The sequence below is a fragment of the Harpia harpyja genome, chromosome 3, assembly GCF_026419915.1.
Source record: "Harpia harpyja isolate bHarHar1 chromosome 3, bHarHar1 primary haplotype, whole genome shotgun sequence".
Taxonomy (NCBI): Eukaryota; Metazoa; Chordata; class Aves; order Accipitriformes; family Accipitridae; genus Harpia; species Harpia harpyja.
The window spans coordinates 11866390-11927337 of NC_068942.1; the positions used below are offsets into that span (position 1 = coordinate 11866390).

Consider the following 60948-nt stretch of genomic DNA (forward strand, 5'->3'; position numbering starts at 1 on the left):
GCTGTGAAATTGTGCAGAAAGGAGGCTGAGGGAGGGAGAACTGTGCTGCATTTGCTCTTCATTCTGCAATGGGGACACTCACCCGGGGAGCAGGATCCTGAGGTGAGCTCGGCTGCCAGGGTTGCATGCATGTTTCATGTTAAGGCATTCATTGATAAAACATCCCTTTCTTTGAAGAACATTGGCAGGAAGGGATGCTGGCTCCACATGGATGAAGGTTTCTTCTGGAAGGTCTATATGAGGAATAATTTCAGAGATACACCTGTCTTCAGTGTTTTCTCTTGTCTAAAGTAGCTGCTTAGTTGAGATAGGATTCTAGATCTCATTGGGAAGACCAGCTATGTAACTTTCTAGGTATATACAACTTTTTTATATTAAGTAACTTAAGACAAAAGTCCAGAAGACATCATTGCGATCATCTAATCTGATTTCCTGTAGAACAAAAAATAGAATTGCAGTAAATCGATTAATTTTTTAATAATAGCATACCCAGATTTATTTTAGGTACCAGACAGCATCCCGACTTCCTTAATTCCCAGCAAAGGAAATCTTTCAAGCCATCCCATTAATTAATTGCCCTTGCCATGTATGCTTGTGTGTCTTTGTAATCTGAGTATGTCTAGTTTTATAGTGACTGATTATCTTGATACCCTTGTCTTTGGGACTGGGTAGTCTTTTTCTTCCTCATCCTCCTTCCATCTTGCTGAATAGGTGTTATGGACTGTGATGAAGCTACTGTGGCCTTCTCTATATTGTGCAGGCAGCACTTTTTTGGGAAAACCATGTGTTTTCCAGTTTTGTAATTACTGCTTTCTCCAGGATATAGTCTCAAGAAGTTTAAGGTAAGCTAGCTTGTGTTGTTAGTTACTGTCCTAATTGCTGCATGCATGTTTTGAGCCTGGAGTGGGTTCAGGGAGAGTTTATCACTGAAAATAGCTTGTTTATCTGCCCATACTCGCCTATAGGCACATAGCCATACCTCTCTGTAGGTGCATAGCTCCTCCATGCACTGAGTTAGACACTGCATTGCAATTAAGAGTTTGGTTGTCTCAGTCCCTTTGGGTATCTAACCCCAAGTGAACGACTGCAGAAGGAGAGTAGCTTGAGGAAAGTGCGCTGCATAAACAACCATTGAGAGCAATAGGTGTCAGTAGGGGGGCAGAGAGAGGATTTCAGAGACGTAGGGGCAATGGAAGGAAGGGGTACATTAATCGACGTATGCATTTACATTGCATGTTAGAGGAAGTACCAGCAGCTTCTTTTTATACATCTAAATGATGGCCAGACCAGATGTAACTTGCCAGCCTAGATGGGGTGCTCAGAGCTCATCCCTCTGGAAGTGGGGGACATCGAGGCCAGGAGGGTCCCCCTTGGCTGGAGGGACCGCTTGGTTCCCAGCAGTGTTGCTGGAGTAGCTTCGCTGACTGCCAAGTCAGGCTGTGGCCACTAGCTCATGTATAAACATCTACACTGTAGATGGTTAAAACCAGTGAGACAAATCCTGCTAAATCCAGCATAATCTCATTTTGTACGTGAAAGCGTGTACGCTGTAAAGGAAAATCTTCCCTATTGCTTCCAAAGGTAGAGCAAACAATTCATCCAGGCTGGTTACACAATCAGCATGTACGGCTCTACGACCTGTTAACATGTACAGTGTGGAAGTGCTGAGGGCTTTCTGGCTGAATACTTGGGATAAGACAACTAAAGAATGGAGTATTCAAACTCCTAATAGCTTTACTTTTGACTTAAGAAGAGCAAAGAGAGAACTGCTGTTGGCCTCAGGTCTTTTAGGGTTTATTTTTTGCAGAAATTATTGTGATCCAGACACAGTAACTGACACTCAAAGCTTCTCAGAGTTGAATTGAGTCATTAGTGACAAAGGTGGAGTAAAGTACTCAGTTCTCAAGCAAATAAAAAATGTATGTAATTGGTAATTCTTTGTGGGAATACTACAGTGTATGGGGAAAATGCCCATTTTGGGAGGGGGAGGTTGTACTATGTGCATTTATATTACAATATAAATTCATTCTGTTTTGACTGTTTTAGTATACTGCTTATATGAAGTTTTAAGTTGCTGGCAGGTATTTATTTTGGAGAGTATAAGTGAAATACTCCATTTACTGCTTTGAAGCTCCAGCAAACTCATTGATTTTGACACTTCTAATGACAGCTTAGTCCTTTCAGCAATGCTGCTGTTTGTTTTAAAGAATTCTATCCTGCTATATATTGCTCACATCTCTAGTATGGACTGATTTTTTTCTCCCAGCACTCTATCTGCTCCTGCTGGAGAGGGTGGGATGTGTGGTGGGGCAAAACACTCAGAAGCATCTCAGTAATTCAGCCTGTGTTGGCAGGGCACGTCTCCTTCCTGAGCTGGGAGGAGACCTCTTCCAGGCACCTCTGGCTCCAGCAGCCTTCAGATGTCAATGTTGTGCTATTCTGAATACGGTAGTCATGTAGCAGAGACTGTGCTTGTGCATGGTTCTCCTCCTTCTCCGTAGGCAGGGTACAGAGTAGAAAGTATTCAACGTTTACTTGGGGAAGATACGGTTCTTCAGGCTTATAATCCAAGATACCTGCTTTAAATGCAGTTTCCTGCTGAAGCTTGCCTAAGCACCACCGTCAAATGAACCTGTAGCGATAACTGCTCACCACAGCCAAGACAACTGAGGCAGGACATCAAACAAGGCCATGTCAGTTGGCACGTTCCATGTCCTGGTGGCTAAGAATGCCGAGGCGTGTCAGTGAAGGGATGGTGTCCCCTTTGGGTGCTTGCAAACTTGGTGATGCCGTGCTACTGGGGGTACTTTGTAGACTGGTCCTCAGTGGAGGATGACTCACAGTTACCACAGCTGTTTGGTTTTTTGGTTTGGGGGATTTTTCACCCCCCACCCCCACTTTCATTAGATGAATGGTTTAATTAGAGTGACTGTTCTGAAGCCCTCAAGAGTTTAAATTTTGGACTTGTAGGAACTATAAAGAAAAATGTGAAAGGCCTTATCTAGCACTAAATACCAATCAAAATTAGAAATTTTACTATACTTAGGCCCATACATACTATTGCCTCATAATCATTGTTAGAATGATTTTGTGATTAAAAAGAAGTGAATCCTCTCTTTCTGCCTGCAGTTCACTGGCAGCAAGCATGCCTGCTCTTCACCGTCGTCCGGAGAAACCAGCTCCATTTAGTAGTAGGCTTCGTCAGTGTTTCCAGCGGGTTTGGTTTTGCCTGCACACTTTGTGTAGCTCAGGAGAGTGTCATGTTGGTGAGGCTGTATTATGTGCTAGCGCTGGCCTCCCTCTTTTACCCGTCCTCTTGCCGGGATGGAGGGAGGCCCTCTGCAGCCTGGGTGATGCTGTAGCACAGTAGAAGTTCTCATAGTTCTGAAATAACTGGGAGTTTTGCATACAGTGGTTTTGGAAGACAGGTCCCATTCCAAAAATAAACAGTTCCAAATACAGGACAGTTTTTCCAGGCCTTGGGTTTTGTGTACGATGACCCTCTATCTGTGTCCTAGTGGTGTGCTGTTCTTTCCAAGTTATTTTGACCTGTCTTGTCATGAATAGATGTTTTACAGCAATGCTATTAGCTGTAGTGTGGGCAGACTGTGAATGCTATAAGCAAATTGGAAATTGAACATAAATTTTGTGAAATTATTGCAATGTCATGTCAAATTATTGCAATGTGTGACTTTACATGACAAAAACACATTGGTGATGGAAGCAGATTACAGTATGGATCTACGGTGGTTTTGTTTGTGGTATGCGTACAGCTTCCCATGTAACTTCTCAGTCATGGTTCCATTCAAAACACTGAATTTTTTGTAGAAATTAAGGTCTTCATGAGAACTGCTCAGAGCAAAACATTGGCAATAGAGTAGAAGTATTAACAATAATCCAAAATCACTGTTATCAATGATTCTATTTAAAAAAAAAAAAAAAAAACAATCAAACAAAAAACTTCTGCCAGTTTTTGACCGTGCAGTGGAAGTGCTGACTGGATTCGGAACACAAGGTCTGGGAACTCTGTGTTCCAGTTTTATTTTCTTTTGGTTCAGAAATCTTAACCCCTTGATTGTAGAAGTACCACCTAAAATTCCTCGTGTTCTTACCATGCCTGGGTAACTTCTTTGTAGCTGATGCAGTTCTCATCTCCCATTCTCCAAAGGCTAAATCCTGCATCTGGGGGGAACCCTGTACCAGAAAAGAGTTTTTGGGTAAAGAGACAAACAGAAAAGCTTATAGTTACAAATTATGTAATTCTTGTAATGCTGCTTCTTCCACTGCAGCAGGATATCAAACATTTTAATTTGGAGAGGTTCTGTGCTCTTTAGCTGTGGTATCTTTATGCGTCAGTGACTTCCTTATTGCCACTGCCAGAGAGGGAGAGCTCTCCTCCTAACCTGTTCTTCTGAACTCTGGCACTCAGTTGTTTAGGATTTTATGTCTTTATTTAGCATTAGTGTTTTTGAATCGTGGAATTAATGTTGGGTCTTGAATAAACTTAAAAGAAGTAAAGCTGTAGCAGCTAGGAAATGGGGTATGACTTTGCTTTATTAATTTCTTTGACCTGTCACTGTAAAAAAACCCACCACTGAAAGCCCTGCTGAATGATGTTGGATGCTTCACTGCACCAGCAGTACTTTTTAAGTATTGACTTCTGTGGCTCTTGAGAAAAAAAAAATTTTAAAAAGCTACCTTTGATATTCTAGAAAATCTAATAATTTAGGTAGCAAGATATTTCTTAGCTTCGCTGCTGTTTTACCAGAAAAAGAACCAGACAGTTAAAGACTTGGGTGAGTTTCAATCCTGATTACACTGCTGATAGACTCTGGCTTTGCATTTTCTACCATGTCTAATCTCACATTGAAGCATGTATATACTTTAAATGACAGACATAGAAAACTGGTTTTGATTTTTTTAATTTATTGGGGGGGGGGGGGGTGTCCATGCTTTTCAGATGTGCATTTTACATTTTATTTAACTCTTAGGAATACATTATCATGTGGAAACAAATAGCATATTTAACATTTTACAGTGTTGAACAATAATTTTATGTGGTCTGTGGCATGAAATTATACAAGGTAGAACTTCAGATGTTATAAAATTGCTTTGTAAATGCTCTTTGAGGAGTATTTTGCAGGACTACTTACTTCATGTTCTAATAACATGATGTGTATAAAGCTGCCTTTAAGCTTTGTAGTCTTCCTTATACATGACAGCTTTTTGCCTGTCATCCTTGGAGTAGAAAAGACCATCCCCCATGATACTTGGGTTTCCCTTATTGTGGTGTTTGGGGATTTAGTTTGTTGTCTCTGAGGACAGAGAGCAGCCTTGCTCAGCTCATTAATGAGAGTGGTTTGACTGAAATCCAGAGTGAGATGGAGGAGCTGAACAAGGAGCAATAGTCACTGTGACTTCTTGTCCAAGAGCTAGGTAGGTCATTAAACGAGACTCACAGGCAGCAGGTTCAGGACCAACAAATGCAACTATCTGCTCAGCATTAGGCTGTGGAAAGGCTTGTCACAGGATGTTGTGGATGCGATGTACGGGTTTACATGGATTCAGTGGCAACTCAACAGTTGCTACAGGGTTCATAGATACAGAAGCGTGATCTTCAATTGAAGGAATATTAAGGTTTGATCCTGGAATCACAGGGCTACAAGGGAGATTGGAAGATTGTAATGCAGTCCATGGTTTTAGACAATAAAAACTTTGATAAAGTTTAATTGATGAAAATAATTTGATAAGTAATTCATCTTTTCTTCACTTGTCCAGATCAGATGAAGCTACAGATGATATGGCCAAAGTCAAAACAGTGCATGAACTGATGAGAAACAGCATTGCCTTCTGAGAACATTAGCTTCCTAGTTGCTGGGAATCCTAAGTGTGACTTTACTACCAAAAGAGACCCTGACATAATGTGATCATTGAGCAGAGTTTTCAAGAATGGAAAAGCAAAGGACCCCGCTAGCTGCATCTCATAAATAAAAGTTGCCAAGATTCAGCTGAATCAAAGAATTATTCCAGCCATGGGAGAAAATGCAAGTTTTTGGGAGAGTTTGATATATGCACATCCTACATGTACCACCTGGAAGCAAGAGGCAGAGGGATCTATCTACCACCTAGCCTGTATTCTCTTTGTTGTGGGCTTCATGGGTGGAAGTGGATTCTTTGGGCTTCTCTATGTCTTCAGCTTGCTTGGATTGGGCTTTCTCTGCTCTTCTGTTTGGGCTTGGCTGGATGTCTGTGCTGCTGATATATTCTCTTGGAATTTTATACTGTTTGCTATATGCTTCGTCCAGTTCATTTACGTTACCTACCAAGTTCGGAGTGTTTCCTTTGACAGAGAATTCCAGGAACTCTACAGCGCTCTCTTCCAGCCTCTGGGAATTTCCTTGACTGTCTTCAGGAAGATTGTCTTGTGCTGTGATGCAGAAGTGGTAACCCTGGAGAAGGAACACTGTTACGCCATGCAGGGCAAAACACCTATTGATAAACTGTCCTTGCTTGTGTCAGGCAGGTTTGTATTGGTTTGTTCAGACTTACTGCAAATATCTTTATTTTTTCCTCCTTCTTGAAAACAAAAGCAAAAAAAATTGCCTGATTTGTGTATTGTTTGTTCATTTTCCAGTGCAACAGATTAAATATTAATGCAAGTAATATAAATATTAAAAGGCTAAATACACTTGTCTAGGACAGCACTAGCATAAAAACACTAAGCACAAAATCTGTAATAGCATAAAGAAAAGGATTTTAAGTCATTCTTTTCCAGACCGCTGTATCGTAGCACTTAACAGGTTAGGCAGATAAAGGGAACAAATATATGCTTCAGTCTTCAGGCTATGGTTTGCTATCCATCTACTGCCTAGCTGATGAAGAAAGCATCTTTCTTATTTTATTTTGCTAGTATCATCTGAAACAGGACGAAAAGGTAGTTATGAAAATGAATATACTGAGAAAAACTCTATTAACAGAGATCTTGACTTTGATACAGTTTGTATTTGGTTGCTTTCTTGGGGGTGGGAGAAGAGAGGGAGTAAGGGAGAGCAGAAGGCCTAAAAGCACCCTTCCATTACAAGAGGACATAGTTGAGCCCTATCAAGATTTGCAGAACTGAGTCTACAGTTATTGTATATTGTGATCGGTAGTTAGACCCTGAGGCAACAAATCCATCTGCTTGTATTCCCTGCTTGCTGGAGACCCTTCTGGCAACCTTGCTTATGCTTTCCTGAAGGAAAATACTAGCTCTTGTACTGTATACAAAGTGGTATACAGTACCGGACCACCACAAGAGTAGATGGGATACCCAGAGATGAAGGCCATGGTCTGTCTTTGATGGGATGCTTTGTAGGTGCATTTTGACAGCCTACTGCATGGACAGATGGAATTTGTAGGCACTGAAGAGGTGAAAGACCAATGCACGTAACACCATTTGCCTCCTTCACTTGAAAGCCGTGGGATATACTTCTAGGTTTGGCAAATAGGCATTTTAGAGGGAACAAAGTGGCAAAAGCAGGGAGTAGGAAGCAGGAGTTCCCCACAGCGTGTGTTGGGTAGGGTTCTCTCAATGTTTAACAGGATTACATGGCCACAGAACTGTCTCTGGAGCCAGGAGAACAGCATGGAGGTATGGGTTCTCTGTGGGAATGCTGTGGCCTTCTGCAGATGCCAAAGAAAAATTTTCTTTCTACTTTTTAAATCATATTTAAGTCTGAAGACACACAAGCAGAAACGTATGATTAAACCTCATGAGCGAAAAGAAAAAAGCAAGCTATAGGAGTCCCCTTTTGCACCAAGATTAATGCTTCTTACAAAATCAGAAGCAGCAGCCCTATACTGCATGAAGAAGGGTAGCAGGAACTCCCTGCATGATTACTAACTGGCTGGGCATGTAGAAGAATGGACACCTCTCCTTCAGCATGACTATGACCAAAAGCAAACTCCACGTGGTACTTTCTAGACAGCTGCCAAGAATGCTCTGAACCAGGGTGTCACTAAGGACAAGTACCTAAAATCCGTATGTTTCATTGCAAGTAGTCCTAAATTAGCTGGCCTTTTCATGACAAAGCTTGTACATCGCTGCACGGACCTGCCGTAGAGAGAATAATGTGACTTGAATAAGGCCTGGAAAGATTTCCATTTCAGCTGCACGATTGTCTTGTGTTCTCTTTCAACTGGCCTGTTCAAGTTGTGTTTAAAAATATAGCTAGGATACTGTTGGCCAGTGATTGCTTTTTCATGCTCTCAAATCTATATTTAAACTCCTCACATAGTAGAAATAACACATTCTTGTTGCAGTTGTTGCTGCTGTACAGGTAGTACTAACAAATTAACACATCTTATCTTGGTAGGATCAGAGTGACAGTTGATGGGGAGTTTCTGCATTATATTTTTCCTCTTCAATTTCTGGATTCTCCTGAATGGGATTCACTGAGGCCCACAGAAGAGGGAATTTTCCAGGTAAAAGTGGAGAGGGTTTTTTTGAATACTACAGAAAACTGTTCAAGTCCTAATTGGTTTAGAAGTAAGTTCATTTAGGTGTGGGTCTTGTTTGTGAAATTATACAAACAAGTGGCATTCCATTAATTTGGGGACGGAATTCCTCTTTACCTGCTGAACTGGTTATGCTGTTTGTATCTTCTTTCTGTTTGCATCTTGTTGTTACAACAAATGGGGTTTTTTCTTAAAGCTAATCTGGGTCGTAGACTCTGTTTGCGTTCTTTGGCTGTGCTAAAACCCAGCCCTGAGAAACCAGGTTTGCAGGAGGTGGGTGGAAGTTGATGGTGAAGAGGGTTCCCTATGGGAGGTGATCCGGAGAGCACGGGTCTGGGGAGAGGAGTGCCCGTGGTACAGCTTGGCATGGAGGGGACAGCATGGGACACAGTGTCCATCAGGACAGCGTGGGACACGGTGTCCATCAGGGCTGTCCCCCGTCATCCGTGAGTCCTCCCACTGCTGTCACTTGACTGACGCGCTAGCTCCTGCCTGTGTGGGATCTGATGTCTCATGTCACGAGGGCAAATGGCATTTGTCAAGAGCTTTCTTTAGACCGGCCTTGCCCGCTGGGGCTGCCAAGAGCGAAGCAGGGCGCGCAGGGCCGAGGCCGGGCCGTCCTGGCTGGGGCTGCCGTTCAGCGTGGGCATACTGTCACTGCGGCCGGCAAGATGCAGTCACTCGGTCCATTCCCAGTCAGCCTTCTCGCTGGTCTCTTGCATACAGTAGACCTCGCAGAGTTCTCTGGCTGGATTAAATGGCTTTAATTGCAGTAGGTGCAAAGACGTGAAGCGTATGTTACAGACACAGCCTGCGTGCCTGCTGAGAGAGGGGGGTGCTTTCTGAGCAAGGGCAGCAGCAGCAATACCACTGCCTTATCGCCTAGCTAATTTTAATTTTCTCTTCTATAGGTAACACTTACAGCAGAGACAGATTGTCGGTACGTGGCCTGGAGGAGAAAGAAGCTGTATCTGCTGTTTGCTAAACACCGTTTCATCTCCCGCCTGTTCTCAATTTTAATTGGGAGCGACATTGCTGAAAAACTGTATGCCTTGAATGACAGAGTGCACGTGGGGAAGGGCTTTAGGTATGACATTCGGTTACCGAACTTCTACCACGTCTCGCTGTCAGAGACCCCTCCGGTGCAGCCCTCCCACCACCTACAGAGAGGGTCCCCCCGGCGCAAGCCCACCGGGGTTACAAACTGTGGCTCCTTCAGCACACAGTCCTAGGAAGGAAAACTCTGCTGCAGCCGTTCCCCAAAGTGGTGAAGGGAAATGTGAAGTGGTGAAGCAGAAGAGCAGAAAGATGAAGCAGAATTAGACCCAGTCAAGCCAAATTTGACTGACAAGTGCCATTTACTTTCATTGGAATAGCTTGAATTCTTCCTCTCTCTAGAGCCAGCGGGTTGGCTTCTGCATTTTGACTGTTTGTGCAATATGTTTAGTTTCTGTTGATTCTTTCATTGATCTTCATCTCCTTACTTTTGGAGGAAAACAAATCGTAACAGGCTGAAGTTTTATTGTAATTGTGGTGGCCTCTGTGTTGTGTTTTTAAAAAAAACAGACCCACAGTATTTGTAATTATACTTTCTCAAAATTATTTGCCATAACGAAGTATAGTCAATGAAGACAAGTAAGTTGTCTTCAAAATATGGTGACTTGCTTGTAACATTCATATTTATGCCACGTGAACATTGTCTCAATTAACGTGAAGAATATTGTAGAAAAAGACTAAGAGACCGGTTGTATTGGGTTTGTTTTTTAAAGAAATGACAGATTTTGAAATGCACAGCAAGGTTATTAAAAAACAAACAAAAGAAAACAACAAATTCTGTCCCATGAGCAATTGGTTTCTCTCTGTCCTAAAGCAACATTATGTGAAAACAAACAAATGTAATTGCTGGCATTAGAAAAGTAAAGCAGTTGTAACTGCTGCAAATACAGGTTAGGGAAATGATCATGTAGTGTTTCTGATAGAATATGATGCTATAGGACCTAGGCTTCCACAGTGTCAGTTCCATTTGTGACACGTACAGTAAATACTGTTAATCAATCAACTGCCAAACCATTGGAGTTTGTTTACAATATTCTTTTTAGCCAGGTTTGTCAGGAAGAAACTAAGAAACGGCCACAGCAATAAATACAGTTTTTAACCAAAACATTCTTGTTTAGCTTCCAGGGTCACTTTTCTGTGCCTGTGAAATTCTTGATTTAAAAGGTATTCTCTCCCTAATTCTGTGGTGTTTTAATGGCATAAGGGAGCACCAGCTCATGCTTCGGTAGGAGAGAGTTGGTTTCAACCCTTGAGGTCACTGTGCCTTTGGGGAGAAGTATCTGAATGTCTTTGCTAACTCACCTTCCTGCTGCTATGCCTGATGCCTACCAGTAATCAAAAAATAAGAAGCATTACTATTTTATGAGACTGTATTGCTGCTTGATATATCGGGAGGTAGATCACATTTTTAATATTTTAAAATTGCTGGACTGTTTAGTAGGACAACCATTGTGTGTTTGTGGTTGTGCAGGTATACATATGAGTTTAGATCTTGGGAGTTGTTGCTGGAGGACTTAAAATAATGATACAACCTCATGCTTGAAAGATAGTCATGCAGTGTGTATAGGAAAGCTATTAGAAGTGAACCTGTTTGAAGGACCTTCAGTGTAGAGCAGATGACATACGAGTTTTGCTTTTAGCTTTCTGTCCCTTTTCTCAGAGAGGAAAATCTGTCAAACGTAAATACCATAGCATGCAATGTGATAATCCCCAAATCCCTCTAATAACCCTTCTACACAATGTATTCTGTATGTATTACTTAATGTGCAAAGTCCCTTAGTCACAAAGCTACTTTGTCTTGGTCAAAAGAGAATTGAAAAAATGCAAACAAAGAATTCATTGACAGCTATTAAAAGACCAGCCGAGAAAATAACTAAGGCACAAAGTGCCAGAGGCTGGCTGTGTGTAGTAAGGACGTATGGCTGTTTGTGTCCTCTTGTATACTTCTCACGGTTAAGGGACAGGATAGCAGGCTACCTGACCCCTTGGTATGACACAGCACAGGTATTCTCATGTGCTTAGTATCATGTCTTATTTGTTGGTGCTGCCTGGTGCCTGAGGTGGGCAAGAAGTGTGTCATCTCTCCTGGATGTTGTCACTTAGGCTATGCCTAGTGATCCCCACTCTGCTTCACCTGGCCAAGCTGCTCTGAAAGCTTTATGCTGGTTTTTAACAGGTGATTTAAAAATAGTCCCTTGTCTGTTACTGTGATAAAATAACAAGAATTTAAAATTTCTTGTGTTATAACATGTGTTGGACCAATATGAAGTTTATACTTAATGTTTTATGTGTTAACAATCTACAAACATAAAAAGATTATAGTCTAGAAACATAAAAGAGATATTATTCTAGACTTAAGTGTAATATAAATCATCAGTTAATGCTGTCTTTGTTTTCTTGAATGTATGGGCTTGCCCCGTATATTCAAGAAAACTTGCCTTAACTTAAATAGGGTCAGCACTTAATAAACTGGTATGATCATCTTCACCTTCAAAATATGACCAAGGAGCCTTGCCCCCCCCAATTTCTGTATCAAACTTATGTAGTCTATTTAAACTATAGCATACTGCTTAAAAAGATACCTGCTCTGGAGTGATGAGTGCTTCATTACATATTTTGGTAATTTTTTTTCTTCATTGTGATTGGGGTGTGCCTCGGTTTCAGCCTGGTTTCCAACCACAATCCTCTGTGATGCTGTTCTCTGCTGGAATCAGTTTCTATCAGAAATCTCTACTAGGACATATCTGAGTCAATATCTGAACATGCTCTTAGCTAATCTTTTTTAGCTTTTGCTACTGTGCTTTTTGGGCTTTGAGTCACTCTTTAAAAATTGTTTCCAGTTTTCCAGTATCTGTTTGAGTCATGACTAGCAGAACATTTCAGCTGTAGAATTCAAGGCATGTATATCTACAATAATACAAGTACACACAAAAGGACTGGAAGCGAGACAGCAAGCCCAATCCACCTCTGTTTTTTTTAATCTTGACAGCACTTCTAAAATGTACTGTAAAATATGCTCTGGTATGTGACTCATAAACCAATGTTTTAGGAGAGCTGTGTAATCTACCTAAGTAAAGACACACTCAGACTGATGTCAGCGAAATAATACAAGCTTTTGTGATATCATATACACCCAGTCATTAGAGACTTGGGGTTGTTCAGCCTGGAGAGAGAAGGTTCCAGAGAGACCTTATTGCAGCCTTTCGATACTTAAAGGGGGTTTATAAGAAAGGTGGGGACAAGATTTTTAGCAGGGTCTGTTGTAATACGACAAGGGGTAATGGTTTTAAACTAAAAGAGGGTGGATTCAGACTAGATATAAGGAAGAAATTTTTTACAATGAGGGTGGTGAAACATTGGGACAGGTTGCCAGAGAGGTGGTAGATGCCCCATCCCTGGAAACATTCAAGGTCAGGTTGGACAGGGCTCTGAGCAGCGCGGTCTAGTTGAAGATGTCCCTGCTCACTGCAGGGGGGTTGGACTAGATGACCCTTAAAGGTCCCTTCCAACCCAAACTATTCTATGATTCTATGTTTATTTATAGGTTAGTAAACGTTTGGAGCTAGGTGAAGCTCTGAGTTGAGCGTCATCCAATTTATGCCTATGTTATTACTCAGGAATAACTGTCAGTGAGGTGGTCAGGCTCCTTCATAACTGGTTTAAGTGAATGCATAATTTGAGTCCATGCTGCTTTGTGAATTGAGGACACTATCAATCCTTTTCTTGATCTGCAGTGATTCCCCTTTACTCACATTTTAAATTTTTAACGGTTCCATAATCTTCTATGGGGTTATGTCTACATTTGTATACTGTTATAGGTAAGAGTGGCAGAATCTGGTGCATGTGATAATTTGCTAATTCATCAGCATCAGTTGATCTTCCAGAGTTTTTATAATTGTGAACATCATGCTGGAATTGCCCTTACAGCCTGCAGAAGGGTTCAAATTTACTGCACAAGCTAAAAAAATACATGGCCTAGGACAGTCGAAGGAGAGGGGAAAAAAAAAAAAAAGAAAACAGAGCACTCAACTTCTTACAGGTTTTATCCAGGAGAGGTTTATTTTAAATTGGGCTTGTGGCAAACTAATTTATTGGATGCAGCAGTGTATTATGACAGCTTCAAAGCGAGTCTTGCCTCTTTAGGGGCATGGGCCTGACCCTGCAATTGTTTCATTAGGTAGTATTTTCTTAACTAGTAGTAGTGTAAGTACAGGTAACAGGTTCTAAGCAATGTTTTTAATCCATCATGCAATTCCATGCAAAACTACAGAATAACCAGAGAGAATGTATCCCGATGTACTATTATAACTAATAACGCTATGCAAGGCCAATTGTAAGCGCGTAATGAAAAAGATTATTTTATACAGTTGCGTCTGATAACAAAGGCTGGACTTGGTTACTGAGGAGGGCCATCCAGGTCTTAAATTTTCAAGAATTAATTGCCCTGCAACAACCCAGCAAATGTGATGGTGGTTAAAGGAAACTCAGTAATGGAAAGAGTGATGGCAAACTATATATATAGATACGTGACCTCCCCTAGGATAAAGCTGGGAAAGCTGAATACATGCCTCGATGAAATTGTGTTGTTTTGCCACACCACAAAAAAGGCATATGCTTGCAGTAATTAAATAATATGTTGATGCTACATTTCCAGCAAAAAAGTGCTCTACAGTTTTAGATTATTTTAAATGATAAATATAAGATGTATTTGGGTTCAAGATACATGAAAAATTAAAATACGATGTTGTACTGCTCGTATAAACAGGTCTTGCAAACCATGTGTTAAAAATGAACCAAATTCATAGCTATTTAGATAGAAGAAAACTATTTAAATGGAAAAGGAAAAAAATTAATATCTATTTGCTGAATTCAGACATTAACAGACTAAATATTTTTCTTTCTATTACTGTAATAATTGAATGCATATTCTTCTGCCCCAAAGTGTTACTGTATAAGAGGTATCTTTTACAGTACAACAAAATAAATACCTTACTAAGATGGTTTGTTAATCCCTCTTGAAATTACTTACTTTGATTAAATTAATATGCATAAAAATATAATATTTCAGGGGTCCCAAGGGAAAGCACCCTTTTTTTCCTGTTTGTCTAATTCATGTTAACTTTCCTTTCTTGTAGATTTTTGTGTCCCTTCAGTTTCTGCTTACTCTAACTCTACTTCTGTGTGAATCAAGAGTTAATTGAACTTAACATGTAAATCAAGCCACCTCATGCTGATGAATCAAACCGTGTAGGTGGAGCTTCATCAGTAGGAGTGTGTAGGAGAAAGGCAGCAGAAGTATGTCATCTGTGAGCCCTAGGATTTGGGGTCACGTCCCAAACTATGGCTTGCAAAGCCCTTCTGGAGGGTAGCTTTGCAGGTGGTTCTGCCAGCAGAGGGTTTGGACCCAAATCATTGCTCTGCAAGCCACAACTGTTGTTAAACGTTGTCATGGACTAGGAAAAGGATGGTACATTCCCAAAAGCTTGTGGGAGCAGAAGGATTTAATAGCAGTTATTCTTCTGCTGTGGATTCCTAGGCAACTTTATTCGGTTGTCAGTTCTACCACAGCTCCTAATTTCAGGGGTCTGCGGTGTATTGTGGGGACTGGGCTATCTCCCTACTTCAGTGGGGTTTTGAAGGTAAATGATGATAAAAGATAGATTATTGAGAACTCAGACAGTAAAGTCATATAAACAACTGCAATAAAATAATGGTGGTAAATAACTATTTTAGCAGTGAAGCCCATAGTTTTCGTTGTATCCACTAGTAACATTACACCCAAACTTGTCTAAAGCCTGGGGGGTATAATAATTTTCTGCAAGTAAGGTACATTAGGCTGAGAAAGACACTGAAGCCAAAAATCCCATTTCTTGGACAAATGCTCTAACTATGTCATTGTATAGAACTGGGCAGCACCATCCCCTTCTGTAGTAACCGCACGTCACCGGAGAGCGTTAAAGCACCTCAGGTCTGTGAAAGGAGGTGACCGGGTCCCTGTCATCCGGCTGGATGATCCCGAGTAGCTGGCAGCCTGCTGGAGCCAGGGCTTGGTGGGGCTGAGGCACACATCTCTGTTTAGCATTTCCCATGTGTAGGTTTTAGGGACTCCTAAGAAGCGTAAGGACAATCTAGATACCCAATGCTGGGTTTGGACTTCCAGGAGCCAACTGTGGGACATGGCTACAAGGGTGGGACACTGACAGGTAAGCTATGGGATGAGTTTAAAACATGTGAGGTGTGACCCTGTATCTTCCCATATGTGTTCTCTTATACTGGGGTAAGCAAAAAATAACTTATTCTGTAAGAAAAGCGAGGCAAGCCAGTTTGCGTCTGCCAGGATACACAAGGATGAGTATCAGCAGTTCCTATAAAACAGCCATTGTGCTGGAAATCCTTACTGTGCTTTGTTCATCTAACTCGTTCGTGTTAAAACCTTTAAAACTTTTACTGAATCCAGTTGTAGCAGCTATTCTATCTTACTAAGAGATTCAGCTTAGATAAAATATTTTGAATGCTTATTTTGAATACAAAGCAAAACTGTACTGTTTTCATTTACAGAAAGGTCGGGTCCTCTCAGATGATATTTCAGAGCAGATCTCCATAGAGAGGTGAATGGGAGTACTTCTTAAAAACCAGTCATACAGCCAGCATCATGCTCTGTTTTTTTACTGGGTCTCCATTTTCTTGTTCAGGTACTACTTTTCAAAAACATAATGTCCTTTCAGTATATATGTTCATTACTTAAAGAATTAATGAGTAAATATTAGTAGGAAAAAATACAATAAATACTGGTATTCTGAAATCAGATATGGAACATAAAACGTTTTTATATTGGTTTTGATTTTACAAATGATTAGTACTTTTTTCTTTACCATAGTCATTGCCATTTTAGTTCTGAAACTGCTTTATACAGTGGTATATGTACTTAAGCTAATACTACACACAAAAGCAATAATCATATATATCTGTATGTTTATTGCAGTCTGTATCCCTGTTTTTAACCCTATATAATAGGGTCTTGTTGGTTGCTTTTTTCTTTACAGAACAAAGAAGTATAATAAACATTACTCAGAAAACTGGTCTTATTTATTCATTGAAATTAGAGGAAAATATATTTTTTTAATTCTGTGTTTGCCTTTATTCTCAAAGATCATGGTAGCAAGAAGCAGTTGCAGTGTGCTATAACTCGGCACATATTTTGATAGTCATTTATGATATGCACAGCTGAAGTCAGGCATCTGGTTGTACAAAGCAGCATAGATGGGGTGCACAGTAAGTGTGGACCAGACGCTCCTTAGCGATTGTTTGATGCTGACTCTTCTGAAATGGTAGAGGAGGCAGCTAATCCAGAAATTGGGTGCTTATTATCTCCTTGAGGTTTATGCTCAAAACAAGGAGTATTTCAAAGTGTCTTATTTAGGACTGCTAATCTGATCAAGTGCATAAAATGCTCCTGCTTGATACTTGGGCTACATCAACCCGTTTCTGTGCATTTGGACCAAACTTGCGCATTCCTGGTTTGCTTTTTGCTCTTGAACTTTTGTTGCTGGCATTTCTTTTGCCTTACTTTCTTCTCCAGTATGTTCCTTCATGTGATTATCCATTTTCTCCCTAGTCTTGCTCTCTTCTTTCTGTGTCTTTTTGCAAAGAAAAAATTAACTTTAAAAAAGCTACCTCATGCACATTCACAGTTCTGAGCTAACCTCTCTACCTTTTCTTCCCCCTCAGTGTGTGCAGTATTTTCACTCTCAAATCCTACGTGCTTTCTCTGTTGCTTGTTAAAAGAATCCTGTAGACTCATCTGCTGCCTCCCCCCACTTCCTCTTTGTTGTCCTTCCTCAAGTTTTTAAGTTAGGGGTTTTTTTGGGGGGGGGGAAGTTCTGTCTGTCCTTCTGGATATGTTAAACACTTGTTATTTAGTTCCTTTTTTATCTTGAAAGAAAATTATAAATCCTTACCAAAAATTAAAAAAATTCCTAGAAAATGGTAGTTTTTAATGATCTAATATGCAAGGTCCTGGAGATTCAAGCCTAGCTTTTGCTTCTCAGAAACAGCCACTGGTGAATATTAAAATGCACAGCTAAGAAGGACTAATATTGCAACAAAACATTAATTGCCATTGTACCAACACCCAAAAGCATGCACATATTTATACCCTGACAGTATTTGCAATTCCTTTGGTTTATACAGACAGTCACACAGGCTTACATAAATTCACAAAGATCTCTGCAGAGAGAACATTGTAAACTGCGGTTGAGATGGATTTACTTCAGGATTAGCACAGACATCTTTGTGTGATCATTTTGAACTTTCTTTGTGCATGGAAGTTGTCCAAAAAGGGAACAGAAAAGTCACAGCCAGTTCAACCAGCGCTGCCAAATCTGCTGTAACGGGGACCCCTAAGAAATGGGCTGTCACCCAGCGAGGGGACAGATGCAATGCAAAAGCACTGCTTTATTACTTGTCTTCCAGTTATGAGCGAAGTAAGAGCTGCCTCACGTTAACCAAGAGCAACATGTCAATAGCAACTTGAGTCCTGGACAAGTGATGTGGTCAAAACCTGTCTCTGGTATTCCTCTGATTCCAGAAGGAAGCAGACCCACTGGGGACAGGTTCCCTGTCATTGCCCGCCGCCATTAGCAAGCTGCCCCGGCAGGGCAGTGACCAGTGCACCATGACCCCAGCCTTAGGAAATCCAAGTGGTTTTATAGCAGCTCTCCTTTTTGCAGGGGGGAACCATGTAATTTAGGTAGAGCTAAAATAAGTGGAGCAGGCGCCGTCAGCAGCAGTCTCAGAAAAATCACTTGCGAGCCGCTGATAGGCTTGCATATATTCATAGAAATTGTTCACTAAGCAATTTCAAATAATGAACATACAAATTAAATTGTCAGCAGGAGACTGCTCACGCATAATTTGGGAACAGGGATAATTGCTAAGTGTGATTGAATAAATTGTTTACTGTGCACAGTTTAGATAACTTCAATAGCAAACAGTTTTGCTCTGCCGTTATACCTCAGGATCGTGTACCCTTTGATAAACATCTGTGACAACCACTGCATCTGTTAAAACCTGGATACTTTGACAGATCATTTTAGAAGAAAGTTGGCTCTAAGTTTGCAACAATCAATTACTATACTATCAGTCAGACATGTGGAAGTCCTGGGACATGATATTTTGTATCTCAGATTCAGACAAAAAGATAGCCCTTCTAGTATAAACAAGAGACGCCCTTCCTGCAGATGTGGCATGGGAAAAATTGCCTGACTATACATCAGAAAGTGGCTGTTGGAGGGTCTGAGGTAAAAATACACCAGAATGCACAGGCTCCTCTTAAATAAACCTCCAGAATGTTAAAGAGCTGAGAGAGTATTTATCATTCATGATCTCTTCCATACAAACTTCCTTCTAATAAAACATAATTCTTGAGGATGCTTTCAGGCTAAGCCCAAAAAAATAATTTTTCTGTGGAAAATATGTGTAATTTTTCAGTTATATTGCACATAATTTCAGCATCTGGGATGAGATTTATCTCACTGAAATGTGGCACTTCTGAACTATGCCAGCATATTTCATCCCACTCCAGACAGTTGTCAAACACACAGAGGATTAATTACTTTCTAAAAGAGCCCCCTTGCATTGTCTATAGAGGGAGTTTAAAAGATTAGAGTAGGCATCTTTTAGCCTGTAGATGCTGAGTATGCTTCCTGAAACTATAAATGGAAACATTTCATAGATCTCGCCATTGTCTGAAAATAGCCCTGTCAGCCTAGCACATCTGGGATCCTGAATACAAAGCATTTGTCTCTTTAGTGAAAAGTTTGCCTAAACAAGGCTGTGGAATCAGGCTCGCGTTTGGAAGAGTCAGAGCGCTTGCAATTTTACAAAAAGTTACTTTATCCTCTGCTTAATAAAGTCTTTCGATGCCCGGCTAGGCTGAACTGAGGAGCAGGAGAGGGAGGCTCTGGTCTCAGCGGTGCTTCTGAACTCCGGCCCGACGTCTGCTGAGCAACACCTCCCCGCATCGTCAGCTGGCCTTAGTTCCCCTGTAACACAGAAGAACAGCCAAGAGGCTAGGGTATACTGCCGAAGATCACAAAGCAGGTCGCTGGAGATGATAAGGAGCAAGAATGAGCAATTTGCAACATCCATGTGACGTTTTCTACTGTGGACTATTACTGTGGAAAATAACTAAATAATTGGAGAAAGTACTTAAGCTATCAAGACTTTAATAGAAGAAGAGAGAAATACGACAGAGAGAAAGCCTGCATCAATGAACAGCTGTAACACCATTAGACCTGTCTCAGCTAACAAAATGCATCAATTCAACACAGATCTCTAAAAATTGATCTGGCTATTTGAAGCAACTCCTCATCAACGTAGACGCAAACAGTTTTTATTTCTTGCCTCTGTCATTAATTTATATTAGCAGACTTCAATGAACTCGTACTTTATTGACACAGGAGGTTAAACCAACTGTTTAAGTCTTTACAGTGGTTTAACAGTAGGACATTAAACTGATTTAATTAAACCAGCCCATTCTTCTACAGTACATGAGACCTTGGCTCAAGAGAACAAACTTTACTTAATACGTTCTACTTAAAGAATGTTTAAGTTATCTATACAACTATAGATAACGTTATCTATGTTATCGAATATTATCTATATAACTAAAGGTTATGTAAAGTTATGGCCATTAATATCTGCATAGGACTATGTGCTATTATCTGTATAAAATTGATGCTAGTCATTCTGTTAGAGAAAGGAAGGTTTTTCTTCCACACGTGGGTGCACCCCACAGCACTAGACTAGACCCCATCAGAGCCATCTGTTTACGGTCCTCCTGAAGGGCCAGGAGATAGGGGCAGCTCTCGGATCCTCCCTCATTTCTCTCTTTCTGCTGACAGCCGTACTAGATACCACCCTCTGCATTACCCACGGAGCCTTGGTTCTTACCGCTCTGCTGCGCAGGGGAAATGACACTTAATCACAAATATACTGAAACATAAAGATCCCAAGAGACTAGCTGCAATCAGGACAAAGTTCTACACCTTCTACATGGCTGCAAATATTATTAGTTCATTGCCGAGCTTTCCTAACTAGGATTTTCTGCATCGGGCTAAGCAGATATGGTTTACCACCAAGGCTCCCCGCAAAACCAGGGAAGACCTGGAGGGTAACGAGAGAATTACAAAGACTTCATAAAAGACACAACTAGTACAACAAACTGTGCTTCTCCAGTGCATAACATTCAGTAACGTGGTAGAAAATGCTTAAATGTCAGTCTAGATTTGGACAGGAGCTCTCTGATAGGCTTCTTTGTGCTGCTTTTGGAAGCTACTTGACTTTGCTCCAGCAAGCATAGCTGAATATTATCAATCTCAAACACGTGCTAGATGCTATCTCATGACTGTTCCTGCGACCGTGCTATCCTGACTCACTCTTCCTGCCCAGTTTTGGGCTCACTTACTCTGCATATCTCGGGAAGGAGCGAATACATCCATAAGAATGACTGGCCAGTCAGAGGAAACGCGGTCCCAAAGCAAGTCCTTCATAATAAATTCATAATAAATTTTGGAAAATCAGGTCTTATACCAGGCAGCAGGATTTATAAAAACCCTGTTCACATGGCACACATCACTGGAAAGATCGAGATCTCTTCTTCAAGACGTAAAGCCAAGAACAACCATAACAAAGCCAGAGCCTCTTGGGACATACGTTGATGTGTACGTGTATAAACAGTTGCTTCAAAAACGGTTCAGGATTCTGTATGCTTTCCAAAAATATTTAAGTATAATGCTGACCATACGCTCTTGGCTGCTAAAAAAACCCCAACCCACTTTGTAGCTAGCTCATCAAAGTGCGTTGAAAGATTTTCTGCCTTTGCAGTCCTCATTTATCACCGACGGTCAGGTTTTGGGATGGGCGGGGGTGCCCACAGGCTGTATCTGGAATGCCTTTCATCGCTGGATGCTCCATATCAGCATCCTGGAGCTGAAGGCAGGCTTGGTGGCTGCTTTGCCCACCCTGCGAGACTGGCGGTGCAGGAGAGGGCTAGACGGGACATCGGCAGAGCGATCTGCCGGCGTGCAGGGACACAAGCGGCCCGCTTTGGAAGCCCGTCGCTTCTGGGAGCTGTCGAACTGCCGCACGAGCAAACTCGGTGACATTTCTTAAACATTATGCTCGTGACAAAGCAACCACAGCAGGTGCCAAGCTGAGAGGAGCAGTTTTATACGGGCTATTGTGGCTCCTTGGCTCACCATATAGGGGAAATACTGCTTGCCATTCGTTTAGGGGAGAATGCGGCTCTTCTAATTTTAACCACCCCGAATCGAGGCACGCTGCCTGAGCTCCGGGTTCCCTCTGCCGTGAATGGAGGCGTCTCACCCCACGTGCGGAAGCACCCCTGCGGGCTGACTCGCCCCCCGTGTTTGGGTGCCTGGGCTGGGCGCTGCTCGGAACCCACAGCCTTCAGACCGGGAGGCAATATTCGGGGGCGATGCTCAGGGCCGGGGGGGGGGCACGGAGAACATGGCGCCCTCCCGCCCCCGCTGGCCCCCCGCGCCCCCGAGGCCGCACCTGGCCCCGCCCCGCCCCCTGGCGGCCCCGCCCCGCCGCCCCCCGCCCGCCCGCAGCCCCCCGGGGCCGGCGGGAGGCGCCTGCGCGCTGCGGCCGCTCGGTGCCGGCCCCGGAGCTGGCGCCGCCCGCAGCCTCCCGCCGGCTGCTGCCTATTTTAGTCACAGCGGCGGAGCGGCGGCCCGAGCTCGTCCGGGGAACTTTTCCGAGGGCGGGGGTGCGGGGCAGGTAAGGGGCGCTCCCGCCGGCGGCGGCACCGGGGGGACGGGCGGAGGGGCGGCTTACCTGGGGCGGCGGCGGCGGCGGCGGCGTCGTCGTCGTCGTCGGGTCCCTCAGTCCCCGGCGGCGGCGGGAGAGGTGGGTGCCGGGCTCTGCGCTGGACCCGCCGTGCTGCCGGCGGCGGGGAACGCGCCCCTGCGCTGGGCTCCGCGTTCCCCTTCGGGGCGCCCGGGGGCCCGCAGTGTCTCGCCGCGGGCGCGGCTGCCGGTCACGGCCCCGACGGGCGCCCGGGGAACGGGGGCTCCGCCGGTGTCCTCCTGCGGAAGGGCATAGCCTTGGAAATGGGGGGGGGGGGCATGGGACGCGGGACGCGTTGCCTGATACCTTTTAACTTATTATTTTGTGTAAGCGGTGGGTTTGGGGTTTGCACGTTGTGGGATAAAACGAAGCTTCGGAGGCGTGGGCGAAAAGCGGGGCCGGGGGGGGAGAGCTGTGGCTGTGTCCCCCACCTCGGGCCTTCCGCACACCTGTGTGCGACGTCATCCAAGGGGAGAGTGAGCTCAGATGCCGCTAAGAAACTTCCATCGCCGTAGTACAGCTACGCCGCTGTTACGTTGAGCATACAGAAGAATATTTCTCACATGGTATGGGTGTTTTTTGTTAACTATGCAGAATGAAAATGCTGTTAAATTTTCTTTAGAATAAAGCGTAGAGCGAGACTAACAAATTTCTGTAGTAAATGACACGTTTAATGGAAATGAACTTGCTGCAAAGAGCGTATTGAAATACATCTTTTCTTATACCACTTTCCCATTCACGCCTACTTCATTATAAAAAGGAAGTTGGTAACTTAAACTGTAATTAACCTAATTGTGCTAGCACTACTAGTTTGTCTTCAGCTCACCAAAGCAAAGAAATTATTGTCTAAATTCTCTATGCAGCTTTTGTGCTACAAGACCACAGAGGAGTAGTTAGAGTTCTGTGGGTAAGATTTAAAAAAAAATAAACTGTTGAGCTTGGGTTGTTTTGTTGGGGTTTTTCTTTCAATTTCTTTTTTCTTTAGACTCGCAAAATCTATCTACATAAATGATGGACTGTAAAGTTACAATGACTGCAAAGTTACACCAACATACTCAAGCAAAGCTTTAAGAAGCTCTCTTGAATAATGTTGGAACAGTAAAGCTGTGGGATATGAATAATCTCAATAAAGTGGATGATGATGTGAGCGGGACACTCTGCACTGTCCCCATATCAGCTTGGCTGACCTGTTCTGCTACTAGAACCAACTGCTTTAAACTTTTCTGCTATGTCTGTCTTCTGTAAATGTTGTGTAGGTATCCACAAAACCCCCATTTGTTTTAAAGGTGTCTTCATGCCTGAAGATTTAGGGAAAATTACTTTTGGGAATGGCTTTCAGAAGTTTGTATAAAGATGTCCTGAGTAGAGAAAAATCCTAGAGTAAGCTGGTGTCCTTTATATTCTGAGAATTTGGATTTTCAGACCTAAAACCACAGTGTATTACCTTGACTCTCTATCAGGTTCATGCACAAAAAAAAAAATTAATAGGCTTTGTTGTTAACTATACTAATTTCTGATAGATTTAATATTAAAGTGTCACTGAGTGGCGTTCTTTTCAATATTTGTGGGGTTTTGTCCCTGTTTGGACAACAAATTGGCTTGAGTTTTCAAACTCTTAGTTTGGTAAATCTAAATCCATATGATGGAAAAATTACTGGATATTAAAAAATATTCCTTTAATTACGTCTTGTGCTCCATAAAACTTTCATCTTGGTTGACACTATTTCCCCAATTTTTTACAAAATTATTTGACTATATTGGTTGTATTTTTAACTCCTGATATTAGTACATGTCTTCATGTATTGAAGACTTAAGCATAAGACTTCAAAGTCTCGTGCTATATTAATCCTTAGTAGACATAACCCTAAATTAAAGTTTTAAAGGCCTGATTCTGTACTCACAAAATTAATTTTTTGCCCTCTGAGGTGGCAGAGGGTAGGAAATGACAATTGCTTATTCATCTGTTGAACAGCAGATTTTTTTTTTCTAATTCTTCAATATTATTTGAGAACAGTTAGACATTAGGACTAAATAATTGATCTGAAAATTACAGAGATGTTATTTTGAATATTTGTCTTTCTGGTGTTACCTGTGGGCAAACATTTTAGGTTACGGCTTGTAACTCTGCCTGCCTGCCTCAGGCAGGCTCCCTAGCTGAAATTCAGCTGAAATTCCTTCACAGCCAGTGTCACAATCTGTCCTTGTGTCATTTTGCAGATAGCATCAAGCTATTTCTGCCAGCTTTAAAATACCATCATGACAGAGAAGTTATGCAGCTTTCTGCTGTTTTCCAGTACGTTAGCGGTACTGCAATGGTTGTCTGGGAGTAGTAAGTTAAGTTCATATAAAGACTTCAAGTTATTAAAGGTGAAGCTTATAAAAAATGGAGGTGGCTAGATTTAGGTTCTGGGATTCTAATTTAGGCAACCAAGTAGGTGGCCCAGATTTTCAAAAACATTGAACAGCCTGTTGTTACAACTGTGGACACTTTATGGCTTTAAATGACTTGGCCAATGCTTGTTGGGGAAACATCTTGCCTTTATGACAGTTTATGGCTGGTGGTTTGTGGTGTCGGTATCTGTGGTGAATGAGGGGAGCAGTGTTTTGGCTGGGCTGTGAGGAGAATGGGATTGTCATGTGCCATATAGTTGATGTGGCTTATTGAGTTTCCAGTCTTCAAATGTGTGATGCTTTACAGCATCTTGAAGAGTAAGGTAGCCTCTAATCTCCCAGTGATGCAGTATGAAATTTTGCTATTAAAATCAAGCATCTGGAAAGCTTTGTTGATTTGTAATTGTATGCAGCTGAAGTTACTTCTTGCAGCCTGTTTTGATCTTGAGATGAGTTGATGGACTTGTGGCTGGCTCTGTATCTGTATGCGAGTTTGGTTGTCTGTGCTTGGTTGTCTGTGCTCGTTCTGTTGGCATGTTAAGTGGTGCTTTTATTGGCAGATGACTAGGCAGTGAAAGACTGAATGTAGGTAGAAACTCAGCTGATAACTTTTTGCAAAAGATCTAGAGATCCTGCTGTTCCAGTGTAGGGACTTTACATTGTTTGAAAACAGGAGCACGGTGATGAGATGCAAGATGAGCACAAACAGTTACCCAGAGTTAGCAATTACCTTCTGTTTATGAGCGCGTTAAAATGCCAGTCCTGCAGCCTCGTACAGGCTCATGCTTCGGCTGCATGTGTGAGCGGCTTTGTCAGGATAGTGGAGCTGCTCTCGTGGCTCTTGTCGCTAAATTCATGCAAAAGGGCTGAAGGAAAATAGGATGTGTGTTTGGATGGTGCCTCTATGATACCTGGACCATGAATTTGTTCGGGCACCGTGATTATTGGTAACAATTTAGTGTAGAACTTGTTTATGCCAAAACCCACGTTTTAGTTAACCTTTTTGAATAACTAATATAGGAATGAAAAGAAGAAAGTGAGCCCTTAAGAGATGAAATAAGAATTATCTATTTTGGTAAAAATTAAATATATTTTTTTCTTTAAAAATCATTTCTATCTAGGGACTGTGTACACTATGTTCATGCTGGTGTTTGATCCTGCAAGATGCCTCTGCATGTTCTGTAGCATGCCTTAGCTGTGACAGGCTCTGGGCATCGGAGAGGAACTATCAGAAGGTTGAGGTTTTCTTTCTGATTTCTTTCTTCCCATTACTTTAAAAAGGGGGTTAAAAGACTGATTAATTTCAGAAATTGTCCAGCTTGCTTATGCCTTGTACACAAGTTGATTGGGGGGAAAAATAATAAAAAGAATGGCTGAAGCAACTCAAAATTACTTCACAGCCCAAGAAGCACTCTCAAGTAACAGAGAGATGCTGAGTGTATTCCAGTCTGCAGGAAATATTGAGTGTATTAACTGTGACTCAAAATTGTCTGCTGAGCAGATGAATTACATGACAGTTAGTAAGCACACATAGCAGGGACGTGCATGGTCTCTACAGAATTTGCTTAAATGCAAATCCCCCTGTGCTGCATGTTACGAAGCCTGTTTGCTCAGTGATACGTGTGTGTATTTCATTAATGAGACTCAAGCTGAGCTCCATATAATCTCTACTGCTGTGGCAGTGGGGGACCATATGTGCCTCACTGGAAGCAGGGTTCTCCCATGTTTCTGACAGCCTGTCTAGGAACAGGTGTGTTCCTCCAGCTGGGAGCTGCTCTGGGTTGAGAAGACCTTCTGGAGTGCTTGTAACACTGACTGCAGTTCCCTACAGAGACCAGCTCTTAAAGGTAGTGTCTTGAAATCTTCTGTTTCTTCTTTGTAGTTTGTTTTTAATAGGAGTTTTTTTACTTTGTATTGGGAAGATATTTACCCACGGATATCTTTTTTTTTTTCCCAATTGTTGTGAAAGGAAAATATGCTAGATTTATCATTACAACAACAAAAAGTATGTATTTTTAGATTAGAAATCAGCTTTTTCAACTGTCTTGTTTTCTCCAGGAGTTCCACAGACAACCAAAGGTCTTGCAAGGTTGCTCATACTAGGTAGACCAAGTGATTTCCCTGAAAGACTGGCAACCTTGTCATAACTTAGCCTGGGCATCTCCCTTTCTGACTTGGTAGCATCTCATCAACTAGGAGGAGAAACGGTAGTTTTTATTTACTGTTCTCAAAAGTGGTTTGGGGTTTTTTTTGCCTGCTTTGGTTAACGTGTGCAAGATTATATGTGGCTTAGGAGATCTCCAAATGATCCTGCAAGAAAACCAGTAGTTCAGACTGTCTTTGGTTTTGCTTTTGTATGGTTTGTTGGCTTTTTTTTTTAATCAACCAAACAGTGTGTGTTCCTCCTTTAAGACCTTCCATTCCTTATTTAGAAGAACAGCTTTGTATGCCATAAAGGAGACTTAAACTACATAAGCCTTTTTTCTTTCAATTCTCATCTAGATTGTTAAGTTCTCTTAAATATTTACTTTGCCTAAGATAGTGGACCCATTCAATAAATGGTAGACTGAAATGTGATTTTATTTGTGTAGGACTAGGAAGAATACATAGGATGTTGTACTGAGCAATGACAGTCAGTAGCTAATGTTCAGTGTTTATGTACATACCATCCAAATTTTGAAATGTGCTATTCTTCAAGCCTAGCACTTAGGTGAAAGAGATAATAAAGCATTACTGAACTATAGATCTAGCTTACCCTTTTAAAGCATCTGTAGATTTTTTTTTTTCTTTCCCCATGAATGATAATCGAAAATATTTCCTGGGAAGACAGAAAATAACCCAAAATTGATGTGTATGTGTACTGGGTTTGCATGGCAAGGTTTTGGTAGCAGGGGGGCTACAGGGGTGGCTTCTGTAAGAAGCTGCTGGAAGCTTCCCCCGTGTCTGACAGAGCCAATGCCAGCCGGCTCCAAGACAGACCCGCTGCTGGCCAAGGCCAAGCCCATCTGCGACAGTGGTAATGCCTCTGGGAGAACAGATTTAAGAAGGGGGGAAAAAAACCCAGCAACTGCAGCCAGAGAGAGGAGTGAGAATGTGCAAGAGAAACAGCCCTGCAGACCCCCAGGTCAGTGCAGAAGGAGGGGGAGGAGGTGCTCCAGGCGCCGGAGCAGAGATTCCCCTGCAGCCCGTGGGGAAGACCATGGTGAGGCAGGCTGTCCCCCTGCAGCCCAGGGAGGTCCGCGGGGGAGCAGATATCCACCTGCAGCCTGGGGAGGACCCCATGCTGGAGCAGGGGGATGCCCGAAGGAGGCTGTGACCCCGTGGGAAGCCCGTGCTGGAGCAGGCTCCTGGCAGGACCTGCAGATCTGTGGAGAGAGGAGCCCACACTGGAGCAGGTGTTCTGGCAGGACTTGTGACCCCACGGGGGACCCACGCTGGAGCAGTCTGTGCCTGAAGGACTGCAGCCCGTGGAAGGGACCCACTCTGGAGCAGTTTGTGAAGAACTGCAGCCTGTGGGAAGGACTCACGTTGGAGAAGTTTCTGGAGGACTGTCTCCCATGGGAGGGACCCCACACTGGAGCAGGGGAAGAGTGTGATGAGTCCTGCCCCTGAGGAGGAAGGAGCAGCAGAGACAATGTGTGATGAACTGACCCCAACCCCCATTCCCTGTCCCCTTGTGCTGCTGGGGTGAGGAGGGAGAGAAGATTGGGAGTGAAGTTGTGCCCAGGAAGAAGGAAGGGGTGGGGGGAAGGTGTTTTGAGATTTGGTTTTTATTTTCTCATGATCCTACTCTGGTAATAAATTAAATTAATTTTCCCCAAGTCAAGTCTGTTTTGCTTGCAGCAGTAATTGCTGAGTGATCTATCCTTGTCCTTATCTCAACCCACAAGCCCTTTGTTATATTTTCTCTCCCCTGTCCAGCTGAGGAGGGGAGTGACAGAGCAGCTTTGGGCACCTGGCATCCAGCCAGGGTCAGCCCACCACAGTACGTCTAATACATTTCAGTTTAATGCACAGTGATTTTTTTTTTCCCTCCCCCCCCTCTCTCATTGCAGGAGTCTCCAAGATGAATACTACAGCAATGAGTCCACTCACTGTTACTCCGCTAGGTTTTATTCCAGACTTAAAAAATGCCACACTTGTGCCTTTCAATGAGACTGCATGTGAAAACTGGAAGGAGATTCATCATCTTGTTTTCCATGTGGCAAACATTTGCTTTGCAGTTGGACTGGTTATTCCAACTACTCTGAATCTTCATATGATTTTTCTGCGAGGCCTGCTCACCATAGGTAGGAGAATTATTCTGGAGACATCTGCAACCTTCCTGTGACAGAAATAGCAGTTCATGACCATTATGAAGCTTTCTCCTGGTCCCTTCAGCTTATGGTGATATTCCAGCACATTCATGGTGGTTGTACTTTGCTGAAGGTGTTTTTGGTGTAAGTGGGGGTCTGTTCTGATGCCGACAGACCTTTTCTAGAAAGGTTATATGTCTCTAGGCTCTTAAAACTTCCCAGAAATACAAGTTACATCTTCAAACCTTTGTAGATGTTGACTAGAAAACAGGTGGACCCCATTTACTTCAGACATGACTGGCTGCTTAAAGTTCATTAAATTCCAAATTATAGTTAAGTCTGTGGATCCTTAAGACCTTAATTTTAGTTTTCAAGTAAGTACATTGACTGATATGACTGCAATAGGTAAGGTTTTCCTTGAGAAGCTTGACGTTGACCCACGTGTTCTTTAAATGTGGGTTCCAACACGTGGCATTTGTGGATCACCAGCATTATTTTTATTGCTGATTTAGAAGCATGGGCTTTTGATATGGAGTGCAGTCTGTTCTCCTGAAGTCAGTCATATTTCCTCTACCACTGTAGGCATCTTGTGATACTAAAGTTTGACTTCAGAGGAAAAACTAAATTTGGCATGCTTAAGACTAAGCAAGCATGGTTTCATTTGTAATACTTTTGCAGTCCCACAGCTATTTTAGAGCCCCAGTGCTTTGTGTGGGACAAGGTCTAAGTGATCAAAGGAGATTGCAGTGTAAGAAAGAGAAACCTGGGTGTATCACAACACAGAGCATGCTTAAGTACTTTTAAAGGAGAATGTTTATTCATAAAACTGGCCCATACTATTATATCATATAATTTCTATGGTTGAACTTAAAATGATCTTGCCTTTTCTTTTTTATAACCATTGTAGGAAAACTTAGCAAAACAGACTGCACTGAGGACCAAGGGTCTGAGCATTGCAAGACTTTGTCGGTGTAGTTCTTGTTTTAAAAGCAATGGGAGCTCTGTGCTTGCTGAGCCTGCCACTTTGGTCTGTAGGTCTTGTTGCATTCTGAAGAGATAGGGAATTGGAGTTTTTCAAGCTGAGGTGGCAGCTGGAAGCAAATTTATTGTGGGCAGCAGAAGTAACAAAGCCTGTTTCCTAGGGATCTGTCCCCTTTAACTCTGATGAACCTCTGTGTTGCTCCACAATATCGTTCTTCAACATTTCCAGGCCTCATATCCTCACCTCCCTTGTAGTCTAATTAACCAGCTGATCAAGAGTCATCACATTGTGATTTTCCTGATCTGTACAAAAGTGCTGCCTGGCCAAGCAGCAACCCAGACAGAATAGATAATACTGAGTTCATGAATTCAGCATCATCTTCAGGGAGAAAGGGGAAAGAGACACTAATTCGGCACCTTCTCCTTCTTGTTGTTGTCTTTGCATGGAACTTAAGGGAAAATATATCTGTGACCTCTACAGCCATCTCTATCAGATGGCAGGCTCACAGTTACCTGCGAGAGACTCCCTGATGCATAATCTATCATTTGATAAGTATTGTCTTTATAGGCTAGAAATAGTATCCCTAATCATACAGAATGAATAATGACAATTGCTTTAAAAGATAAGGCAAAGTAAAGCAAAAAAAAAAAAAGCATAAGCATTTGAAATCTTCTCTTTGATGTCATAGAATAGAATTCAGGTTCCTGCTGTGACCTTGTCAAAAATGCAGCGATGATATTTTGTTCAGATTTTCAAAAATATGTGGGTATGGCTTTAGGAGATTTTTTTTTTAGGCTCTTGTTTGTCTAATTAATGCAATACTAATAATAAAGTTTTGTGAGCCACTTAATTTTTTTTTTTTTTTACTTAAGGTACAATCTTTCCCTATCTCATTTCTACTTCATTTTAGTAACAGATCATCATGGGCTGCACCTTACTGCTTTCCCCAGTCCTGATCTGAATTATTGTCGCTCCAGTATTGCAGTCCCACGCAATAGGACTGGAGTCTGCTGTCAAACTGCTCTCAGTGCCTGTTTGTAGTACTGTAGTGATTAGCTCTGCTACCAGTGCATGCGTTGATCCACAGAGCCTAACTATAGCAAAGCTTGTGGCATATACTGCTGTTCAGTGTAATTACACCCAGTGGACACATTCCTGATGACTTTGTACAAATGTGGTTATTGTTCAGTGAAATTTAACTTCCTTCTTCTAATTTTTACAGGATGTGCATTGTTCATCATTTGGGCTACACTCTACCGTTGTGCCTTGGACATAATGATCTGGAATTCTGTGTTTTTGGTTGTCAACCTTTTACATTTCATATACCTACTGTATAAAAGAAGACCGGTATGTATAACAGATTAATTCCACAAGCAGTCTAGTAAGATGCAAGAAAAAGGAAGTTTTGCCCATGTTTGCTGGACAAACCAATGAATTACACAGCAGTTCTTGAATTAGACAGGAGTTCTTTTGGACGAAGTCAGTTAGCTACTTAAGAAGGATCCAGACCTTGATGGTCATCAGGTACGATCTGATGCAGTACATAATTATTTCCATGAAATCGATACTCTTGAAAAATGCTTTGACTTTAGAAGTTAACTATTGGCAGGTTTTGGCTGTTCTGTTGGGCTTTGGTGGTAAGGAAGGGGTTACATTGTTTCTTTGTAAAGAGACCAGAAATGTGTTTTTGGAGTTTGTGTGTGGTTGTTTTTGTCATTTTCCCCACCCTCTCACCCACGAGAGTACATGCATACAGACCTCCTGAAATAAAATCCTACTAAGGTACTTAAAATTGAGTGTTCTGAGACAGTAATTTTTTTTTTTTAATTAGGAGTTTGGGAGGGATCAAACTTTCCTACCTCACTTTTAAGTCTTGAACATCCTCTGTGGTGGGAAAGGAGACTGATATATGACAAGTGCCTTAATAGACTGATATTTCAACATTGAAACAAATGCTGATATCCACTTATAAATGACCTTCACACTCCTTGCTTTGCTAACAAGTGCTTTAGCCCATATGTTTTGTACGGCCACGTTCCTTTTAAATGCGTATGAAAGGTAAGTGAGATGCTAGTGCCCTTTTTGAACATCTGTGGGACTCAGAGATAAGCAGCAAAATCGAGTAAAGTGTGGGAAGACCAATATTAAGATGATCCTTCCTTTCATCCCATTTACTGAGTTTTGAGGGTCAGGTCTAGGCATTTTCCAACTCCTTTTGCTGCCTTCAGAAGGATGCCTTGGGATAACTGTTTTCAAATGCACCCTAAGAATGTATTTGAAATATATAACAAAAATACAGGTTTCTTTGCCCTCCCTTCAGCTAAATGTATATCTTATAGGAAATCTATTTTGTTAGTATTATTCATCCAGAAGTATATTCTGTTTCTGCAAAGTGATTAGCAACCCAGCCTTCTGGTGGTATGTACACATCAAAACTAGATGATCTTTAATATAATAATTGCTATTATGTGCCAATCAAATATTAATGAAATGCAAAGTGTTCAAAATGTTAATATTACATTCTGTAGTCTCCAAAATCCAAGGCAGATAGTCTTATAATGTGAAGATTACAGGAATATATATGGGGTTACATGATCAGCAGAATAACTCTGCCCAAAATCAGACACATTCTGGAAGTGTGTGACAGCTGGTACAAAAAAAACTAGCTGGAAGTAAGCTCTTCAAGTCAATGCAGCCTGTGCAGGAAAGCAGCTAGGAAACTAGCAACCTCTTCCTTTCCTGGCAAGGCAGCATAAAGCTTGACTTCTGTTTTGTCTAGAATATAGCTTAAAACTAGCTAGACTGATCTACTACTAGACATTTATAGATGTGTTGTAAATATTTCTAGTGAGTTAAACTACTCTTGGAGAGTAATCTTCCCAGTTAAAGGGTAAGTTCCTCTTCAGTTTGTATTGCTAATGCTGTTACTTTAGCCTATTCAATCCATTCACACCATCTTCAGCGTACAGCAGCATGGTGAAACTGCATCACATTTCTTCTAGTGAGCCATGGCCATGCTGTGCAATGCACCGCACAAAATAATGGTTGTGATAACGTAGAGCCAGTGAAGCCAGACTCTGCATGTTTGCCTCTGCAGTTACATACCCTGTGCAGGTAGTCTGGTCTTTAATATGGGATGAGTTCATGTTACATTCTTTTCCCTCAATGAAGCGACCAAGTTGGCATGTTCTGCTTCCCCTTAACCCACCCACCAATTGAGCCTTTTAATATCATCTTGAGGCCTCTAGTCCTTATTCAAAAGGGACAGGAGGTGGCTAACAAAATCAGAAGTTATTGCAAAAGGCAGGAGTGCACAGCTGATATAAATGCATTTTCCTAGAAAACCAAGCCTTAAAACTTACCTGTATTTTTAAAAGTGCGTTGTGGCATATGTCCTTAGAACATGGGTAATGGTCCTTGGGTTCATACCCATCCAACTCTTTCCAAAAATCTAAATAAAAGGCTGTTGGAGAGCAAAGGAGCATCTTGGGAGGAGGACATACTGTTTTGTGCTTGAGTAAAAAAAAAATCACCTTACAATGTGTAAATCAATACCGAATGAAGAAAGAAAAACATTTTTCTCTGATTATAGTTGTATACTAAAAGCTATATTAGCATAGGCTGAGGGGGGCTTTTGTGCATTATGGTATAGAGTTCATCCTTTTGAAGTGCCGGCTATTTTCACTAAATCCTCTAGTAACTGCAGAACAAACTCTGATAGGTAACAGCAGCATATAAAAAGAGGCTAAAGGTTAAATTGCATCTGTCTACAACAGGTTGATAAATTGAATACATCTACTTATATGTGTTAACAAAGGAAGGGTTCTACCTACGGTGGGGTTCCTCCAGTATGGAGCACAGATTCACCCAAAGGTTACCATCTGCCCGGCTACGTGACCTTTACAACTTAAAGCTTAGCCAACAATTAGTTCTGATAGACTAGCCACATAGTGGTGTTTCTTTGTATATTAAGCCTTAAAATAATGTCAGTAATTTTCTTTCCATTAAGTTTAAGAAATTGCAGTATTTCTGAACATTACATAAAAAATAGTATAATATTTTAATTGGTGTAATACATAATATTTTCAGTAATTATTTTTAAATCAGGTTGGTTGTTTTTCGAAACACCTCCCCTACACACCTTAACACTAGTTCCTTTTCAGGTTTATTTCTCAGCTCACTGTCCAACAATAAGATGTTACAAAAAGATCTCTTTTTCAGAAAGACTTGAAAGGAAACTTAGTGTAAGATAAGTCTTAATATTCTTCCTTCAAGAACTTTTATTTAAGGCACATAATTTGGGTGGAACTTCTAACAGTGAATAATAGTTGAGTTGGGTAACAGCCTTGGGTGGGACAGGATGAGAAACCTAAACCTGCATGGTTTTACTATTCCACAGTGTAAGTCCTGCATAAATAAGTTTAGTACCTGGTTCTTGTTAGAGCCTACCTAAACACTTCCCATGTCCTGGCAAGAACACCAAACAGTTGTTTGCACCCAACTTGATCTGTGGTGTGGAAACTGTTCAGACAGCCACACTCCTACTTCTCTGGCTCCTGAATGAAACCAGAGGAGAGCAGGGCTTCTGAGGGGACTGGAGTGCAAACAGCAAGCTTGTGCTCCAGCCACTGACACCCGAAATGTGGTTTAGCCACAGGCTGCGCTGGTTGACTTCGTGCTAGAACATTGAAGGAGTGCTTGCACAGCTAGGTGCCTACTAGGAGGTGAGCTAACAGGTCTGGCATCCACCTGAGTGCAGTGCCTGCCACGTTATATGCTCATGCTTAACTGTGTCCTAACTTGGATACAACATCATCAGGGGACTGTCCTGGGCTTGTGCTTCAGTCCAGCAATGTGTAAATAGTCTTCGTGGTGGTGTGTTTTTGTGTATTCTTATTTTATACTCTAATCTGTCTAGGTCTTTGTGTGACTCCCATCACTGTGTCTGATTGGCCTGGGATTTGTGCTGTAAGCCAACATGTATACTAAATTACAGTAAATGTAAAACTACTTACTTCACTTTTATCACTATATGAATTTCTGTACTGTAGCTTTTTCTCTCTGTCCATGGCAAAACATAGCATGGGGAAGGATGAGAAAAACTTCTCAAACTAAAAATAAAGCATTGGAAAGATCTAATGAAAATTCTGTCCTGGACAGTGAGAGTACTTCCAGTTGTGTTAACAAGTGACAGATAATAAGTAGCTGAAGTCAACTGTATTTAAAATAGTTTACTGCATGTATATGCTAACTCTGTGCATCCTACCGTGATCAAAAGATGGTCTTCCACCAATTCCGTGAACAGCAAAGTGACATGATTGAATTTTAAGTTTTCTCTTTCTTGTTTGGTCAGGTAAAACCTCTCTGGCACATAGGTCATAGATAGTCATTTAACCCTGACTTATGTAGATGCGCACGCTACTCTTTCAAAATAGCTTTTTGTGGTGGTAAAGCTTGCAGCACTTAGTTCAGATCAGTGCCCCCAGCTCCATACTCCAGATCTTCAACCGAATGGGGGACCTTGCAGGAACAGTCTTCCATGTGAAGACTTCCTACATGCTCCTTCTGGTGAGACTGGAGTTAGTACCAGAAGAGCCACCTTAAGCCAAGTGTCAGTTCTGTTGACTCTAAAAACGAATGACTACATCTTGACAATCTCTATAATTTTGGGTAGAGAACAAAGTAAAATCATGAAACTGCCACCACAGATGCCTTTACTGAATCTCTCTCTTTCCTTCATCTTCTGCAATATTGAACTGCTTTCTAAAGACAGAAATGTAGAGGAAATAGAAACAGTAAAATGTAGGAGGAATATCAAATACTTTTGACTGGCAAGTGCTTTACATAGGCATTGACTGTTTTCTTAGGTAGTCTCGGTCACATTCTGATACTTGTCCTGAGATATTACATCATTCAGGACGTGGGTGCTCCCAGAAATGAAGGGCCTCTGAGAGGAAGCATATAATACTTGAGTCTAACAATTAAGAGCTCTTTCAAAGAGCACAAATAATTATTTGTGGTCTCTACTTCTGTGACAGTAGCTTTACCTTATGAAATAGGAATTGGAAATGTCTTATCTCACTTCATCCATCTCTAGGATAAACATCTAGTTTAAGCTGGTTGTCCAATGTGATTCAACCCACCCACCCAATATCTCTTTAAGATGTGATAGTGCCATCCCTCTCCATTGGCTAGAGAGCAAGCCTATACAACCTAGCTTTATATAGTCATAGGTGAGATGCATGTCATTGCTGCTCTCTAGCAGTATGAGGAAAAAAAATCAAATTTGTTCATACTAATCTAAACTGTAACACAATGGAGAACTGGAGTCTGGCTTTCAAAAGATTTGTATTCCTACCACTGCAGATGTGGTCTGGGAACTGTGGGTACTCATCTTCTCTGAAAACTGGCCTCTATATACCTAGTAAATTATGTGGATTTAAACAGTAGCTGAAATTATATGGGAACGGGATAATATTCAAAACAATATATGAATCTCTTTGTTACAGACTATGATCAACAAGCTTACTTGAAGTGATGCCTGGTAGTCACACATGTCTTTTTAGCTGTCTTACACTTTCTGTTATGAACTTGAAGGCTGTTTTTAAGTGCTTTTCCTATAGAAAGCTAGAGAATGGAGAAAAAAAAAATTCTTGGGAACTCATTTTGAATGAGATTTTCTGTCTGCAACTATTGTATTGCCCATCTCAAAATCAATTTTATTTAGTCATCCTCACAAATGATGTTTTTAGGGAAAGAAAGGAATGGAAGAATAATTACAAGTTAGTCATATTACAAAATGAATAATTGATATGTTCAGATGTTAAATATTTATTTTATTAAATGGAGCATGCAAAATAGCAGTGAGTTTCTTTTCTGACCAGAAGATTATTTCTGTGGTTTTGACTCCTTGGAGCTTTACAGATTTGGCTTTTTTAGTCTGAGTGGAAGCTGAGTCTAATCACTTTCTCCACAGAACTCTGACTTGGAGCTCTGGCAGCGTCCCAGAATATTTCAACCACTGCTGAACAAAACATTACACCTACCCATATGGCTCATTTGGAATATGACCCACAAACATGACTGGAGGAGCAGTCAGCTGTGCTTGTGAAGGGTGAATAGTCTGTTATGAGGGAGACCGTCTAAAGTATGTCTATGCTGTCCAACCTGATCAATCTTTAAGAAAGTGGCTATGCCTGCTTTCTCTTTTAAGTATTATACACTAGAGGAGGATCATGAAACCTGAATTATGTGCTAGTTAAGGGATTGCATTAATACTCCAGGGCCAAATCCTGTGCTCATGTCTGTATGTGTTGTTTGAATTCAGGAGTCTTGGGAGCTACTTATGTTCATCTGAGAAAGGAATTTATCTTTCTTTGAGTTGCAGGCGTCATGTATAGAAAGAGGTGCAAATTAAATTGCTAAGGCTGTTAAAAATGAGGGATTTCCTGGAGAACCTGTTGGCAAAACAGATAGTCGTCGAACTTTACACATATATGGAACATATTTTGAAATCAAACCTTTCAGGGAAATCCCCAACACAATACAATTTTTCTTGCCAATTTAAATTTAATCCTTGTTTTGTCCATGTAGATGTCCTCTGAGGTGTTAAAGAGAGTGGCATAAGGAACATACAGGAAATTAAAAACCTGGGTTTCATATAAATGTAGCCACTGGTGGACGATTTAATTAGTAATTGATTCAGTGTGAAACCAGTGTAACTTCAGGTCAGGTGACATACTGGACATATGTAAGTCCATGAGCCCTAATGGCATGCACACACAAGTGCTGATGTCACTGTGAGGCCACTTTTGATAATCTTTGAACAACTGTAGTGATGTGAGGAGTGGAGGAAAGCAAATGCCACTCCTTTCTTCAAAAAGGGCAAGAAGGAGGACCCAGGGACCTGCAGGCTGGTCAGCCTCACCTCGATCCCTGAGAAGGTGATGGAATAGCTAATCCTGGAAGCCATTTCTATGCATGTGAAGGACAAGAACGTGATCAGGAGTGGTCAGCATGATCCGCCAAGGGGAAGTCATGCTTAGCCAACCTGATAACGTTCTATGATAGATGAGAAGAGAGTGATGAATATTGTCTACCTTAATTTCAGTAAGGCTTTAAACACTGTCTCCCATAGAATCCTCCTAGAGAAGCAGCTGAAGTATGGGCTGGATGAGGACACAGTGAGATGGATTGAAAACTAGCTGAAGGGCTGGGCTGAGTGTGGTAATCAGGGGCGTGAAGTCTAGTTAAAGGTGCGTACTATATATACTAGTGCATACACTAGCAGTGTAACCTAAGGGTTAATGCTAGGCCCAGTCCTGTTTGACATCTTCATTAACGACCTGGATGATGGGGCAGAGTGTACCCTGATGACACAAGACTGGGAGGCATGGCTGATAGGCTAGAAGGTTGGGAAGCCATCCGGAGGAACCTCGGCAGACTGGAGAAACGGGCCAACAGGAACCTCATGAAGCTCAACAAGAAGTGCAAGGTCCTGCACCTGGGGAGGAATAACCCCATGTGCCAGCACATGCCAGGGACTCACCAGCTGGAAGGCAGCTTTGCAGAAAAGGACCTGCAGGTCCTGGTGGACAAGTTGGACCAGCAACGTGCTCTTGTGACAGAGGCAACAGTATCCTGGGCTCCATTAGGAAAAGCATTGCCAGCAGGTTGGGGGAGGTGGTCCTTCCCCTGTTCAGCACTGGTGAGACATATCTGGAGTGCTGGGTCCAGATCTGGGCTTTCCAGTAGAAGAGAGATCTGGACTTACTGGAGAAAGTCCAACGAAGGGCTGTGAAGATGATTAGGGACTGGAGCATCTCTCCTGTGAGGAGAGCCAGGACTGTTCAGTTTGGAGAAGAGAAGGCTCAGGGGGATCTTACCAATGTGTATAAATACGTGAAGGGAGGGTGCAAAGAGGATGGAGCCAGGCTCTTTTCAGTGGTGCCTGGTGACAGGACAGGAGGCTCCGTCTGAACTTCAGGGAACACTTTTTTACTGTGAGGGTGACCGAGCTCTGGCACTGCTTGCCCAGAGATGTTGTGAGTCTCCATCCTTGGGAATATTCAAAAGCTGTCTGGACATGGTCCTGCACAACCTTCCCCTAGGTGACCCTGCCTGAGCAGGGGATAGACCAGACGACTTCCAGAGGTCCCTTCCAACCTCAACCATGCTAGGATTCTGTGACTTTATTGTTAATCTTGTCTGAATGCTTATATTCTAGCCCTCCTCGATCCTGATACTATTTCTGGGGCAGAGGTGATTTTATAGGAGGAGGCAGACATGTTACAAAATTATGATACAGTAATGAAATAGATCCATTTAAATGTTTTGAGGAGGCAGCAATTCACGTTTTACTGAAGCTTATGTACGGACAGATCAAAAAAATCAAACAAACTGAATGCTTTAATGCAGTTGTGGGTGGTAAATGTATGCAGATACTGTATACAAAGTTAACAGTAAGTTTGGCTATGTGTAAGGAAAAGAAAGTTTTCAGGAGCTCTTTCACAAGAATTTTACATGTTAAGTCCTTGGAAACGGGTATTGGTGTGTGTTTCACATGGAGCCTGCATAAAAATCTCAGTGGTTCATAAACTTGCTTTCAGTTTTCATGGTTTGAGGCTGTCTGGTAAAAAGTGAAGTCTGCAGGTTTAGGATATCCTTTAGTTGGGCTTTTTTTGAAATTCAAAGGCTGAGAAGTCACAAAATGGTAACAATAAGGTCACATAAGCAGCCTTCTCTCTCCTGTTTAGGAATTTAATAATGAACTGTATACTGTTTCTGTGAGATTAACCCACCATCTCTATCCATGGGATTGTCACTTCCAGAGCGATTCCCATGGCATTCAGCAGCCGGTATGTGGGATGGACCACATCCAGTGGTTGAGGCTGTCTGTAGAATACTCCAAATATGGTTCCACAAATCTAGAATGTTTCTGCCTCAGCTCAATTTGTTCTATATTTAAATAAACTTGAAATGTAGCAAGACCTTCTCAATTTTCCGAAACCTTTTCATTATGCTTGATTTACTGTTTTACACACACGTGTAATTCTTCCGAGAAGAGCTCAGGGAGGATTTTTGATGTGGAATACACATATCTCTTAGAGGGTAAAGACTAGTATTTTCACCCTAAAATGCTTTCCTGAGGAAGTAGTGGGTACCTGACAGTTTGAAGCCCTCATGGGCCTCAGACAGCCTGGGGCCTCCCATGGTGGTTCTGGATTCCCTACCTCCTCCAGCCACAAGGTGACTAGAAGTTTCTTGATTCCCACTGTTGGCTACCATCAGCTGAAAAGTGACTCCTGGACTCCTGTGCTGCGACCTTCTCTCCTCCCCTGTTTTTAATATTGAAATACAAAAAAATCTAGAAAATTGCGTAAACTTGGCATATTCTCATTTGAAGTGGTGACTCTTTTTCTTCTTTCCTGCCTTTTTTCTTGGTTGCTTTTCCTTATTCTCTGTTCTATGTATATTTTATCTTTTCATTATCTGATGCTTACTGTTCTAATTTGTTTTCCTCCCAGCAAATATGCAGGCTTTGTTCAGGCTGCCTCTGCTTTCAGGGAGGCTGGGACACTGTCTCATTCCCTGCTGCCTTCATTCAGGAAAGACTTGTAGGCTTGGGATTTCAGCCAACATCCTTTCCCTCATTGCCGCTGCCTGAGTTTGGGTGGGCTCCTAGATGTGGGATGTTCAGCTGGCAATGTTTTTTTTTTTTTTCCTCCTTCATCACATGTTGTTTCAATATGATGGGTTTGTTTTTCAGGACTTGCTTTTCTACTGCAAGTAAGCTAAGAAGCTCAGGGATGAAAGGAGCTCCCAGGAGAGCCTGAGAGATGGCCAGAATGAGGTGTGCATGTGGTGTGAAAAATGCAGGCAACCTCATTTTTTTGTGTAATTCTGGCCCAAGTCCTATTTGCTGTTACATCAACAGAAGTCTCGGAAGATTCCTTTTGTCTGATTTAATGTGCCACTTGGATGGAACAGCATTCTAAAGCACCAGTGTGCTAGCCTGTCTAATTTTAGATAAGGTTTTAGTCACCCTGTCATAGGCAGTGTTTGTGGATAGATGTCACACATTTACCACTTCTTTCCTTGCCTAAACATAACAGACAAAGATGTTCCTCAAATGTAGCAACTAAAGCATATGTGCAGTCTTACCCTTTTTTAACTAATGCATCTGTCTTTATTATGTCTTTTGTTTTTGTATTCTAGATCAAGATAGAGAAGGAGCTTAGCAGCCTCTACAGGAGAATGTTTGAACCTCTCCATGTGCCTCCAGAGCTCTTCCAAAGACTGACTGGACAATTCTGCAACATTCAGACTTTAAAGACAGGTCAAGCCTATGCTGCAGAAGATAAAACATCAGTTGATGATAGGCTAAGCATCCTGCTGAAGGGGAAGTAGGTTTTATAAAGCTTGGGGACAGTCTTATGCTTTGTGTGATGGCTGAATAGATTAGAAAGTTGTTGGGGTTTTTGTTGGCTTTTAAATGTTTTTGTTTGTAGCACGTTATAGTCTATAGCCGAATAGTCTGTAGGGATAGACTATTTTGTGACACTGTTTTCAAATGGCAGTGATGTCTCTTACTGGCAGCATATTATGTCTCTACTGGTGTGTGTAGCTGCATGGATTTTAGTGGGACTTATATTTGCATAATATCAAAGGCAGTGTCTTCCAGAACAAGCAAGAGATTTGTTTGAGTCTTAGATATCTAAGTCCTCTTCTCAGTGCATTCTCAGGTTTTAAGGTTTAAAAATATTGTGCATGAGGGAAGGAAAAATATTCCTCCAGTAGACTTTAAAACAACAGGCCTATTGGAATTGATTCATTGCACACGTACATGCAAGCGGAGAGGGGCAGGTGTAGTGCCCAGAGGCTGACAGGACCCAGGTGAGAAGGGGTAAAATAAATGCCTATGGCCAGGCTGTAATCTTGAAGCTCTTCCTAAGTTCTGGCCAATATTTTAACCAGTTTCTGTTGATAGCAACAGTCATGTCAGGCTTCATCATTTTTCTTTGAAGTCATTAGCTGCTCATTACTGCAAAGCTAGTTATGTAAAGGAAACCTGATTCTGGTCTGGCTGTATAGCATAACCCTGCAGACCTTTTCCACTTTGAATAGCAGCGTTTTGAGGATACGCACCATGCTTGGCAACTTGAATTGGCTGGCAGCCTGTTCTGCTTGGAAGTGATGGAGGTTTAGGCAGAAAACAGGGTAGCTCTGGGGCTGAAATTCCAGAAGATGAATGTATTTTTGCCTGTTGCCTACTGCTTTATCTTTGTCAATAATCATATCCAAATTTAGATTAATCAACCTCCATGACTTTAAAATGTTGTTTCATATATTTTTATTTCCAGAATGAAGGTGTCTTATCGAGGGCATTTTCTGCATAATATTTACCCCTGTGCCTTTATAGATTCTCCTGAATTTCGATCAACACAGATGAACCGGGGTGAGAAATTCCAGGTATACTTTGGTTTAAATGTCACTGAATATGAGCTGATGAGATTGTTAAAAAGCAGAGTATGAATTTGATCAACAGTGAACTATTTGGCTTGCATTATTTTGCTAGCTTTTTAGTGCTGGTGTTTCATGATGGACCACATCAAGAATAACTCTTAAAATTAAATGCTGCAAAACAGGATTATGGTGGTGTTCACTGAGCGGTCTGGTTTTTGCTATTCTGTTCTCTTTTACTGTTTCCTAGCGTATTTTGTGTTAAGAGATTATTCAGGACAAATAATTTAAGAGATAGCTTTACTGGAAGAAGAGATGATGTAAGCAATCTCATCACTGGTTCAAAAACAGAAAAGGCAAAATAATTATTGTAATATTTGGTGTTACTAAAATGAAAGACTAAAATTTCAGGCACTAGTAGTTTGAAACTGGTATTTATCTAAACATAGTAATGCTTCTGTCATTTTGAAAGTTGTTAAAGCAACATAAGCTGAAAGAGATCACAGTATTTTGAATAAAAATATTCACACGGGGAGCAATAAGGGTATATGTCTCTAGCATTGTAATTATGCTAGTACATTAAAGGATATATTATACCATAGCATGTGGAAAAAAATGCTGTTAGAGAAGTTTTTTTCCCCATAGTACTGAAATGGCTATTTTGCTACCTCTTACTTGATGTTCTTTAACTGGGTATGTGTAATAATGACCAGTCTGTGGCTGACTGGGTACATCCACACTGATACCCTGGCAGAAGGGGAGGGAAGGAGAGCAATGTAGACTCTAAAATCAGTGATTGATGTCATATGTTCCAGTCATATACTAGGCTTAATGCCAAGGAGAGAGAATTGTCCAGATGTGTTCGTTTTGCAGCAGTGAGGCGTCCTGCAGCACGGCCGCCCTCTTGGCACAGCCTGTTTCTCTCGTAAGCGACTGGATATGAATCGGTCCCTCTGAAGGGAAAAGGCTCATGCCTCAACTTCTGCCTGCCTTAAAAAGTGTTGTAATCTGGCACGGTGTATGTCCTTCACTCGTGAGTTCTGCTTGTTGCTGCCATGTAAACACTCTCAGCGTTGCCATTGCAAGAGGACACGGATTCAATCTTAAGGACCCCATCTGCTGGCAACGCTGGCAAATTCTTCCTCAGCCTGTGTGCTTATGTTACAGACGGTGAAGTTAAAATCCACGGATACGTGACTGTTTCCCATTATTTCTTAGGCTTTATATATTTTTAATTTTTCAGGAGGTAACGTTAGCTTGTAATAGCAGAAAGCACCTGATTTCTTCGTAGATGCCTGCCTTTCCCTTGCAAAACAGGCTGTTGGGTATGAGCAAGCGGGGCAGGTTTCGGTGTGCCATTGCCCTCTGCCGGCACAGGGGCACGAACCTGGTGGGTCCAGCCTGCCTGGAGAGGGTACAAGCTCCTCTGGAACTATCGGTAGCTGAATTATCAGTAACTGAGCAAACGGAGCCTTACCTCAATTGCTAGAAGGTGGTAGTTGTGCGATCAGCAGGGCTGACAGTGAAGAGAGAAAGATGAAAATACGTTTTTCAAAATCACTAAAAACTCCTTGATGGAGACCTTTGGATTATACCAGTTGTTCCTGTTTGGTGACAGTGACATAAAATAAAACCAAGTGACATGTAGGCATATTGGGATGCAAGCAGTGTCATCACTGCAGGACTGACTTTATATGTAAATCTCTAACATAAGTGCTTTTACAGTTTGGGAACTTATGAGAGATTTTCCCCTAGTATCTCCCCTCAGGTTTTCTGAAAAACAAACTGGCTGTGCTTATCAGTTAAAAATATGATGATAATAAATATCTGAGATGTTTTACATTTGTGAATATCGCGTTCTAAGGGGTACTGAAAAGTTTTTTGGCTTTAAGAGTTATTTTAACTGGAGGCACAAATAACATGGTATCACTTATTTTAAAGAAAAGAGAAGTGCTAATTCTGAGCATGTATTTTCTCAGGTCACCATTATTGCAGATGATAACTGCAAGTTCCTGTGCTGGTCCAGGGAAAGGCTGACTTACTTTCTGGAATCTGAGCCATTTCTTTGTGAGATCTTCAAGTATCTTATTGGCAAAGATATTACAAATAAACTCTATTCATTGAATGACCCAACCTTAAATGACAAGGTAAGCAACTGAAGTTTCATTTGGGAATTTTCCTCCCCCACACAAACGTATTGTTCCTTCAATTTTAAATCCTCTTAAAGCACCTTTTTTTAACTTGCTGCTATCAGCTGCTGAATTCACACTCTTTGCCTTTTAGTGCCAAAGTGCAACATTTTTGTCAGAAGCAATATTGGTTAAAGTTAGCACAGTAATGTGCGAGAAAGATGAATAACTGAGATTCAGAAGTGATCAGTAGCACCAGTATTTCTAGCCAACTGGTAGACATGACGGCCAGTAGCTAAAAAGGTGCTTCTCCCTGGATATCCTTTCTCATTAACAAATGGGTGCCTTTATACAAAGAAACTTCAGGGTTTTTTCTTGAAGAATTTGCTTGCTAGGGTCAAACAACTGGGTAACACTGATTGCCAAGAAGAATAATTTCAACATGTGTTTGAGGGTTGCAAATACAAAAAAAAAAAAAGAACATGAGGTTGATACAATGTAGTTAGTGGAAGGAGGCATGAAATACATATAAAATATAAATAAATATAAAATATTCAGTGGTCTGAATATAACTTATTCTTCTTTGCATGTAGAGGGAGTGTGTTTTAGGTGTCGCAGCAAGTGGTCTGGGTGTAGTCATGGATATATTGATTATCTTGTTTTACTTTCATTTTGTCTCCTCACTTAGTTACATGGCTTTTCAAGATTTGGACTGTAACTTGGCTGCTGGTGGGTTTTTTTATTATTTATGTAGTGGCTGTAGGGTTCTCATATATAATTTATTTGAAGAACTTTCACCATCATTTATGAAAAGCTTTATAATTTTATAATACAGTATTTTTGTATTCTGTCTGTATTTAACTCACTAACTCAGAGCAAAAATCTTTCTCATCAGATTGCCCATGAATATCTCATATATAGGTTAAATAGTTACTTCTGCAAAGTTGTGAATTTACTAGAAAATGATCCAAAAGGAATGACTGCAACTATACAACGGACTTCAACAGGCTAAACTTGTAATGTCTTTATGGCTAATTAGGCATTGTAAGTTTTCTCAATTTTGTACTGGCTATAGAAAGAGAAAAGAAAGAATTGCTGGAGAAACAATTTAACAGCAATAAAGCACTACTTATTCTGCCTTCTGGTCAATGAAATAGAGGATTACACTGTCCTGTAATGAGATCCTCAAAACTATTTCAGATCACTGTTTTCATCTTACTAATGCAGTAAGATAAAAATGATCTAGCAGGAACGTACCATCTATAAAATACATCTTAAAAATGATGTGATTAAAGCTGCTTTAAAAAAAAAAAATAATAATTACAGGGGAGTCTTCTGTATTAAAACCCACATCTACATAGACAGTAAGTTATTTCTGGAGTATGGCATCCGAAAGGAACGTGTAGCGACATGCCTCCTGTGTGTGCATTCAGACTGCCTCTCCTGGGAGACTGCTGTTCTCTACACTCCTTCTCACCTTGCCCTTTTTCCCCTCTTTTTTCCTCTTTCTTCTTTTTTCTCTTTTTTTCTGTTTTCATTTTTCCTCTTTTCTATTGTCTATTTTATTTTCCTTTTTTCTTTCCTTTTTCCTTCCCTCATTTTCTTTTTTTACACATGGATGACAGCATTAGGGTGTCATGCCTAGTATACAGAGTCATCTGCAACAAACTTGTGCGTCTGACTTCTGGCACTGTAGAGCTTCAGCACTAGTATAAATATTTATTGAAATGGAATTATGATGAAGTACTCATTGTAATGTTGTGATTGGTTGTTTTTAAGTGAAAGGTCCTTATACCTTTTACGTATTAAAAAAAACCACCAAGCTTTGCCCCTCTGTTGACTTAACATCTGCATACTTTAACTTCAGTTTGTACCAACTCTTTATTTTTAGTGAGAATAGACACATGAATTTAAAATTATTGTAACTTTTATCACAGTAACTTTTGAAAATGTATGTTATAAAAATTAAGAGTGAGCATTTGGGAGATTTTGTAGTACCTTTTTATTCTTCCTCAAATGCAAATCCTGTTGCACAAGCCCTTCCTACAAAACATAGGACAAGAAATGTCTATTAAGTAAATTCTCCTTCATTTCCCCATTGCCAGCACCCTATGGGCATGTCACTTCTCACAGGCTTCATTGTCAACTATATACATTATCGGTGTCTTTAATGCATTTTAGCTGGAGACAATCTCAACAGAAAATTTTGTAGTTGACTTCTGTACACAGGGGATGTACAAGAGGACAACTAAAACAAATTCAGTATAGATTATTCATAGCCAAGATGGTAGTAAGAAGATAAGAATATCAATTCATTGCATATTGGAAAACAGAAAAGTATCTATTTATTTGTAAGGAACCTTGTGATTTTCTCCTACCTAAGGAGATTTTTCACTACTGTTGGGAAAATAGTCATTCTTCTCCACGTGAAATAGGATGCTAATTCCTGACTTTTAAAGTTCAGTAAAGTGGAGTTATCCATTACTCTCTTGTCATTCGTAACTACCTTTCACATACACCTAAAATAGCATTCTGACTTGCAGTAATACCTAACAAGGAACAATGTATGGTTTGATATAAATATTATAGCACAAAGACTTCTCAGGAAGACTACTCAAAGCAAATGGAAGGTCCTAAGACCATTTGACAGGCAGAGGATAATGTTCATGTGATGCATTTAATCTGCCTTCAGTAAAATCAAGGGCCAAATGATCATCTACTACGAATGAATGACATTCTCTGTTTTCTAACGTGATGAAATGAAAAGCCAGGAAAGTGAACATGTTTCTGTTAAGATATAAATTGCTCAACTCTGTATAACATGCTGTCTTGTTTAGCAAGGGGCACCAGGCTCATCATAAAGGCTGTATTTAATTGCAGAGCATCATACCTGAATAATGAATTACCAAATAATAAATATTAACCTTTCTGTAGGAAAATATACAAAAAAATCCAGTGCAAAACAAAATTAAAATTGAATAATTAATCTGAGGTTTCATGCTTGTCAATGTTCTAATTCCAATATATTACTGGCATCTTCTATTTTCATTTAAATCAATTTACACTGCATAGAATCTTCCGCTCTAACCAGTTTCTTGATTCATGAATAGTCATAGCTGAGACCAGAGCACCTACTACAGAGGAGATAGTTATTTTCCATTTTTATTTTAATTTACTTGATACCTTTTTTAAAATAATAATTATTATTCCTTTTTAGGCTTCAAAAAAGCTTGATCGACAGCCTAGTCTTTGCTCACAGCTCTCTGTGATGCAGATGAGAAACAGTATAGCCAGTACCAGTGACAGTGAGGATGGTTTGCAGATGTTTCTTCGCGGGACTTCCTCTGCATCCTCTCTTCGTGAGTGCTCAAAATAGTTCATGCCAGTTTTGAACACAGCTTGGTTGATCATAAGAGGTGATTGTAGAACTCCTGTTGTCTTCAGTGGGAGCAGACTGTAGCTTTTTGGATGCTGCTGCGCATTGACTAAGTGGAGGGACTTAACTGTAGGAAATTCGTAAGATACATAAGGCTTTGTATGCTAACTGAAGCTATCTCATGTAGATACTGGCAAAACCCCAGCATGTATTGTGATAATTTTTGGCATAATGTGAATGTGTAGGCATAATACGGAATGTTTAGAGCAATGGGGCAAAACTGTGAATGTACAATGGCTGTCACGGTATCTCCTTTGGTCTGTGACTGGTGCTTGTGGAAATGAAAAACCTAAACAAAAGTTTTTCCATCAGCAACTTGGTGCTCTGCATTTCCTCCTGAGATAGTTTGCATTGGCAGGGTTTGGAGAAATGTGGTGTACAACCAATATTTTGATGCCACCTGGAAAATCTCCAAATATCCTGTCAGGCTTTCCTCCCCTGTTCTTTGTATGACAGGAGTATTAGAGAACAGATGAGATGAAATGAGGGAAGAAACCGAGTCTGACCTTTTTGCTTCTATTCTTGGAATTTATTCCTTTATAGAAACCTTCTAAATGATTCTTTCTAGGCTATTGTTATTTTTTACTTTTAATTTTCCTGAATCTTAATTTCAACAGTAGCCTGAACTCTGCAAGCAGCTTTTGAACAAAAAAACCCCAGAAGATGCTCAATTTTCTCATTTGACATAAGCTGTTAATTTAACAGAATTTAAAAGCATCATATAGGATTATTTATTTTTATTTGGGAAACATTATGCTTTAGCGATTAGAATTCAAATATATGAGGAAAAAAATTCACTGCCAGTTACTTACTATGGTTAAACTCTCTGCTAAGAAGAGAAAGTGATTGAAGTATTTGCAATTTCCCGTTTAATTATCTGTTCTGTATTGTGTTCCTCACAGTTCTCATCCAGGAACTCCTTCAGACTTGGAGGGCCTATCTGTTTTCAGTCCTTAACATTGGTATAGTCTGCATGCTCAGATAGATGGAAGCAAAAACCCTGCTAGTGTTTCACCCTACTACAATGTTGAGGATGACAGCTGGGATAAAGTTTGATGAAAATTCCAGCGTTATTTTCTTTGTTTCTCCTCTGTTCCCTGAAAGGACATTTAGAATCGCAGCACAGTTGAAGTTGGAAGGAACCTGTGGAGAACATCTAGTCCAACCCCATGTTCAAAGCAGGGTCAGCTAGAGCAGGTTACTCAGGGCCATGTCCAGTCAAGCTTTGAATATTTCCAAGGTGGAAGATTTCACAGCCACTCTGGGCAACCTGTTCCAGGGCCTTACTACCCTCACGGTGAAAAAGGTTTCCCTTATTGTAATTCGTGACTGTTGTCCTTTGTTCTGTAGTGCATGCCTCCGAGAAGAGTCTGGCTCTGTCGTCTTTATACCCTTCCATTAGGTAGCTGAAGACAACAGTAACATCCCCTGAGAAGCTTCTGTCCATAAGGCTGAACACACCCAGTTCTTGCAGCCTCTCCGTGTACGTCATGTGCTCCAGCCCCTGACCATCTTGGTTGCTCTCCACTGCACTCGCTCCAGTATGTCCATGTCTTTCTTGTACAGGGAAGGCCAAAACTGGACACAGCACTCCAGATCCTGTCCCACAAGTGCCATATAGAGGGGATTAATCTCTTTCATTGACCTGCTGGCTATGCTCTTGCTAATATGGCCCAATATATGCTGCTAATGTGGCCCAACACATGGATGGCCCTCTTCACTGCAGGGGCACTCTGCTGATTCATATTCCATTTTGTGTCCACCAGAACCCCCAAGCCTGTTTCTGCAAAGCTGCTTTCCAACCAGTTGATGCCCAGGCTGTACTGCTATGTAGGTTTGTCGTGTCCCAGGTGCAGGAATTTGCCTTTGTTGAACTTCACGTGGTTTCTGTCAGTTCTTTTCTTCAGCCTCTGAAGGCCCGTTCTGACTAGCTGCCTTTTACCCTCTGGCCTATCAACAGTTTCCCTCACTACTTGGCTGTTGTCTATGAACTTGGTGGGAGTACACTCAATCCCATCATCCAGGTCATTAATATATTGAACATATAGGCCTTAGTATTGGCCCTCGAGGGATGCTGCTGCTAACCAACTGCCAGCTGGGTTTTGAACTGCTGTTTACCACCCTGTGAACTCAGCAGTCCAGCAAATTTTTTACCCAAGCTGTAGTCCATGTATCTAGTCCATTTCTCACCCATTTGGCTAGAAGGATTCTATGGCAGACTGTGGAGGGCCATGCTACAGTCCAGGTAGACCACATCCACTGTACTCCCTCCATCCACAGAGCCCGTCATCTCACCACAGAAGGTGGTCAGACTGGTCAGGCACAATCTGCCCATGGTACATCCATGCTGGCTGTTCCCAGTCACCTTCCTGTCCTTCATGTGCTTGGACATGGCTTCCAGAAAGACAGGCTCCATAATCTTCCTGGGGACTGAGGTTAGGCTGATAGGCCAATAGTTCCCTGGATGCTCCTTCTTGCCCTTCTTGAAAATGGCTGTGACATTTGCCTTTTTTTCTCTCCCCTGACTGCCATGACCTTTCCAAGATGATAGAGAGAGTCTTGCAATTGCATCAGCCAACACTCAGCACCCTTGGATGCAGCCCATGTGATTCCAGAGTGTTGTGTTTGCCCTGTTGACTTAAGTGGTCCCTAACTCAGTCTGTCTTTCCTGTAAGTCAAGTAAGTATTGCTCTCCCAGTCTCTACCAGTAGACTCAGAACTGGGAGGCCTCAAGACAAACCTGTAAAGTAAAAACTGAAGCAAAAAAGGTATTGAATATCTCAGCCTTTTCCATGTCCATAGGTCCTGTGCCCCGCTGAGCCATGGCCTCTGGGCCTGGTCTTCCTTTTGTTGCCAATGTATTTGTAGAAGTCATTCTTGTTGCCCTTCACTACATCCAGATCCAGCTGAGCTTTGGCTTTCCTAATTCCATCCCTGCATGCTTGGGCCATGTTTCTGTATTCCCCCCAAGCAGCTCATCCATGCTTCCACTTCATGTGTGTGTGTTTGAGCTCTCTCAGGACTTTCCTGTTCATCTATGCCAGCCTTCTACCATGCTTGCTCAACTTGCTGTACACTGGAAGGGACTGTCCTTGTGTTTTGAGGAAGGTGTCCTTGAAGATCAACCATCTGTCCTCAGGTCCCTTTGCCCTTGCAGACCGTGTGCCATGGGTTCCTGACAAGTAGATCCCTGAACAAGCCACAGTCCCTTGTCCTCAGGTCCAGGGTTGTAACTCTACTATTTGTCTTGCGCACTTCTCAATACCTTAAACTCCACCAGCTCCTGGACACTGCAGCCAAGGTTACCATCAGCCTTCAGCTCCCTGATGAGTTCTTCCTTGTTCATCAGTGACAGGTCCAGCAGAGCACCTCTCCTAGTCAGCTCATCAATTGCGTCTGTGAAGAAATTATCTGGTACACTCTGCAGAAATCTCCTGGACTGCTTGCACCCAGCCCTGTTGCCTTTCCACCAGATACCGGGTCTGGTTAAAGTTCCCCACGAGTACCAAGGCCTGCGATCGTGAGGCTTCATCGAGTTGTCTAAAGAAGGCTTCCATCTACATGCTCTTGATTGGGCAGCCTGTAGCAGTTACCTGCCATGAAGTTTCCTGTGTTGGTCTGTTCTCTGATCTTAACCCATAAGTTCTCGACTGGCTTTTCACCTGTTCCACGGCAAAGCTCCATGAAATTGAAGCCACTCCTTTGCATCGAGCATCCTTGGACAAAGTTGCACACTCAGAAGCCTGAAAGAAATTGTAAAAATGTGTTTCTGCAATCAGCTAGAATTAAAATTCTCTGTCAAGCTTAGCAGCAGAACACTGAGACCAGTATTTCAGCTTTGGGAGTAATCTAAATGCATGACATGTTCAGCTGTAATGACATTAATCCCTAAGATGCATCCATGCTTAGCACATACTTGATAAATACACTTTCCTCTGTTGTACTTTTCCTTGGTTTGTGTACCATATTTTCTGGTGTGTGGGGTGTACTTTCCCCAAAAGAGGGGTTTAAATGTCTTTTATGTTCCAAAATTGCTCAGTCCAACAGCAGTTGGTGAAGTTTATAGCGCCACTACCCCACTGGAAACAGTAGGTGTGGCAGCAGCCTCCCGAGCCCAATACTTCCCTTACTTCTAGGGAGGCAGAGGGGTTACGTATACAGCAGTCTATCATACACCTCGGGAAATACCATCCTTTATTTCTTCTGTGCATTTTAATTAAGGTGAAATTTCTGACTTCTGTAGAAGGCTGATAAAAATTCTTGATGAAAGGTTACTTATCTCACTAAACTGTAATGCTTCAATCTTTCTTCCTGCCAAAATAGCTTGTTAGTTATTCCTGGGCACTGTCATTGCCAATGACGGGTTTGCTACCAAGGTGAGCTTTGCTTAAAGATTTATATTCAATTTGGATTGTGGCCATGTATGCACTTTTTTTTCAGATCACAGGGAAAAGTGAACAAAAAACCTGCCATTTGTCTTCCCACTTGTGTTTTCAAAAACTTTCTCCTGGGTGCCCTCAGTGCAGCAGTCGGGTGGTTTTTTTTTTTTTTTTTTGGTCTGTTTTTTAAGTTTCAGCATGAGGTACATACTGAGGCATACTATCCCAGTGCTGTTCCCCTGGATCCTCCTTCTGCAATCATGCATTCGTTTATTTAAAAAAACAACCAAACAAACAAACAAAAACCACCCCCAAAACTCCAGAAGATTTAGTGAGGAACATATGGAAATGACAAACTTTTTAAAATTTTTTTTAATTGGAAGGAGAAATTAGTAAGAGAAACTTATCTGTACAGGAGGTCTACAGGAATACTGTCTTGTCATTGCTAGGTGATCAATTGTTCTGTGGACAAAAGCTTCCCATTACAAATAAGATATTTGACTACTACAACACAAATAAGTTTTATTCTCCTAATTTCCATATTCTTGAAAAATTGGGCATTTATATTTTTGTATAATCTAAACTTTTTAAATGATGCTTTTATCTGTGCTACAAACAATAAGCTTTGAGTCATTTTCTTAAGACATTGATATAAAGCTTTTTTCAAAGTGTTTAGTAGTGAAAGGGTGGAAAATACTAATTAGAGGGCCCCAAACTACACTTACTAACAAAACTGTATTTTGAATTTAATTAACGAAGAAACCCAACTAACTGTTTGCTTTTATGTTAAGGAAATAACCAACAAGAGTTCTATAATGCTTACGGAGTGAGTCGTTTGCAGCATGATGTTTTCTGTTGATAACATCACATTAACTCAGCAAGCATCCTCAAAAAGGTATTAAAGTGGGGTTTGTTTATAACATGGTACTTGTGCTTGACATCCATGATCCATCTGTATGTAACTTATTAGTAAATGAAGTCGATGCATCTCTTTTTCCAAAATTTGAGTTAAGCAGAAATAGTTCAACCTGATTACAAGGGTAGCTTCACCTAACTTTCAGTCTTTTAGAAAACATTTTGGTATTAGTTTCTATTCAATAATTCTACTGCTTGATAGTCATTCATATACTTAGTGATACAGTCTCTTTTTCTATGCTGCTTGGTTTAGATCAGTCAGATTTGCTGGTCTATGAATCTGTGTTTGCAAACTTCTAAGCTAAGTAGGAACGTAGAAAAGGTTTGATTTGGTAATCCTTTTATTGGTATTATCTCACTATGTGTGCTCCCTATGTTATACCCAGCTTGTGGTTAAAAGCAGGATTGGGTTTCATGGGAAATGCCATTTTAATAGGCGTTTAAGCTTAGGTCCTCAAGAGAGTGCATCAGAGTAATGTATGGAAGGCCCGGGTTCAGGATCAGACTGTCTCTTCAACAACTGTCCAACGCTGGATTGAGGCATCAATAGACAAGGGGGTTGTATTTGGAGAAAATAAGGGCATGTCTTTGAACCAAACAACCTGACAGTGTTAGACCCAATATTGGATCCTGTTCAACAGACTTATGGCTTCTTACTTCTGGTTTCTGGAGAGAACTAAGCACTTTTTTGTTAAAAAGAGAACCAGTCTAAAAATGGTAATAAACTAGTAATAAAGTAAAAAAGAAGTGCTTAACAATTCCAGTATTTTAAAATGTGTGCAAATAACCTTTATCATGGTAGTTTTTGAATGGTAAAAGAAAATACTAATACATTTTTAACATAAAACGTTCTAAAAAGCTAATTCTGAATGGTGTTCGTGTGAATGTGACTTAAAAATGCAGTAATGTGATAACCTGCTGGTCTTGCCTGTAGCTAGTATTTTGTTCTTTGTGTGTAACATATGCAGCACAAAGGAGTCCATCTACATAAGTAGGCTTCTTTAGCAGAGCACTTTACTGTATATCTAATAAACTTTTTTTAAAGTAGTAAGAATAGCCCTGCAATAACAGTTATGTTATGGCTATCGGTGTTTTTTTCAAGAAAATTTGAATTTTTAGCTTGTATACAGACTATCTGTCAGACAGGACCACTACCTCTTGCTCTTTTCTTCTGAAATGATATTTCAAAGATTTCCCTAGTCTTTTTGGTCATCATATGCTAGATGTTTGCAACCTTGTACCATTGTGGTGGTTTAACTCTAGAAGAGGGTACCGAGAGAAAAACTGTCCAAGTACAGAAGCAATTTCAGAGTGAACAATGGGAAATAAACCTGTTTGGCTGATGTCAAAGGAGCTCTCTGGTTTAACCCTCATGCTGAAAATTTAACTACAGTAGAGGCAGTTTGCAGTGGTAACTTGCACAAAAACTCCATTTACTGTCTTACCAGCAATGGCCATTCTGTGCGCTCCACTCTGGCAAGCTTTATGAGGCACTGCTTTTCTGAAAGATTGTCTTAGAGCAACAAAGTCACTGTCAGTCAAAAGTTATGTGTCTTTCACCTGTTAGTCTTGTTTTCTCTATGGTTGTTTATGGGGGTATTGTATTTTCCATACGTTTTACATTATCATGCTTTTAAGGCAGTTAGGGCTGTGATCAGGTACCTACCTGAGGTTTACCCAGTAGACTGAGGGATTTTTTTTCACGGCTGAGGCAAATGTAAATACCTTTTGTATTTAGGGTAGTCATTCACATCATCATTTGTGGAGAAGAATTAGTGGGTGAGTGTAACGATGAGAAAACGATGGCCAGAGACACAGTGTTGGGCGCCTCATGCAGTCAGAATTTGGGGAGAATACTGTGCCTGTGGCCAGTCGCAGGGTTTGAACCTCAGAGGCATTGCTGGTTCGTAGCAGCATGGCTGTCCCACGTCTAGAATTTCCTGATGCCTGTGGCCGAATAACAAAGAAACCTTCACTTATAAAATCCTCTCACGAGGCAACTAGGACAGGATCATCAGATTGTGTACATTTTGTCACAAATAGGTGTATGTAGCAGGTATGTGTTGTTAAATTAATTGGTAATTTCTTTGTAACTGTGGCAGGCCCGGGCCGGACGTCTCCCTACCTGAGAACTTCGGCAAAAATGAAGCCGATAGAAGAAAGTGTTGAAGATGACGTCTTTGAAGCACCAGCCGCTGATAAGCTTCAACTCCAGCGGCTGCCTTGAACAGATGTATCCTCGGCATATCAGGGCTTGCACACAGCTCCAGTGCAAGAGGGAGAAGCTGAATTTGGGAGGAATCTGACAGCTAAAACCACCTCTCTGTGTTGAATTTACCACAGCATATGTCAGTGGCTTCTAGATGGAAATGTCACATTTTATTTTACGTCTAATTAAAATAAATAAAAACTTGTATGGGTTTTATTTTTGTTTTCTGGACATGGGTGGTTGCTTTATTTCAGCTTTGACTCTTGCATCATAAATGTAGTGTGAAGTGGCTGACTAGCCTGAAATTTCTAGAGACTTTCTCAGTGGAGAATATCCCCAGTTTCATTTCCGTAAGTTCTTAGAGACCTGTATCTTAGTGTTTTTCAGTGGGAGATTTTGAAACTATGTTTCCAAAGCTATGTTGCTGTTACCTACCGTCATTGTTGTGAGAGTCTCGTGAAATAGTACACACACTGTTCTGCACCTTTTGGTAGGTATTTGCCTCTAATTCTGGCATTTCCCAACCTGACTGCTTGACTCTACAATTGTAATGATGGCTTCAATTTTAATTTTTCTTGGCCAAATATTTAAATTTAATGTTGCCTTTCCAACCTTAACTTTTTCTACTTTAGGTAACTGTATTACACTGAAGTCTATGCTTTTCCTTTGTCTTATCCATGGAGTGATTGAGCTGTTCTGGATTAACCTTTCCACACAGGAATATGTGAGGTACAAATAACACTTGATATAGGAAATTCAGTTCAAACCTCAAAACTAGGTAGCTGCAGATACAGTAAAAGTCTCATAATGGGAGGCGTTGGGAAGCCTTTATAAGAGGCACTTGTAGCAGTCCTGTCTGTGATATGTGGAGACATGTAGATGGTAGCTGTACTTCTGTGCTTTGACAATGCTTGAAATTTGTTATGCAACAAATAGTATATTTTAACTAATCATAACATAAAACAGATACTTTTCTATTTATTGAATTGGGTAAAACTCCACTACATACAATAATAGAAGTTTGGCATAAACTCTCAAGCAGAGGTGTCAGAGTCTGGGTTTTGCTGGTTCGTGTCATTCCATTTTATTTCTAAAATTTATCCTGACCGAACATCCTTGAATCAGCCTGCATCTGAGTTATATAACCCACTTATTCCCTCCTCAAAAGCTCATGCAAAATCAAAACACGCAGTTAAATGATTGGAAGTTTGACCTGTGTTGTCAGCATTCCTGCTTCTGTGAATTTAAATCCAGTGTTTAATATTACATCAATATGGCTTGTGGTTCAGTCAGTTTTGCATTATTAAAAATGTTGCACTGAGGTGAGACATACTTACTAATTTGTGTAAATAGATGTAAAATATCTTTAAGCCACACATGCAAAAGACAGCACATTTGGCTTCTGTTGGTGTTGATGTAGTTTATCATCTAAATCTGATTTAATGTTATGAAAGTCTTTGTAGGTAAAAAATAGGAAGTCCTCTCGCAGCTGTTGTAACTTATGCACAAGTGTTAGTGGGAACAGCTTTCAGAACCACTGGTTTGATAAACCAAAATGATAGGTAGGATCTCTTGCAAGTCTACTGGGGTACGACTGGGATTCAGCAACTAAAACATAAATGTATATTTAAAATTATACCACATTTTTAGTCGCTGACTGTCAAATACTAGCAACTGAACAGATTACACCATGAACAAAAATACAGTAGACAAGAAAACTTAATATATTATAAAAATATGAAACATTCTCCCTGCAATAAAATGCATACTAAAGGAGAAATACATATCCTCATAACTCCAGCGACTGCTCAGTGTAAAGTTGTGAACTTGTTTGAGGTTTTGGATGTCCTGTTTCTTTTAATAAAAAGAAGAATATTGCAGAACTTTTCAATAGGATAAATGATAGAAATACAGACTTACTTAGGTTGAGACCTCTGCAGGTCATCTGATCTAGTCTCCTGCTAAAGCAGGGTTAACTTCCAAATGAGTGGAAATACGATAATGATGGAGACAAAAATACTAACAAGTGCTGTTACAGGAAGATGGCTAGGTATGAGGATCATAAGCATTTTGGACATATCTTCCTTCTGGATTACAACACAGCCAGACTTTATAAATAAAACAATTCTGTGTATTTTTGCAGGTTTTACAAAAGCTGTTCCAAGTAGTTGATCATCAGGCCGTGTCAGTAACACGATGGTGAGAGACTCGCAGATCGGTGGGTGAAGGCTTCCTTGCTTCTGGCAGCAGTGTCAAGCTCTGTGTAAGAAGTGACGTTTTACTCCCATTCCAGAGAAAATGATCCCTGTGGATAAAACATGTCAGTCAAAAGAAGGATGCTGACACATGATTTTTAGTGGTTAGGACTAAAAAAAATCATGTAACAAACTCATTTGACTATGCTGAAAATATGCAGAAACCCCTCTCCTTCTCCCTGGATTACAAACAAAAGATCTTTTACACATAGGGAGCAAGTGCATCATTGGTTCAATGTCTCAAGGCTAGTGGCCATATCTCTGAGGTTGCTTTTTGGCTACTGGGAGAGTAAGAGAGGAAATGGGAATTATTTTACTTATAAGGAGATACAGAGAGCCATGTGCTTGTCCTGATGTAATTTTCCCAAACTTCTGCCAGTTTTCAAACTCCTCTAAAGAGGAAAACCAAGCTGGTGGAATAGATCTCACCCAGTTAGCAATGACCAGAAAACCCAGAGTGAATGAAGTAAAAACAGCTGTTTCCTTTCTTCTTCCCTCTCCAGCAGAATAACTTCTCATGTATTATTATCAATTCAAGCAATATTCAATGCCCAGAGAGATTGCATCTCCTGAACAGAATTTGTCTTTAAAATCAGGGAGGCCCTGCAGGAGCAGAGCTCTGCATACCTGTTGTGTATCCCAGCCTCAGGACCATAAACTCTTGTCTGCTGTCTGGGAACAAGAACCAAGTCATCTTTGCACCTGCAAGAATCACCCATGCTAAGGATACTACAGCAGCAACACTGCAAATAATGATAAATAACTGTGTTAATCTACTGGAAGCAATACATTTTATTACCTGAAAGTATGTAACTGGAAATTTTAAAATTCCTGATGAATGGCTAAAATTAACAGCAAGTAAGTTTACTTGATAAACACAACTTGCGAAGTCTGTTTATCTCTGTTCCTGTTGTCTCAAATAGAGTTGTTTCTGAGACAACAGAAGTTAAAATAGACTGGCCTGCTTTTCTGTATTGCATGAGGCATCCCTTTCTATTGCTGTTGCAGAAGGTAAGGAAAAGCATCCTGTAATAATTCAGATTTAAAGGAGAGTGTTTGCCTGAGTAGAGAGACGATGGGCTGTAAACTCATTGTTAGCTCATTTCAAGGTGTGATTAGTAAATCAAAATAAAACAACATATATTTTAAAATCATAACATCATGTTCTGTTGGTCATAACTGTAACTACTCAGCAGGTGTGAATTATACTAGCAAATAGTTCTTTTTACTAACCAGAACACCTGTGGGGAAAAAAAGGAAGGTATTTCATCAAAATGTATTTTTTATAACTTTTTTCAAGAATTCTGTGATTTCAGTGCATTTATATAAATATAGTAAAACACATACTGAGTGCCATGTTTGTCAGGGAGACTGAATTAAAAGATGTCAATTAGTTCTATCAAGAGTTGTCTTAGAGATTCATTTCAGGCTCTGTCCTGCTCTCATAGCAAAGCACTGTTTGTCTCGCCCTTAAATCATGTGGAATGAACTTCACGTGGAGCTGACCCAACGTCTCTTCAGCTGTAACTCAGAGGCATGGGAGCTTGCATACTCCTACCCCAGGAGGTAAATCTGCTTTGAAGAAACAGTCCAAAGCTTGAAAAAATTAGTTTGGGCATTTAGAGAGGATTCAGAAAATCAGCTGTAGCCCAGCACTTGGGAAGACAGGTATGTAAAAAATGCTCCAGCTGCGGAGCTGGTGAACCTCTAGACCTTGATTAACATAAAGTGAGGTGCTAGTCGCTACCCACATCGCATTTCTACAGGCTGAAAACCAGCTGTCAGGTTCTAGTGGATGGATATTTGCAGTAAATAGCAAGCTTAGAACAGGTCAATTCAGTGATCAAAACTATTTCAATAATATGAATGTAGTTTAGATAACCCTGTCTTTTAAATGGTCATTTTATAAACAAGCCCAATGTATTTAAATTAAAAAAAAAAAAAAAAAAAGTATTGAACTGGTATGCAAATACTAAATGCTTTATTTTTTTCCTACACTATTTCCCTTTAAGAAATAAGTGCAACTGAATTATAATCTTTTTACGGAAAATAGGCTACTTTATTTGATATATGCATTAGAAAGCAAAACAAAGATCTAACAAAAGAGGTGCTTCAGTAAAAAAAATGAGAGAGTAGCAATGCTGATACAGTTAAAAGGCAAGGGCTTGGTTCTTCAGTAAATTTTTGGCATCTAGGTAGAGCCTATTGCAAAAGTAGAGACTCAGAAATTATCATCACGTGCAGAAGGCACCAATTTCTTGAGCAACAGTGCACACGATAGGCTGTCACAGATACATTCACAAATCATTTGGATGGAATTTCGGGAAGTGAAATTGTAGCGACACATTTTAACCTTATTACTGGAATTACAGCAACAGTTACTTTAATTATTGTTTCAGAAATGTAGTCATAGGAAGTGCCTGGGAGTAAAATGTTTTTCCGTCTCTCGTGCTGTGTTGGTCACAGCTGCTTCTGATTAAAGGGAATGGGTTCTCAGTACCTAAGGGATTAATAAGAGAAGACAAACCATCTTAATTAATTAGCCCTGACATTTAAACTTCCTGAGAGCATGATGATGATAATATGAGAGTCATTAGAGAGTGCAGAGAGGCAATACGAAAGCAAAAGTTGCAGGATCATTCAGTATTGATTGCAACATAGTATCTATACTTTCTTCAATAAAGAGAGCACTGCAGAGTGGCTCCACAATGTGGCAAAAGTTGATGGGCTCTTGTTGGGCCATTTAACAGAACAAACTGCTTTTCAGTTGATAAAGTTATTATGCTACAGGTAGAATAAAGCATTTTCAGTGAGCTTAAATATTAGCTGAATTTTAGTTCACAAGAATATTTACTTAGCACTTACTGAACATAAATTAAGTTACAAATCTAAGTACGTTACAGCCATGCCATGCCATGCCTGTGTGTTTGCTAAATAGCTCTAGAAGCCTGAGAGCTTGCTTTTCCAGAAATCTCTTTAAGACCCGTAAGTCAGAGCTTGAGTAGAAATCAGGGCTTTGCACAGGGATGGATGTAAGTTGTGTTACAATCTCCAGACACCTACTGTAGCT

At 41.0% G+C, this 60948-nt stretch overlaps 2 protein-coding genes across 8 annotated transcripts in view; both read left to right on the plus strand.

The window, feature by feature from the left end:
• Positions 1–10657, plus strand: part of POPDC3 (popeye domain containing 3) — a 14213-nt gene extending 3556 nt beyond the window's left edge. For 2 of the 3 annotated variants that reach the window (XM_052781421.1, XM_052781419.1), the window contains exons 2-4: positions 5779–6523; positions 8355–8463; positions 9408–10657. In XM_052781421.1, coding sequence (XP_052637381.1) covers positions 6033–6523; positions 8355–8463; positions 9408–9728 — 921 coding nt within the window. In that variant the 5' untranslated portion in view covers positions 5779–6032 and the 3' untranslated portion in view covers positions 9729–10657. The remainder of the gene's footprint in view (positions 1–5778; positions 6524–8354; positions 8464–9407) is intronic. The other variant, XM_052781420.1, reaches the window with a different exon arrangement.
• Positions 10658–22301: 11644 nt separating this feature from the next.
• Positions 22302–59277, plus strand: BVES (blood vessel epicardial substance). Of its 5 annotated transcripts, XM_052781415.1 has the most exons (9): positions 23274–23332; positions 28872–29105; positions 31316–31440; positions 41311–41498; positions 42456–42564; positions 44535–44702; positions 47902–48043; positions 53291–53394; positions 55517–55729. In XM_052781415.1, exons 2-8 carry the CDS (start codon positions 28883–28885, stop codon positions 53356–53358), a joined length of 1023 nt encoding a protein of 340 aa, XP_052637375.1. In that variant the 5' UTR covers positions 23274–23332; positions 28872–28882; the 3' UTR covers positions 53359–53394; positions 55517–55729. The 5 variants fall into 5 exon arrangements, with proteins under 5 accessions (XP_052637378.1, XP_052637375.1, XP_052637376.1 ...); XM_052781418.1 differs by lacking the exons at positions 23274–23332; positions 53291–53394 and adding an exon at positions 22302–22356 and having other exon boundaries at positions 55517–59277; XM_052781416.1 differs by lacking the exons at positions 53291–53394; positions 55517–55729 and adding an exon at positions 51470–52068 and having other exon boundaries at positions 23275–23332.
• The last annotated feature ends 1671 nt before the right edge of the window (positions 59278–60948 follow it).

Coding starts and splice junctions, on each gene's coding strand:
- BVES (XM_052781418.1), top strand. CDS start 28,883: ATGAATACTACAGCAATGAGTCCACTCACTGTTACTCCGCTAGGTTTT. Junction 29,106..31,315: donor GCGAGGCCTGCTCACCATAG/GTAGGAGAATTA, acceptor TAATTTTTACAG/GATGTGCATTGTTCATCATT. Junction 31,441..41,310: donor TACTGTATAAAAGAAGACCG/GTATGTATAACA, acceptor TTTGTATTCTAG/ATCAAGATAGAGAAGGAGCT.